This window comes from Phacochoerus africanus, chromosome 1, assembly GCF_016906955.1.
Source record: "Phacochoerus africanus isolate WHEZ1 chromosome 1, ROS_Pafr_v1, whole genome shotgun sequence".
Taxonomy (NCBI): domain Eukaryota; kingdom Metazoa; phylum Chordata; class Mammalia; order Artiodactyla; family Suidae; genus Phacochoerus; species Phacochoerus africanus.
Window position 1 is genome coordinate 271671712 of NC_062544.1, and position 72089 is coordinate 271743800.

Consider the following 72089-nt stretch of genomic DNA (forward strand, 5'->3'; position numbering starts at 1 on the left):
GAATTCTTGATATATTTTGTTTAAATCGAAGTTGGCACTAGATATAAATGAGATTGAGTCATTGATAATCTTTGGTTTAAAGGTTTTTTTTCTTACTTCTGTGGGATCCCAGGACCTTCTAGAGGATATTCACATCTACTGTCTCCTTTTCCTCCTTTATTTCAAACTAAGGCTCTTACTCTCCAACTCCTGCCTCTCCTTTCTTTCCTTTGTCAGCCTGGAAATTTCAATATAATTCCCAAATGCCAGCACATAAGGATATATCTGGTTTTGCAAATCTACATCTTATTTAAATAAGTTCTTCCACAGTGAACTCCAGGCCGTGTAGTCAGTTTTTTAAATTGTACTAGAATTCTGTTTCCTGGCCACTCTTTAGCCTGATGAAGCATCAACTGAAGCTTTGACAATCTTTTGTAAAAAAAAAAAATGCTATTTGTGATAATGATATTTTCCCAGAAGTCTGAATTCCTAAGGAGGCTGTGCTAAAGTTAACATTTTTTTTTCCATTGCAATTATTTTGACTAAGAGTAATGGTACCTGACAAAAGAAAAATGTCAGCAGATTTACAACAAATAATTTCCTCCTTAATTATGAAAAGTCAAAAAAAGTTGTTGTTGTTAGCCCTCTTTTAACAGGAAAGATGCAAATCATAAGAACTGACACACTGAGTAAAGGCTATGGCCGATGATTAGTCAAAGCACATTGAAATCGCTAAGAGATTAGGTCTTAAAAATTCTCATCCAAGAAAAAACGATTGTAACTGATGTGGTGATGGATGTCAACTAAACTATTGTGGTAATCATTTTTCAATATACACATATAGCAAAACATTGTTCTGTACACCTAAAACTAGCACTATATTTTATGCCCATTATAACTCAATAATACTTTTTAAAGGCACATTAACTTAAAGGAAATTTGTAAGGGGAAAAATGATTAAGTAAATATCAGCTACATTACATTTCTCACATATTTAGCTAGCATCTATTTAATAGAACTATTAAGATAACTCATTCCTTGTGCTACAAATTAATTGTTTTTTATCACAAACCCAAATTTAATCTTTCAGAACTAAAAGAAAAAAGTTAAAATTATTCCTCTCTGATCAAATAATAAATAAAAGGTTTATTAAGGAGTAATTAAGTAATTTTGAATTTTCTACAGCAAACTACACTTTTGATTATTCAGGTATTTTCTCCTGATTCATGATTTTTTTTTTTTCTTTTGAGGGTCACTCCTGTGGCATATGGAAGTTCCCAGGATAGGGGTCCAATCAGAGCTTCAGACGCCTGCCTATGCCACAGCCACAGCAATGCCAGATCCATCCAAGCTGCATCTACAACTCACACCACAGCCTGCAGCAATGTCAGATCCTTTAACCTACTGAGCAAGGCCAGGGATCGAACCTACAACCTCATGGATACTTTCAGATTCTTAACCCACTGACCCACAATAGGAAATCCTGATTCATGATTTAAATATTTAATTATATTGTTATCTTTACAATGCCTGTTTTTTAAAATGTTCATCACCGCTAGAAATGTTGAAATTCATATTCATTAGTTTTAATTCTTAAACTTTGACTTCCTACCTGTTCCTCCAAAAATAGAATATGACCAGAAATGGCTGCTTCTTCTGAATAAAACAGAACATAATATATGATAAACTATTACTTCTCTGCATAATCAAAACGGAAGTAACCACAAACTTTCTGAAAGTTTGGGTTTATAAATTTGTGGTTTATCACAAAAAAAAAGCACCTTGAAACCCAAAATTCCACATCCCCTTTAATCTGCATACCTGCTAGTCTCACTATCAGGAAAGTTCTCCTACTAGTCCAATGAATTTAAACCAAGAGACAACTGTACTATATACATAGCAGACACTTTACAACAGGGGTCATCACACTTTTTCCATAAAGGACAAGATAGATTTTATGAGGCATATAACTCTCCTTTGTTTTTTTTTTCTTTATTTTTAAAATCATCCTTTAAAAATGTTAAAAACCTGAGGCATTAATAAAAATCATAGATTACCACAACTGTTTTGAATACAATGGTTAATTCAATATCAGAAAGTTGTCCCCCTGAGTACATAATTTAAAAATATTTTAATTTCTACTGAAAAAATGATGACCTTCAGTCTATACTTTCTCAGGGTCTTCCACTTCTGAAGTTATGATGTGGTGTGATAGTTCAGATAACTCTGCTGCCATTAACAAATAAACTCCAAATTGCAGGGATTTTATTTTGACAGCAGTTTATGTTTTTCTAGTGTAAATTTACATCAGCAGTTGGGGGTGGCGGTCTGTGCCACAGAGTCATTTGGGCCACTCAGCTGAAGAAAATTCTATCATATTCGACATATATTGTTTAAACACTGAGAACATCCTGAGCTTTTATTCACATCTGATGAGCAGTCTTGTGTAGAGATAGCGAATTTGGTCGTGGGGGAGATTCTTGTAAACCAAGGATGGAGGACAAACTCAGTCATGTGACCACACCTGGCCCCGTGGGAGCAGAAGAGTGGTGTCATACCAAACATTTAAAAGGAAAAAAGAGGAGCACCCATCATTGTGGCTCAGCAGTAATGAACCCAACTAGTATCCATGAGGATGCAGGTTTCATCCCTGGCCTTACTCAGTGGGTTAAGGATCCAACTTTGCTGTGAGCTGTGGTATAGGTTGCAGACACGGCTCGGATCCTCCCTTGCTGTGGCTGTGGCTAGGCTGGCTGCCACAGATCCTATTCACCCCTTAGCTTGGGAACATGCGTATGCTGAGGGTGCAGCCATTAAAACACAGACAAACAAAAAAATACATAAATATAAATAAAATGAAAAATAAGAAAGTGAGAATAAATAGCTAGTATCTGACTCAGGTACAGATACTCAAATAAGTCTCCTTCAGTATCAATTCAATTTTAAGCCAATTTAGCTACAAGGCCAATATTTTCTTAAACGAGAGGGATCTTTAGGTAAGTTGATTAAAATTATCTTTCCCTGATTTTTATAATCTGGTTAAAAGAATGAACACCTTATATCTGAGTGATAGTACCTTTCAGAATAGCCACATTAATAATTCAGTGAAGTGATAAAAAGGACTGAAACTATATAGAGAGATCATTTACCTGAAAAATCCACGTGCAATTGATAACCTCCATGTTCATGTGGAACCAAAATTACTGTTTGAAAGGTTAGGCTTAACCTTTCCAAGACTGAGCCCTTCCCCTTGGCCAGTCAGAAAAACAGTTGCCATCCCACAAAGCTCCGTGTAAATTAACTTTAGCTTTGTGATTAAGGCCATAATCCTGATCATGCCAGGCGATAGTCTGTGGAGGTAGAGTTGGACCAGCTTCTGTCCTATCACCTGTCTATGGGAGAAGGCAGCCTCTTTTGAAATCTCATACTTGAGAAGCACCACAGTTACAAGGTCTGGACTTCTGCCGGGAACTAATACCCTGCCCTGCTAGACCTTGTGCAGCTCTGGAATAAATGAGTAACTTCTGAGTTTGCTCTGGTGAATTCTACACCAGCAGCAGAGAGGGAGGTATTACTTAACTGTGGCCTTCATTTGCGTCGCAAGATTACTTTTTCTCACCTACGTTGAATTTGTCACTGATATTACAGGGTCAAGCTTAAGATTTAAACTCCCTCCATTTATTTTCCACACTTTCTTTTTTATATTTTTAATCTTATCTGATGTCCCACTGTGTTTTGTTTTGTTTTTATGGTAGGATAGACTTTTATACTTAAGTTGAAGTATAGTTGATATAAAATATTATACATTACATGTGTACAATATTTTGATTCACAATTTTTAAAAGTTATATACCATTTATAGTTATTATAAAGTATTGACTACCTACCCTGTGTTGTACAATATATTCTTATAGCTTGGTTTAGACAAAATGATTTTTACTTCTTAATCCCCTACTCTTATATTGCCCCTTTCCACTTCACCAATCTGCACTGGTAACTACTAATTTGTTCTCTAGATTTGTGATTCTGTTTCTTTTTATTTTATTTTATTTTTTAGATTCTTTAGTTTGCTGTATGTTTTAGATTCTACATATGAGTGATAACAGAGAGTATTTGTCTTTCTCTGCCTGACTTATTTTACTTAACACAATACTCTCCAGGTCCATCCACTTGTTAGATGACAAAATTTCCTTATTTTTTTATAGCTGAGTAATAGCCCATATTCTTCACCCATTCTTCTGGTGATGGACACTTTTGTTGCCTCCATATCTTAGCAATTATAAATAAGCCTTCTATGAACACTGGGGTGCATGAATCTTTTTGAATGTTTTTGTATCTTTCAGGTATATACCCAGAAGTATAATTGCTGGCTCATATGGTAGTTCTGTTATTATTTTTTTCAAGAAGCATCCATACTATTTTCCACAGCACTGCACCAATTTAAATTCCTACCAACAGTATACAAAGATTCCCTTTTCTTCACATCCTTGACAACACTTGTTATTTGTGTATTTTTTTGTTTGTTTTTTTGTTTTTTTTGATAGTGGTCATACTACTAGGTGTGAAGTGATATCTCATTGTGGTTTCGATTTGCACTTCTGTAATGATTAGCAAGAATGAGTACTTTTCATATACACATTGGCCATATGTACATCCTGTTTGGGAAAATGTCTATTCAGGTCTTCTGCTCATTGTTTAATCTTTTTTTTGTTGTTGTTAATGCTGAGTTGTATGAACTCTTTACATACATTGGATATTAACTTCTTTTCAGTCAATCATTTGCAAATATTTTCTCTCACTCTGTAGGTTGTCTTTTCACTTCTTCAGTGGTTTCCCTTGGTTTTTGTGTGTGTGTGTGTGTGTGTGTGTGTGTGTGGATGTACTTTTATTTTTTTTTAATTTTTTTTAAATTATTTATTATTATTTTTTTCCCACTGTACAGCAAGGGGGTCAGGTTTTCCTTACATGTATACATTACAATTACATTTTTCCCCCAGCCTTTCTTCTGTTGCAACATGAGTATCTAGACAAAGTTCTCAATGCTATTCAGCAGGATCTCCTTGTAAATCTATTCTAAGTTGTGTCTGATAAGCCCAAGCTCCCGATCCCTCCCACTCCCTCCCCCTCCCATCAGGCAGCCACAAGTCTCTTCTCCAAGTCCATGATTTTCTTTTCTGAGGAGATGTTCATTTGTGCTGGATATTAGATTCCAGTTATGAGTGATATCATATGGTATTTGTCTTTGTCTTTCTGGCTCATTTCACTCAGTATGAGGTTCTCTAGCTCCATCCATGTTGCTGCAAATGGCATTATGTCATTCTTTTTTATGGCTGAGTAGTATTCCATTGTGTATATATACAGTGGTTTCCCTTGTTGTGCAAAAGCTTTTAAGTTTAATTTGGTCCTTTTTGCTTGTTTTTGCTTTTATTTCCTTTGTTTTAAGAGACAGAACCAAAAATATATTGCTACAATTTATGTCAAAGAGTGTTCTACCTATGTTTTCCTTTAGGGGCTTTGTCGTTTCTGATCTTACATTTGAGTTTATTTTTGTATATGGTGTTAAGGAATGTTCTAGCTTCACCGCTTTACATGTAGTGGTCCAGTTTTTGTAGTACCGCTTATTAAAGAGACTGCCTTTTCTCTATTGAATATTCTTGCCTCCTTTGGCATAGATTAATTGACCAAAAGTTTATTTCTGGGTTCTATTCTACTCCATTAACCTATGTCTGTTTTTGTGCCAGTAACAAACTGTTTTTATTACTGTAGATTTTGGTATTGCCTAAAGTCAAATTGTGAGTTATTTAAATGATGGGTTAAGTAGAGATTTGAGGAAAAAGCAAGAAAGAACCATGAAACTAAATAGACCATAAATTTATATTAATAAAAAGATATGTCACTAGTATCATTTTAGTGTCATATTACAGTTTTACTGTGATACGGTCATTTTAATTCTATAGCAACATCCAATAACATGTGAATTTTACCAGGATTATAAGGATAGAGATCACAGAACATAATTATGCCAGTGTAATGAACTAATCTGCATGTCCCTGTCTGAGTCTAAGTTGTTTTATGGGAAATTATCATATTGCCTACTTACAAAGATTAAGTCATTCCCATGTCTTTTGCTCCATGGCTAGACCTTCCCAGTACAAAGCCATTTCGAATTTTGTTTATCTTTGCAGGCAAATATAAATATGGTGACTATATTTACTGAACAAGTTACTGAAAAAGTAAAGATGGGTACCTTACCTGAATATTACAAAAATAATGTATAAATCCATAATATGCATGATTTGTTTTGTAGTAAATGCAGTAATGCTACAAAATGAATCAAAATTTTCAATGCAAATGAATTTATGTTAGACATCTTTTTAAAATAGTTTCAGGCTTGTGACATTCAGCTTTTTTGTCATTACCTTTATATTTTTTATTGTTCTACTTTTCTCTAGGTAGAATAGACAAAGAACCCAAAAGATGCTTCCAAATGTCAGCATCCAAAATCTTGGACTTGATGTTGGCACTGGACTTGTCACATGGTCATGTGGCTTGTGGATTATCAGACTACTCTTCAAGTCTTCTGCAGCATCAGTTTTCATGACTCACTCTTGATTAAAATAATCTGAAGGTTTTAACTATAATATTGGAGAATTAACTTGTAACTATTTTAATATAAAAGGATTTACTTTAATGCCAGGGATGGGTGTTGTTTGAGATGTCTATATCTTATGCAACTGATAGTAGAGACCAGGCATAAAGAATATAAGAGAAAAGAAACCGCTCTCTGCCCCCACTATGCTTTTTCTTCTTACTGTAAAAGACGTATAATTTTAAAAAGAAAGAATAAATGTGATTGTAGGAAAATGCAAAGTGAATCATATCAAACTTAATTTGGGGAGAAGGAAAGGGGGCAGGACAATAAGAATAAATAAAACTTTCTAGTTCTTTCTTGATTGGAGGAGTTATTTTTTGTAGTCATTGGCTTTATAGAGTTCTACACAACAGTTTAATACACTCAATACTTAGGAAAGATCATGAACCATTGCATTTAAAATATCTGAGTTCCTGTGGTGGCACAGCAGAAATGAATCTGCCTAGTAATCATGAGGTTGCGGGTTCGATCCCTGGCCTTGTTCAGTGGGTTAAGAATCTGGTGTTGCTGGGAGCTGTGGTGTGGTTCGAAGACACGGCTCAGATCTGGCATTGCGGTAGCTGTGGTGTAGGCCTGCAGCTGTAGCTCCGATTAGACCCCTAGCCTGGGAACCTCCATGTGCCTCAGGTATGGTGCTAAAAATAAATAAATAAATTAATTAATTAATTGATTGGGATAATGTTTTCTACTTGCCAAGTTTGGCTAGAGTTTATATTATATTTCACAATAAAATAATGATTGATGAGCAAAAAATATCATAAATATCCTATACTGAAAATGCCTATCAAAGTAATAGATTTCTATGATGATTTATGATTAAAAACAGATTTTAGTTATAAATTGTAAAAGGAAAGAATGAGTTTATTTGAATTAATAGGTAATTACTATTATGATTACTCCACTTTAACCAGGCTTAGAAGTGAAATTTGAATTAATAACCAGAATATTAGACTCACTTTAATAAAATATAATTCAACCATGTGCTATACAATAAATTCATTTTACTTACATTAATACATAATTTTCTATCAGAAGTAAAAAGAAATCACCACACATTACTGATTTTCATTTTGTTTCTAAGGCTAGAGTTTGTATGCAAAATTTGTCCTATTCAGGTTTTAAATTCTCTCTTTTTTCTCCTTAAGATTTTAAGTATATACAATATGTAGTATAAATAAACTGAAATACCTTGATAATTCAAAATGAGCAATATGAACTTCAACTATTGAAGTGTTTCCTGCAGTTCTATTTTTAAAGTATATTGAAATATATCACACCTCTGATAAGTACAGTAAACTCTACACAGAATTTCTATTTTCTCTCCTATATGTGAATTCTCTTTTTTTCCTTTTCTTTAAATCCTTTATTTTAATCTCATTTCTAATGGAAATAAATATGAGATATATGTAATTAAATGCACCCCTATCTTCAATGCAGCACTATTGACAATAGCCAAGACATGGAAACAACCTAAATATCCATCAATAGATGAATGGATTAAGAAGATGTGGTATATGTATACAATGGAATACTACTCACCCATTAAAAAGAATAAAATAATGCCATTCACAGCAACATGGATCCAACTAGAGATGCTCATACTAAGTGAAGTTGAAAGACAAATTGCATATGATATCACTCATATGAGGAATCTAAAATATGGCGCAAATGAACTTATCTGCAAAAAAGAAAAAGACTCACAGACATAAAGAACTGATTTGTAGTTGCCAAGGGGAAGTGGTGAGGGGGAGGGATGGACTGGGAGTTTGGGGTTAGTAGATGCAAACTATTACTTTTAAAATGGTAAGAAATGAAGTCCTACTACATAGCACAGGGAACCATATCCAATCTCTTGGGGTAGGACATAATGGAAGATAATATTAGAAAAAGAATATGTATATTTAAGTATGACTGGGTCACTATGCTGTACAGCAGAAATTGACATAACACTGTAAATAAACCATACTCCAATTCAAAAAATATAATAAAATGATTTAACAAATACACACACTTAATCCCAAATGATGCTGTTACAATGAACCATTTTTCTGTAGAGACAGTATCTAAATCCTAAATCACTAGGGCAAACAATTGAAGGTGGTGTTGATTTCATTTGCATAGACTGTTGGAACATGGCCCTTGGGGCTTGTTGGGTAACAAGAATGGGGCTGTCATACAGGAAGGAAAGTCTATTAGGTTCTCTCCACTTGGAATCGTGTAGGAAAGATCTTCACAATAGGAAATTCTGTGCATTAAAGATAAGTTATTCTAATTTAAATTATGATTCTCATTATAAGCAAAACTACGTACATCTGTGTGACTCACATGGCCTATGGGCCATTAGTATTTTAACTCCTGATTTAGGCAACAAAGGTGAGAGAAGTGAATTCGGATGATGTAGAAAAGAGCTGTTCTTCTGCATGGCAGACAGAACATCCCCAAGATGACATTTTGTTGAATAGGAGTGAGGGGACTTGGATTTTAGCTTTCTTTGTGTGTCCAGCACACATTGTTTACATTTAAATTGTATAATTTGAGCTTAGCTGGGGAGCGAGTTTCTGATGGACGTTTAGGATAAATGTGAATTCTTAATACTGTCCCTCAGTCTGTCCCTCATACACTGTCCTGTTATGAAAAGCAGATAGCCATGTTGGTTCAATGAATAGTCTAATTTTATAGACTATGTTAAGACAGAAGAAACTAAGGGAACCTCTTATTTTTCTTTATAGACTAAGGCAATGTAATGAAAGGATTTGGAAGATTGTCATTAATTAGCTCTGTGATCTTGCCAAAGTCATTTACCCTATCTGGCTTTGGTTCCTTTGTAAAAAAAGGACATTTTATCAATAATCTCTCTAAAGTCCCCTCTTAAACACAAACTTTTATAATATAACCTGACCACATTTAATACATATTTTTGAAACAATGCATGCAATTATTTGGATGATTTGCTATTAATGTAAGCTAAAAATGAATCTAAAAGAATATCACACATCTTTTTTTATTAATTAAACTTATTTTTTGTGTATAGTTGATTTACAGTGTTGAGTCAATTTCTTCTGTGCAGCATGGTGACCCAGTCATACATAGATATACATTCTTTTTCTCATATTATCTTCCATCATGTTCTATCCCAAGACACAGGGTATAGTTCCCTATGCTGTACAGAAGGACCTCATTGCTTATCCATTCTAAAGGTAATAGTTTGCATCTACTAATTTCAAACTGCCCATCCATCCCATTTTTTCCTTCCTCCCCTTTGGCAACCACAAGTCCATTCTCTATGGCCATTGAGTCTGTTTCTGTTCTGTAGATAGTTTCATTTGTGCCAGACTTTAGATTCTGCATAGGAATGACACCATATGCTATTTTTCTTTCTCTTTCTGACTTACCTCAGTTAGTAAGAGATTCTCTAGTTGTGCATCAGACATCTTAAGTGTTCATCTGACAACACTCATGATTGCAAAGGATTTTGCCATTTAGACTATACTATTTACCTATGCCAAGTCACTCATACTGCTCTATTTATACTCCCAAATGCAACACATCCAGTAACTGAAAAATGTTACTCATTGAACTATCCAATACCCATGTAAATTTTTGCCAAAGTAGCATTTTTAAGTGATTGACCCACCACCATTGAATTTTTTTTCAAATAATTCCTTCTCTTGGATCATAAGCAAAACCAACCAACCAGTGGAAATTTTTGCAAAACTCTTGGCTTTCTGTACTAACCTAATAGTAGACAGATATTTCCCCACTACAGATGAAACAAATGTTTCTCTTTGGATAAGTTTTCCCATTAAACAACCTTTTGTCATTGAAATCTATGTTTAGATTTGGGCAGTTGGGATATCACCAAGTTAAATAGATGTTTGCTGAAATATCCGTTTTATTTTCCTGATTCAGAAACATGTTAATTGTTCTCTGAATTTAGGAACAATCATCAAGTATTATTTTGAAATAATTACTTTGTCAAAAGGTGGTACTTCCAATGTTTGATTTTTTTGGCTTGTGAGGTAGACTTCAATCTTATGAAAATTACTTGAACTATCTACTTTTTCCTGAATACAATGAATTATTTCTTTGTGTGTGTGTGTGACCATTACACTCTGCTCAAAATTTGCCCAATGAGAAGGCCAAGACCAGCAAAAGACATCACTGTTGCTTAGTGGAAAAAAAACAAAAGGATTTTTCAAAAGTTCGTACATACATTTATTTTGAGCAACTTGCCCCTTCTTGATCTCAGTTTCCTGTGTGTGAAATGATGAGTTTGCATTAGATGATTTCTAAACTCTCTCCAGCCCTAAACTGCCAGGACTCTATGACCCTATTTACAAATCTTATTAAGCTAATTTACCACAGATGTACTCTGGTCCAATATCAATGCCAGTAAACATCAGCATTGGGAAACCGCTAAAAAGAAGCTAAATATTTTTGATGGTGCAAACAGATATCAATATAAATGAAGACATAGTTTAGTTTTCATTAGTTGTAACTGGCTTTCTTCCGTCAATTCTTTTTGTTACCTACGACATACAAGGTTGGAATTCATACGTTAACGTCACAGTAGTATCCCCATTTTCTTTTCCACCCTCACTTCATCTTCTGTCATATCTGAAGATTCAGAGGGGTTGAGTTAAGGAAAGCACCAGTTTAAGAGGAGTATTGTTTGCTCTCCTCCAGGCCTCAACTTCTCCCCTCCTAACACATACGCTCAGATGCCCTGTGTATTGTTGTAAAGCTTGTGCTGCTTAGGACATCAATGTGGTTGCAGATTAAGAATAAAATGACCTGTAGGAAATGCTGCTTTTTTGCTTACAGTGTATCAATTCCATGTTTTTCTTTTACCAATAAACCATATCAGGCAACAATATTCCCAGCTTCATAAAATTAGTAGAAGTCAATCAAGATAATCCTGTGTCCTTCAGAGAGTTATTACATTTACCAGTCTCTCTTGCCCTCCAACCAATTTGGAATATAAGAGTTAAAGGTAGGAGTTCCTTTCGTGGCTCAGTGTTTAACGAACCTGACTAGGATCCATGAGGATATGGGTTCGAGCCCTGGCCTCACTCAGTGGGTTAAGGATCTGACATTACCGTGAACTGTGGTGTAGGTTGCAGACGCGGCTCGGAGCCCACGTTGCTGTCGCTGTGGTACAGGCTGGCAGCTGTAGCTCTGATTTGACCCCTAGTCTGGGAACCTCCATATGCTGCAGGTGCAGCCCTAAGTCTGGGGAGGACTTAAATTTCTTGATAAGGGAATACAGATCACTGGTACCACCCACCTTCCTCTTTTTCTTATCTTGATGCCTGAAGTTGGAGTTGTCATCTTGCAAGCGAAAAGAAAGACCAAGAGAAATGGATGAGCAGAAGTCCTGACATCATTGAAGGGCTGAACCAAAACCATAGCAACTCTTAACAGCTCGTCTTCTTGTCATAGGAGAGAAAATTAAGATGTTTGTTTCCAGTGGATGAGGCGAACCCTCCTTCAAAATTGAAAGATTTTTTCTTCCAGCTGCTAAGAAGATTTTGAGCTGACATCTCTTAGTTATCAAGCCCTCACCCAGAATTACATCAGCTGAAGAATGCCTGCTTGCTGAGGATATGCCCTCCTCTTGGTGAAGACCATACCCAATGCCTGGCTGACATAGGAGTAAAAATATCTGGCGTCTCCCTTCAACACAGGATAACCATCTCTAAAAAGCCATCCATTATTTCAGCTCTCCCCAAGTTCAGCTGAGGTTTGTTATAAATAAACCTCAGCCCAACTCTCCCTCTACCCAGCATCCTGCTTTCTTCAAATCCCCTAAGGTGATGTTTCTGAGAACACTCCCTCTGAAAACTTGTGACACTAGTCTCTGTCTTGAATTAGCTTCTAACAAACACAAATTATAGTATTGTTTGATCTATTGTTAAACTTTCTGTTAGGTGTGGCGAAAATTATTACTAATTTTTACCTGAGTATATAAGACAATTAGGAGACTTGGTGAAATGCTCTTTAAATAGAAACTGTTACTGAATTCAGTTGCGGGGACCCTGTTTGGCCCCTAGCCTGGCCCGGGCTCTCTGCCTTGGCGGGGGAGGCTTCTTTTTCTGTTCAGGTTTGAGTAGGAGAAACCAATCCACACAACACAAGCTTTATACAGAGGCCATTGAATGGAGAAGCAGGAACTAAGTTCACAATGAACTTATCATCCACGTGGATAGAGGGCTTTTATTTTTATAAGTAAAAACAATGTGAGGAGGAGTGAGGCTATTGATGGGAAGGCATATATATTAGTCTCTTGTGGGGGGAGGCAGGGATTTTTCCAAAGGAGTGGGATACCACTCCATTTTTTATCCGTTTTTGGTCCTTAATGTTTGTTCCATCATGACTACTCGTAGATGTATCATTTAATATGCTGATGTCGTAAAGTCAGAGAGTGCATAAGGAGACTCAGAGTCTGTTGGAGGTCAGATTCATCACCATTTTGTCCCAGCTGGTTCCACCTGGTTTTTGTTTGTTTGTTTGTAGCTTTCTTTCTTATCTCTGAGCTCTTTTAAGGTTTAGGTTAACTCTTGCTAAAAATGGAGAGTTGGCAGTTTTGAGGAAGGACACTCCTACCAACAGCGAAGGTTGATGGGTTTTAGCAAAGCCTTGGAATAATTCTGGCAACAAAACCACTAGGTGAAACTAACTGCTTTAGACACCAGCAAAAAATATACTTGCAGTGAGATAGAAAACTCAGCACTTTTCATAGATGTAGGGTTCAAATCCAGGCTTGGTCTCCTAACCAGTAAGGTAAATATAAACAAAATATTTAAGCCCCTTTGGCTCACTTTCCTTGAATATTAAGTAAAAGAGTAATACCTTTCTTATTGTATCTTTTTTTCTTTTTGTCTTTTTGTCTTTTTAGGTATGCACCCACAGCATATGGAGGTTCCCAGGCTAGGAGTCCAATCAGAGCTGTAGCCACTAGCCTACGCCAGAGCCACAGCAACTCAGGATCCGAACCACATCTGTGACTTACACCACAGCTCATGGCAATGCTGGATTCTTAACCCACTAAACAAGACCAGCAATCATACCCACATCTTCGTGGGTGCTGGTTGGTTTCATTAACCGCTGAGCCATGATGGGAACACCAGTATCTATTTGTTTTTGATGAGTAATAAATAGGTAACCCATGTGGCACATCCAGTACATATAATTGTCCTCGATCATTTTTTGTGAGGATTCAACAAAGTAACACCTGAATAACATCTAACATATATAGTCCCCCATTCTATAAACAATTTTTATTCCTATTACCTTAACTACAGAATTGTTTTCCTAAAATTGCACCAGCCCCAAATTATCATCCTGAAGCCTATCTTGTATGAGTAAGTCTTTCACATTCATTAGTTTTCTTCTTTCAGGGAGAAAAGTTTTACTTTTAAATGTGTATGTGGCTCAAAGTCCTCACTGGGATTTAAGGGAGCGGCATGAATGGGGATATTTGAAAATGTGGCAATGCCAGAGGTTGGCATTCACACCTACCTCTGGGGACTTCTCAGAGGTGAACCAAAGGTCCAGAGGAACTGTGACAAATTCACGATGGCCTTGGGTCTTGGATACAAGATGGTTTCAAACAGAATTCACATGCCACTATCACCTAAGAGAGTCAGGACCCGCTCAGACTTTTATGTGCCAATCTTGATAAACACTTGTTCCTTTATGCATGATCGATCTTGACAGATAGTTACTCCCCACATCGTGTGTGGCAATCTCTGCATCTATAGCTTTGGGACACTTGAAGGAACTTCAGTAACTATTTCCTGATCATGAAACAGTTTATCAGTGTGTTTCTGTTCTCCACTATGCTATGGCTTTAATAGCAAAAATGGATTCTTCCTCTGAGTTAGTCAGGACTACTTAGCCAAAAGATAAAATATTACCTCTCATCCTCAACACACACACACACACACACACACACACACACACACACACACACACACACACACGCAAAACAACCTGAAGCCAGTGTTTCAAGAGTGACATATCTTAAAATTTAAGGAAAAAAATGTGGGAAATGCCCTTGTAGAGTTGTTGGCAAAGTGAGGCTTTTTCATGGAAATTTACCTGTCCCACTTTATACAATTCGCTCATGAACAAAGGCTTCCCCTTCTCTTGAGGAATTCATGGTCTGGTGAGAAAGTTAATGGTGAAATTCTATGTAGTGAGACTCCCAAAGGACATGTATTAGGTTTGCCACCTTTGGATTCTGGATGGATGAGGGCAGGCTGCCAATGAAGGTTTATCAAGGTTTTGTTTCTGTTAAGAGCCACAGATCTTCAGGGAGTAAAATTACCAGGCAGGTTACTATTGTAGTTGGGCTCTAGCTTGATGTTTCTAGAATAGAGATTTCAAACTGGCAACTTGCAAGCTGAACCTGGCCCACAGATATGTTTTAGTTGGCTCCTATGCTATTTTAAAAAATGTTACCAACATTTAAAGCTGGGAAATTTCACATAAAAACCCAGATTTCTGGCTTCTGCTGAAAAAACGGAAAGATTCGGCAACATGGGGCTCGCATTCCTGTATGACAACAATTGGCTAGATTTATGTAATGGTTCTCCAACAAGAAAAGAATGTGCTCTTCTGTTTACCATACTCCCCATCACTCCCTAATATTCTCCAATTCTGAAGCTGTCAGTTGTTGTTTATCATCATTCTTGTAGTTTTCCAGTGTAAAAAATTATTTCTTGGAGTTCCCATCATGGCTCCATGGCAACAAATCCAACTAGTATCCATGAGGATGTGAGTTGGATCCCTGGCTTCACTTAGTGGTTTAAGGATCCGGCATTGTCATGAGCTGTGGTGTGGTTGCAGACGCCACTCAAATACTGCATTGTTGTGGCTGTGGTATAGGCCAGCAGCTGTAGTTCCAATTCGACCCCTAGCCTGAGAACTTCCATATGCCATGGGTGTAGCTCTGAAAAGACCAAAAAAAAAAAAATTATTTCTTTGTAGAAGTCTACATCTTTCTCAAAAGTAGGATGAAACAGATAGAATAAGTCCTGAGGTTAAAAACAATGAGTGTTTCCTTAGTAGAAGTGAAGAATAATCATTCACATTTAATTTTAATAAGTATCAACCTGGCCTTAAATTAAGGGAAAATTCTCACTACTCTGAGAGGTTTCATAGAAAATATTAATTTGGTGAAAAGATGACCTTTATTCTAATCCCAATATATTGACTTTAGGATTGGATTTGACATATCGAAAGTCCTCAACCACTTAGACTAATGTATATATTTGAATAAGAAAAGATCTAGGAATTCCTGTCATGGCACAGTGGAAACGAATCCAACTAGGAACCACAAGGTTGCAGGTTCAATCCCTGGCCTCACTCAGTGGATTAAGGATCTGGCATTGTTATGAGCTACAGTGTAGGTCACAGATACACTCTGATCCTGCATTGCTGTGGCTGTGGTGTAGGCTGGCAACTGTAGCTCCAAATGTACCTCTAGCCTGGGAACCTCCATATGCCATGGGTGTAGCCCTAAAAAGCAAAAAAAAAAAAAAAAAAAAGAACTACAACACTACAACCAAGCCATTCCTCTTTCCACATGTCATGCAGATTCTGAGGGAGACTTTCCTCTAGGATGTGAAAGAAATTTATGTATTTCAAATCCCTTCAAAGATATTGACACCTCCTCACCAGGTGAGAATATGTATACAAAACATTATGAATCTGCATTTCCAAAAGATATCCATCCTAGTCTTTCCTATCATCTGATAGAGATTTTAAATGCTATGCCCTGGGTCTTAATGCTTAACCTTGTCTGTCCATTAAAAAAAAAAATCAGAAGTTAATGAAGACAATGATGATTTGTTTAACATATTTATAGATGATAGCATTTGAGTGAAAGAAGGTCTCCAGGCTGCTTTGGGGGTTCATATCCACCTCGTGAGTGTTACACTGGAGTCCTAGTTCACAGGGTCAGCTCAAATGACATACCTAGGTAAAGACAACAGTACACATAAAAAGAGCCATGACTCAACAAGAGAACATGGGGGGAAAAAATGTGGGAAAACACTCACTCTGAGTGAACAGTGTTATCTGACCTTCCAAAAAGCCTAAGTAATCTTAAGGTATTAATAGGAATACAGAAAGCTAGCCCTTCCACACCATGCACTTGTCAGACCTTACCCAGTTTTTGTTTCCATTCCTCAGTATTTTATGCGTGTGTGTGTGTGTGTGTGTGTGTGTGTGTGTGTGTATGTAAAAGAGGAATGGCAAGGTCAGACAACGGTATGTCCTACGAAGAATGGTTAAACAACTTTAATTAAATCAGAAAAAATGATTAAAAAGTCAGGCATATTTTTAATTTGAAAGAGATGATTATGTATAGATTATTTGGATTTATTTCCTCCATAGATCAAAGATGTGGACATGGTACTTACTAAAGGATTAAAAGGTCAATACAAGAAATATTTTTTTCCACAAAGTGTTCTGCCCTCTCCCCCCTACCACCAATCAAATAAAATGGACTATCTCAGGATAAATATTTGTCCTTATTACCCTTTCTGTATTCAACCGAAGCTTAAGGAAGTATCAGGCTAGACGATATTTAAGAACACTCTGGTAATAGGGAACTGCTCATTTGATAATTAAAAAAAGAAAGAAAGAAAGAAAAATGCTTAGTCTCCAGCTTTTTATATAAATCCAGACAGCTGAGGGCTGCCATCCCTTTACAACAACAGGTCTACCTTGTTTTCATGGACGATTGTCATTTTTTGTTTGCTCGGCATGCAAACAGACTTCCAATGTTTGAGATATTTACTCTCCTCACGTCTTGACAGCCTTGGTCAATCAGATGTTCCTGCCTTGAACTTTGACTCTGAAGTAGGGAATACAGAGCCATGAGCAGCTAATAAATGATTCCTAAGAACAGTGCTGGCAACACTGAGAGTCCTAAGATGCCAGTGCACCTCTAAAAAAAACCTGTCCTATCTAGAGTTCCTAAATCACTGGCCATTTTATGATTTGGTTCCCCAGCCTTCACTTCACTTCTGTGTGCATCTCTATGACACTCTAAGAAATAATTTTGCTGCAAAAGTTAACCAGAGACAATTTCTGTTTGTAGGCAATAAGCTGACACAGCAAAAATTTCATGTGAGACTATTTTATAGAAGTCAATGCAAATGTATTCATTTACAAGCAGTAAAACTGCAAGGGGGTGGCTTTGATGGCTTATGCTCACCCAGCACATCCTCTTACAAGAGAAGAATATATAGTAATCAACATTCTGATCAGAAGATTTGGGGCACATAAATCAATTGGAGAGTTTTATAACTCACATGGGTTACAACTGACCCCAAGATCAAACAACGGGGTCTTGATATTTATCTATTCTCATTATCAGGGCTCTTCTGCTATAGAAAAAGAAAGAAAAGAAAAAGAAAGAAAGAAAGAAAGAAAGAAAGAAAGAAAGAAAGAAAGAAGAAAGAAAAGAAAGAAAGAAAGAAAGAAAGAAAGAAAGAAAGAAAAGAAAGAAAGAAAGAAAGAAAGAAAAAAAGAAAGAAGGAAAGAAGGAAGGAAGGAAGGAAGGAAGGAAGGAAGGAAGGAAGGAAGGAAGGAAGGAGGAAGGAGGGAAGGAGGGAAAGAAAGGAGGAAGAAAGAGAAAGAAGGAAAGGAAGGAAGGAAAGAAGAAAGAAGAAAGAAAAGAAAGAAGGAAGAAAAAGTAAAGGAAAAGAAAAGAAAAGAAAAAAGGAACAGGAGTTCTTGTTTTGGCTCAGTGAGTTAAGAATCCAATATAGTGTCCATGAGGATGCAGATTTGATCCCTAGCTTTGCTCAGTGGGTTAAAGATCTGGTGTTGCCATGAGCTGCAGCATAGTGGGCAGACACAGCTCAGATCTATTGTTGCTATGGCTGTGGTATGGGCTGGCAGCAGCAACTCCATTTTGACCCCTAGCCCGGGAATTTCCACATGCCGCAGGTGTGGCCATACAAACAAAAGAAAAGAGAAAAGAAAAAAGAAGAAGCAGAAATTTGGGGTTTCTCTAAAACTAAATATTTGGATTGGCACTGTCAATTTTCCTCTCTAACTCCTAGTTTTCAATATTTCATGATAATGCACTCTGAATTGTTCATTTTAATGAGCCAAATTTGTCCTTTGTGTCTTCTCAAGTAGTAACAAAGCACATGAAGCAAGATTCCATAATCACCCACTTAATTATTGACTTTTCAAAATTTACTTTTGAATACTACAATTTATTTATAAATTTGGGGACTACCTTGACTATTGATTGCTAATCAGCTTATGGTTGATTATTAGCTTTTATAAGAATTTCAAAAGTAATCAATATAAGGCAATGTAACAATAAATCATCAATATATGTTGAATATTTAGAGAAAATAATTTAAATAATCAGTGCTCTTTTAGTATAGTGATTTAACCTTTTTTTATTTTTTTTTATTTATTTTTTATTTTTTTTTCCCACTGTATAGCAAGGGGATCAAGTTATCCTTACATGTATACATTTTTTCTGCCACCCTTTGTTCTGTTGCAACATGAGTATATAGACATAGTTCTCAATGCTACTCAGCAGGATCTCCTTGTCAATCGATTCTAAGTTGTGTCTGATAAGCCCAAGCTCCCGATCCCTCCCACTCCCTCCCCCTCCCATCAGGCAGCCACAAGTCTTTTCTCCAAGTCCATGATTTTCTTTTCTGAGGAGATGTTCATTTGTGCTGGATATTAGATTCCAGTTATAAGTGATATCATATGGTATTTGTCTTTGTCTTTCTGACTCATTTCACTCAGTATGAGAGTCTCTAGTTCCATCCATGTTGCTGCAAATGGCATTATGTCATTCTTTTTTATGGCTGAGTAGTATTCCATGGTGTATATATACCACATCTTCCGAATCCAATCGTCTGTTGATGGACATTGGGTTGTTGCCATGTCCTGGCTATTGTGAATAGTGCTGCAAGGAACATGCAGGTGAATGTGTCTCTTTTAAGTAGAGTTTTGTCCGGATAGATGCCCAAGAGTGAGATTGCGGGGTCATATGGAAGTTCTATGTATAGATTTCTAAGGTATCTCCAAACTGTTCTCCATAGTGGTTGTACCAGTTTACATTCCCACACCCCCTCCAGCACTTGTTATTTGTGGACTTATTAATGATGGCCATTCTGTCTGGTGTGAGGTGGTATCTCATGGTAGTTTTGATTTGCATTTCTCTTATAATCAGTGATGCTGAGCATTGTTTCATGTGATTGTTGGCCATCTGTATATCTTCCTTGGAGAAATGTCTATTCAGGTCTTTTGCCCATTTTTCCATTGGTTGATTGGTTTTTTTGCTGTAACTTAACTATTTTTGATGTGACCACTTTTCCAATTAGAATAATTACTCTCTGACAAATACAATATTACCACAGTTCCATTGATTTCACTGTGAATGAGATTTCTAAAATTAATTATTTCTTATTAATGATATTTTATCCTAAGAAATTTAATGTATGGTTCAAAAAGTATGTGTGTCAATTATCAACGTATTCTAAAATCTGCATATAAGGAGAAAGTATAGTATAGTGGAAAAAACACAGGTTTTAACAGTAATATGTCCCAATGTTATTGAAGTATTTTAGCTTTCTAAAGATTTCACTACATAAAGTAAACTTTCCCTCTTTAATTCTCCTGTTGTCCGTCATGCTTTGCATTATGGTTTAAAAATAGAATCATACGGGTGCAATATAAAAACACTATAATATATTCTAGGAAGGACAGGAGTTCCTGTCTTCAGATATCTAACTGTATTCTTAGGATAACTTGATGTGTTATAAAGATAAAAAATAACATAGCATGAGTTCCTGTGATGGCACAGCAGAAATGAATCTGACTAGTATCCCTGAGGATGCCGGTTTGGTCCCTGGTGTTGCTCAGTGAGTCAGGGGTCCGGCATTGCTCTGAGCTGTGGCATAGATCACAGACATGGCTTAGATCCTGCATTGCTGTTGGTATGATATAGGCTGGCAGCTTTAGTTCTGATTCACCACCTAGCCTGGAAATTTCCACATGCCATGGATGCAGCCCTAAATAGCTGAAAAAAAAAAAGTGACATAGCAAAACTCAGGACATATAGTGGTGAATATTGTAGTCCAGGAGCAAAATTGAATTCTGAAAAGAGAAAAATCACTATTGATTCTGCTTCTTAGAGAAGACAGGCACCAGCTAAAACTTGTGAGGAAGAAAGTATTATCTGAGATAAAATAATATGTTTGTGGGGTTTTTTTAAAGCCATTATGCATATAAGAATTTGTTATAGCAACAATGGAAAATTATAATATCTGAGAGTGAGACACTGCTGTAACAAATATCTAAATAGATGTTAAAATATCTTTGGAATTGGGCAGAGTGAGGCTGATGAATTTTCAGAAGCATGTTCAAAAAAGCTTACATTGCCTTGAACACACTTTTAGTAGGAATGTGGGTATTAGTGACACTGCTAGGGAAAACTCAGAAGTGAAGAGCATGATAGAGAAAATGTAGATTGTCTTAAAGAATACCTAAATCATCACAAACTATTTGTAGAAATATGAACATAATAAGTTCCATTGGTGAAGATTCAGAGGGAAAAAACTAACACATCACTGACAACTGGAAGAAAGGTTCTCCTTATTATATACAGTGGCAGAGTCTTAGCAGAACTATTTTCCCGTAGTTATATGGAAAGTAAAATTTATAATTGATAAATAAGGTGTATAATTCATATTTAGCTGAGGAGATTTCCAAGCGAAGGGATAAATAAGTAGCCTACTTTCTGTTTGCTTCTTATAGTAAAAGACAAAGGGAAGGAAATAAACTGAGACAATGATTAAATAAAATGGAGCTAAATGGTGATGATTTGGAAAGTTCTCAGCTTATCTAGATTACCAAAAAAAAAAAGTTAAAATTAAGAGTTTTTAGGCATGTATGATCTAACGAAAAAGCTGAGTAGCTATGACAACTTTTGCTAGTATTTCCAAGAGATTAAAAAGTCATACGAGTCATACACGAGATTCTTTGAAGAGATTAAGAGTGTGCATCTCAGATCCCCTCAATCATGGCAGAGAACATCTAGGAAGTTTAAGGGTGTTGTCCTTCAATTATCTGAAAGAAGCCAAAAATAGAGAACTCTTTGAGAAATATCTGTGGAAGAGTCTCCTGTGTAATGGAATGAATCTCCATAACATGCATTGGGAATCCGTGAAGTTCTTATAAACTTTATACTGCAAGAAACATTGTCAATTTGGACTAAATGGTATAAATTATGAAATGAAAGAAGTTTATTGGACCTTAAAATTCTACTATCAAGAAACAAACTGGCAAAATTACTCTGCTGCAAACACCTGTCATATTTCATGAAAAGAAAAGGATGATTCAGAAAAGAAAGCCATGAACTTGGAAAGAGGAGCTGAAAACCACAGAAAATTATTCATAGGTCTTAAAACCTAATGGAGTTTACTCAGCTGGATTTAGAAATTATTGGGGCTAGTACCTCCTTTTTCCCTTTACTTTTTTTTTTTCCTTTCTTTTGACTGGATTGTATATGACTGTTGTCCTATGCTTGTCCCACATTGTATTTCGGGAGCAGATAACATGTTTTTACTTTGACAGATATACAAATACAAAGGAGTTTGTGTGCCTTGGTTAGTTTATACCCAGAGCCGTATTCATACCTAAATTAGATCATTTAATTGATGACATTTGGGATTTTTGAACTGATAAGATTTGGGATTTGGCTGAGATTTTAGACGCTTGATTGACATTATAATGAGTTAGGCTCTGAGGAACTTGGGGCTCAGTGAATGGATTTTGTGCTTGGGACAAGTGTAAATTTTAGGAGACTAAAAGGCAACTATTGGATAAGTCCATACTTCCATGATATCCACATCCTCATTTCCATAATTTGTAAGCAGTCTATCTTACATGACAAAAAAGGATTTTACAAATGTGATGAAAGTTAAGAAATTTGAGATAGACAGGTTATTATCCAAGTGGACCCAATCTAACAAGATGAGTGAGTGCTTATAAGCATAAAATCTTTCTCTGTTTCTCTGTTGTCACAGAATCAGAAAGATGGCATATGAGGACTTGACCCACCATGGATGGCTTTGAAGATGGAAGCACATGCCTTAAACCAAGGAGTGTGGGTGGTTTCCAGAAATTGGAGAGAGTGAAAGAAGAGATCCCTTCCTAGGGCTTCCAGAAAGAAACGCGGTCCTGCCAACACCCCAGTGATGTGGTTATATTTTAGCCCCATGATACCTGTGTCAGATTTCATAACCTATAGAATCCTAAGAACCATGCAAAGTAAGAACTGTCTCTGAAGAGAGAATTAAATGTGTTTAAGTTCTGGGTTACAAGGTAAGGGATAATTCTGTTTTAAAAATTTGAAAAGCACTGGTAAAAATGGCATTTGAGTAAGTTCATGATCTAGCCTACATGTCCAGTTACACATCCGAAATATACCTTACATTCCAATCAATAAAAACATGTAATTTCCTTAACATAGCTTGGCTTCCATAACGTTTCTCAAGTCATTCTTTCTACTTGGAGTCTATCGCCTGTTTTTATTTGATGAAACCTTACACATCCTTGAACATATTATTCAAGAGTCAGCTTCCATGGAGAGACTTCCTCATGCCCTGTTTCCTCTCCTTGTCGTTTACGTACAAAGTCAGTCTTTCACTTTCCTTGTATCTGCTATGATCTGAATGTTTGTGCCCCCTCAAAATTCACATGCTGGTATCCTAACACAATGGTGTTACAAGCTGAGGCTTTGGGGAGGTGATTAGTTCATGAGGATGGAGTCCTCATAAATGGGATCAATGCTTGTATAACAGGGTTCCCTAGTCCTTATTTGACCACACTGGCATCCTGTTCCCAGACTTCCATCCTCCAGAACTAAATTTCTGTTGTTTGTAATCTACGCAGTCTGAGATATTTTGTTATAGTGGCATAAACAGACTAAAACAGAATCTATCTTTTTTTTTTTTCTTTTTTTGGCCACACCTGCGGCTTATGGAAGTTCCTGGGCCAGGAATTGAATCTGAGCCACAGCTGCAACCTATGCCATAATTGTGGCACTGCCAGATCCTTAAACCTCTGTGTCACAGAGGGAACTCTTTATTCCTTTCTGTTGTTGTCGTTAGTAGAAACTGCTGTGTTGTAACTCTTAGGCTCCTACCAAGAAGCCTCATAGGAACTCCAATAAGGAATTGAAAAAAATACTTACACAAATATAAATCACTGTTAGATAGTCTTAGAAAACTCATGCTAGTCTGTCTACATATATTTTTAAGAGTGCAAAAAAAGTGTGAACAAAGGAGCATCAGTATGTGTGTGTGAATGCACATGTGCAAGGTGTTCATACATGTGTTTTTTACCAAAAAATTAAGATTATGAAAAATATTTTGACATTCTTATGAAGCTGGCTTAAGAAAAAGTAAGCTAAAGAGAGAATTTATCTTTGGATAAAAAATATAAACAGGATTCTCCAGGGATATGTGCTATGGCCAATTTTGTTCCCTCTCTTCATTAAATGTCTTTTGGTGTCATTTGGAAACAAAACACTTGGTTATACAAGCTAGCAATTTGGACATTTATCATTAAATTGCCAATATGGCAATGTATCATGAAATCTTCATAGGGGTTGAGCTGCAAACAGCAACTCATACAAATTATTAATCATTTTTGGCTAAAACTAGAAGATAATTAGAGAGTCTATTATTAAAAGCATGTTGATATGTAGAAATTGATTTTTAACAATTTAATCATACTAATTTTTTCCATTTTAAGTTTGGATAATAAATTATAATAGTTTGCATGGCTTAGTCGTGTAATAAATTCTATATTTCAATCATTCTTCTCTATCCATCAATTATAGTACTTGTGTTTTAGAAACATTTCTTAGATCTAAAAGAATTATATCACACTTTTAGTTTGAAATACCTCAATCTTTACAAGCACAGGAATTAAATTAAATTCTACTCTTTAGACATTTTTTTTCTCAATTTTTAGGTTTTTCCCACTTTTAGAAGAGTGAGAGATTGACAAAATCTCATTTACATTATATAGAGGAAAATTACATGTTTTTAAATTTTAGTTATCAAGTAGATTTATTTTAAGGGGAAAGAATAGTATTTTGTCCTAGTTATTTCTCCCCATACTGAGTACTAAAATAAATGTTTTAAGTCATTTTATACCTTGAATATTGTATTTGTCAAGATACAGCTACACATTTTAATTCTCACTGTGGGGTACTTTTTGCGTAGACATTTCCTAATAATGTGTTTTCCAGGGGGAAAGGTTTTTTGTTTGTTTGTTTGTTTGCTTTTTAGGGCTGCACACATGGCACATAGAAGTTCCCAGGCTAGGGGTCTTAATTGGAGCTACAGCTGCTGGCCTACACCACATCCACAGCAACTCAGGAACTGAGCTGCATCTGCAGCCTACACCACAGCTCACTGAAACACCGGATCCTTAACCCACTAAATGAGGCCAGAGTTCAAACCCGGAACCCCATGGTTCCTGGACGAATTTGTTTCTGCAGCACCACAACATGAACTCTGGGAAAAGTATTTTTAAATGAATATGTATTCCTTTAAACAAATTCATATTACTAAACATCTGGGAATTATCTTTTTGTATAAAAACAATGGGTTTAATATGACTATATATTTAGTAATATAAGCTCAGTGAATATTGTATAGTAATATGATGAGCCATCATCTGTATTCCATGTTTTAGAAAGCATTAAAACATTTTTTTTTAAATAATGTGTCAGAAGTTCCCATCGTAGTTCAACAGAAACAAATCTGACTAGTATCCATGAGGACACAAGTTCAGTTCCTGACTGACCTTGCTCACTGGGTTAAGGATCTGGAATTGCTGTGGTTGTGGCATAGGCCAGCGTCTACAGCTCTGAATCAACCTCCATATGCCACAGGTGTGGCCCTAAAAAAACAAACAAAAAAAAAAAAGTGTCAATTTTTCTTAAAATTTTCTAAAATGTAAGTTTGTGAGGATATATAGACATATTTTATAATTTTTCTAGAAACAGTTTCACAGATTTTACACACTAAATGGTAAATCCAAAGATTGAGGACATACACACAAAACATATCAATTCATTTGTCAATAATCTATCTTGCTTTTGTTATTTTAAATTGAGAATATTGTTGACACATCAAGGCTATATACTTCATCAGTAATTAATATGAATAAAACCATAGCAAAACTATGTATCATCATATACTAAATATATCTCTTCCAAATTCAAGTTCTTTCAACCTACAGTGGACTTAATTGAGAGTGTTAACTCTCCCTTTCAATATTTTATCCATTTCCCATTCCTTTTTTTTTTTTTTTCCTTTTAGGGCCACACTAGTGGCATATGGAAGTTCCCAGGCCAAGGGCCAAATCAGAATTGCAGCTGCTGGCCTACACCACAGCCAAGCAACATGGGATCCAAGGTGTGTCTGTGACCTGTACTACAGTTTGCTGCAATGCAGAATCCTTAACCCATTGAGTGAGGCCAGAGATCGAACCCACATCCTCATGAATACTAGTCAGGTTCTTAAACCACTGGGCCACAAATGAGAACTCCCTATTTCCCATTCTTTCATAGTATCTGTGTGTGGTACCAGACTTTGTGGTTGTGATTAGATCAAAGCATTCCTTACCAAGTGAGAGGGTAAATGGAAATCTATACAAATATTTTTAATGCTTTTTCATATTATTAGATGATTTTTCTTTTAGGATTATTTTTCCTTTTTTTCCATTAATACAAATGAAAAGATAGAAAATGAACATTTTGGAACCTGTTATGAACCAGATATCTTTCTGCCATTGTATGTAATTCTTTCTATCACAATGTAAACAGTAATTATATTACCCAAATAATAGATGGGAAATAAGGCCTGTAAACTGTTAGCTGTATTGTTCCAAAATGAAACATCCAAGGAGTTAGTGTGCCTGGAATTTGGTACTCAGACCTCTGTGTATTCTAGGCTCATATATTTTTAATACCTTTGGTGAGTTAATGTTAATAAAATGTGTAAGAGGCAGACTGAATCTCCCTGTCTGCAATTCTGTTCTCCCCAAAGAGATGGGATATGCATCTTTCATATTTCATACATTGTGATATATTTCTAGATTAAATTGAAAAACTGACTCCAGAAAGTCAAAATCTAGATATAAACTGCAAAATCATAGCATCAGATATTTTTAGGTTAACAATGACTAATTCCAAACAGGACAATAATGCTAATGCTGGGATGACAACACTGTAGCCATAGTTAGCAGACTTTAACTATAGGGTTATGTGAAGGAGGATTATAGAACCTTGCTATAGAAAGAGAATTTTGGAGCATCCATTCCAATTTGTGTTAGCCTATTAGTAGAAAGTGCTAGAGCCTGGATATTTGCTTTTCAAATCCTTGGCACAGCTCTTTTCTAGGGCCTGTTTTGTGTAAAGAGAGATCATGTGAACATCTGGAAGTAAGATGGCCAATACAGGATGCTGTGGGGAGGGACATCTTTGGCACCAAATAATGTCTATCGGCTCCAGAAGGAACTTTGCTCTAAAGAGTACTGTTTGGAAAGACAACAACAACTACAAATCTGTGGATGTATAACTATTAAATTTTAAGACAATTATTTCATATTATATTTAATTATGTACTTATCCTAAGGTGATTAAATTTCAAGCCAACCCATACTGTTAGAATTCCTTACCCAAAACAAAATAAATAAAAACAAAAAAGATGTTAGTTAACTAGACAGTAGGAATCCTTGCACAACCTATATATCTTCTCACAATATATATATACAGGATCTCCACTACTGTGTGTGTGTGTTGTGTGTGTGTGATCACCACACTGTACAAGTTCTATATCTTACAGTTTTGAGTTTTATTGACTATTCCTCAATAGAGCTGAAAATAAGATCCAATAGAACCTCAGAATAAACAGTGATTTATTTTAATGGAAAACTGATTCTAAAATCTGTGTATGTGTGTATATGTATGTGCTCATGTGTGTGTTTCTAAGTGACCTCTTAACTGCCTCCTCTCTTCTTTCTTTTAGGGAAAATAAAGATAAGCATGCTGTTTTGTTTTATGAATGACATCATTTCTGACATTCATTCTATTAAAAGTAAAGTAAAACACAATGTGATTTGATTGATGAAGAAGATTTGGACTTTATAGTTAAGGGACTAGCAGGAAAGAAGACCACATACCAACTTGACTATTTAATAAATGTGGAGCAATTTCTGTGGAACAAATCCCTTTGATTGTATTGAAGTAATCATACCCTTCAGTTGAGGAATTGACCTCTCTATTAGTCAGAAACTCTGTTTGGATGGACATAGAAGAGACATACCCATTGCCATTCTATTTATAAGTGATTGTTTTGATTAGAAGGGATGCTGTGAGATTTTTATCATACAAATAATTGAATTAACCATTACTTTTGATATTTTTCTTCTTCTAAAAAACTGAAAGAGCGCATTTAAATTCAACTGAAACAAAATTATCAGACATATATGCACAGAACTTCATCAAATAGTAGGATTTCTTAGGGCTGAACACAATCTGGATATACAAAAACAGTCTGGATATACAAAAAATTAGAAGTTCAGATATATGTATTTTACATTCAAATATAAGGCAAGTCTAAGTTTGTCTATATATTTGAAGAAAGAGAGAGAAGGGGGATGATGACAACTTCCGTAGTTGCTTTCATTTGCATTTGCCATCAATAAGTGTGTATAGCGGAGTGTGGTGGTTGAAATTTGTCTTCTCAGGGTTAATTCTGATCCCCTTTCTGTTCTTTGAAGGAACAGTGTGTTATGGGTTGACTGTATCCCACTAAAAAAAAAAAATGTGTTGTAGTCCTTACCCTGGGTACCCAAGAATGTGGCCTTATTTGGAGTTAGGATCTTTAAAGATAACCAAGTTAAAATAAGCTCATTAGGGTAGGCCCTAACCCAATATGATGGATGTCCTTATAAAAATGGAAAATCTGAGCACAGAGAAAGACACACATAGAAAACAGACAATGTGAATATACCCAGTAGGATGAGGACCATCCTATAAGCCAAGGAATGATGCCTGGAACAGATGTGTCCATGACAGCCCTCAGAAAGAACCACCTCTGCTGACCTCTTGATTTCAGACTTAACCAGGAGACATTTCTGTTGTTTAAATCACCTGGTTTGTGGTACATTGTTATGGCAGCCCTGGCAAACTCATATGTAGTGCCTCCACTTTAACTAGCAAACTCCTCCCTTATACTCTATAGACGTTTTTGGAGTAACTCCAACACATGTAGGTGCACAAACCCTACCCAGTCAATTAGAGTAGCCTGACTAATTTTTCCTTCCTGGCATTTCTGTATGAGAGCCACCTCTTCCCTTGGGGCTTTGGTGTTGCAGAGAAGATGTCCACATGGAGAAGATAAGGAGAGCAAGTTACAAGAAAAAGTAGAGACAGGAAAGGACGGGCAATAGTCAGGGAGAGCAGAAAGGCCCTAATGATATCATTTGAGCTTCTGCTTCTAACCAGGTGTGAAGAGCTACATCTGGATTTCTGAACAAGAAATTATTTTTTGTTCCTTTAAAGTGAACTGTTTTGGAGTTCCTGTCGTGGCTCAGTGGTTAACAAATCTGACTAGGAACGATGAGGTTGCGGGTTCGAACCCTGGCCTTGCTCGATGGGTTAAGGATCCAGCATTGCTGCGAGCTGTGGTGTAGTCGAAGACGCAGCTAGCATCCTTTGTTGCTGTGGCTCTGGTGTAGGCCAGCAGCTACAGCTCCAATTACACCCTTAGCCTGGGAACCTCCATATGCCATGGGAGCGGCCCTAGAAAAGGCAAAAAGACAAAATAAATAAATAAATAAATAATAAATAAATAAATAAATAATAAAGTGAACTGGTTTGAGCTGAGATTCTAGTCCTTTAATGAAAAAGGACCTAATAACTCTGGCTAACATTGTATGTGTTTGAGGGTCTTCCATTTCCCTATTTTTAGGAATGCATGCATATTTGTATATACATATATGTATACACACAGTAATGCTATTTTATGAAGAGACACTCAGTTTTTCTTGTTTGTATCTGTATACCTTGTCAGCTTGGTTACATTTCAGAAGATATTAAGAGAGTTGAATGTTGCATTTTTTCATTCACTCTTTCTCACCTCCTTATTCATGTAAGATGAACTTACTTTAAAGCTAAACAATACCATTGCTAAAGTTGCTGCATTTCTTATTAAGACAGATACCAATTATGTGAGGTGCTGCTCCCAGCCAAGATGTGTGCCCTAAAAGCACTTGAGACCAGTCTGTAGGGTTGAACTGGGGAGGAGGGTCTTGTTCTCAACCATATCTGCACTAATGTGATTGATTTAGGGCTCATTTCGAATCATGACTAGTCCAGGGCTGCAGGATATTTGGACATTAAAATTATATGCATAATTATATACATATATATACATTTAGTTTTATGCTATATGTATATAGCAATATAGTCTGATGCTGAAATACTTTGCTGAAATAATAAAAGGAAATATCACATTCCAAAGTACTTCCTAGACTCTATGCAGAACTTGCAAACTGTTGGTCAAAATTCTGATGACAATCCCCCCATTTCTGAGAGAGTTAAATTATGAGACAAGTTTTCTTTGAAAAGGTTTGCCCACTGAAGAAGAATGAATGAGTACAGCCATTTTTTTGCCTCAAGACTGCTCAAAGGAGTTCCCATTGTGGCACAGTGGAAATGAATCTGACTAGGAGCTATGAGGTTGTGGGTTCTATCCCTGGCCTCGCTCAGAGGGTTGAGGATCCGTCGTTGCCGTGAGCTGTCATGTAGGTTGCAGACGTGGCTCAGATCCTGCATTGCTGTGGCTCTGGTGAAGGCCAGGGCTACAGCTCTGATTCGACCCCTAGCCTGGGAACCTCCATATGCCAAGGGTGTGGCCCTGAAAAGACAAAAGACAAACCCCCCCCCCAAAAAAATAAAAACAAACAAAAATAAACCTGCTCAAAAACAAAATACTTATGTTTTGGTTTTTTTACTTTTATTTTTATTTTATTTTATTGCCTTTTTTTTAAGGGCCTCATCTGCAACATATGGAAGTTCCCAGACTAGGGGTCAAATCTGAGCTGCAGCCACCAGCCTACACCACAGCAACTCCAGACCCAAGCTGCATCTGTGACCTATACCACAACTCAAGGCAAAGTCAGATCCCTGACCTACTGAGTGAGGCCAGGAATCAAACCCTCATTCTCATGCGTACTAGTCGGCTTTGTTTCTATTGCACCACAACAGGAACTCCCCCAAATAAGTATTTTTTAATATGATTACTTTGGAGAAGAAAAGGGGAGTGGGTATACCCTTCTGTATCTCAAGCTTAGCATGAGTACCACAACAGAGCAACGTAAGGAACTGGGGAAGTGTTTTCTTATAACTGGTAGTCAGGGTCAACTGATGTTAGCCTTCGCCTAAAAATCTAAAGGGTGAGAGACAGGCAGGGAAGTTGTTCAGGGATGAACCAAGGGAGTGGTGGCTGATTAGGAAAATCCACTTGTACTCTCCCACCCTGTCAGTGCTGAAGGGGTGTGTGTGTGTGTGTGTGTGTGTGTGTGTGTGTGTGTGTGTGTGTGTGTGTGTGTGTGTGTGTGTGTGTGCGCACATGCACCTGAACTCAGAAATGCTGCCAGATGCTCAAAGACTCAGAAAAACAAACAAGGAGCAAGAGAAAGGAGCATCTCCCACTTCAAGGAGGAGGAGTGGATAACAAGAAGGGGTCCACAGGAGAAAAGTGTCAGCTTTTAACTATTTTCAGGCCCAGGGAAGTATGACAAGAGGCCCTCCTCTCACTCCCGGTATGCCAATCTTTATAGGGCCAGAAACCTCTGATGTCCAGAATGGAGAAAAACAGTAGAATTATAAGGTAAGGAAAAAAGGCAAAATCAGCCACTTGGTTTCTGACCTTGACTGCTGGCTTCCTTGTCCATGGCAGACCTGAATGAGAGTTGAATAAGCCCTATATATATTTTTTAATTGTTATTTCCTCAATACAATTTTTGTTTCTACTGTGCAGCGTGGTGACCCAGTTACATATACATGTATACATTTTTTCTCACATTATCATGCTACAGCCCTGTATTTATACCAGTTAAATCTTTACTATTACAATGGGAGAGGGGATTTTGATAACCAACCAGAAAACTTTTTATACATGAATTGTACCACAAAGGAGGCATTCATAACAGGAAAGAAATACTATATAAATAAGAAAGGACACTGAGAGACAAAAAAAGAAAAATAATTAAATGCAGTTATTCCATCTATTTGGGAAATTGTTTCCATTGAAAATAACACACTGCTGTTTATGTAAAACTCAGCAAGAAGGGAGATGTTTAATAGATGTCTGTTGAATGATTTGGAGTTCTCGACTAATGGTGTTATTTGAATTCTAAGCTTGACCAAAAAAATTTATGTGTGCATTTTGAAAGCATTTAATATTTTTTTTTGGTTCCTCATTTTTCTCAGTTTCAGGAAGTTATTTCTTTTAAAGCAATGTTAGTATATTTTATGTCACATGATGGCTTAGCAGACATTAATTAACAAAGATGATTGAAAAAAATCACAATACATTTCACAGACTCAAGCATCCTTTTAATTCATGTCAAAACAGCTTTAGAAAGTAAAACATACCCAAAGAAAAGTGTGAGACTTTTTTTCAGTTGCATGACTTTCACTGATAACTTAACCTTTCTGCATCCAGTGCCTTCCTGGTAGAAAGAGGATAATGATAACTACTTCCTTAGGCTGCCTTGAGGATTAAATGTGCTCAGACACGTAAAACATCTAGAATAATGACTGTCACACACACAAAGTTTTGGGGAAGTATTAGCAAATAGTATTGTCCTTTTTACTTCATTATTCAGCTGTACACTGTACTAGAAATGTGACGATGACAATAATGGTATTTAGTGTTTAAGGGCTGATGCCTTTCTACTAATAAGACTTTTATGAAATAAAGATGAAAATGATGATGCAGTAACTAACAAATATTATGATGCTATAACTATTTAGGCAAAATAAATATTTCCTAGTCGTTCATAAATAAAATAGGAATTACTTAGCTCTATGAAAGCAGCACAAATGATAAGCAGGATATATATGTTAAGGGCCAGTAACAAAGACATTGTTTGCCTAGTTTGTTAAAATGAAATGTAATACAAGCACAGAGGATTATATGACATAATATTATGTAGATAGAATTCTTTTAAAAATCTGACAAAAATATCTGTAAACATCTCTTAGATTTTAATTTATTTTAATTACCCCAATTTCTTTTTCCTTGTGAAGTGTTTCTTTTATATTATTCCAAAAGCCACAAATCAAATTGAATGGTTAATATGTATGCTGATTTTTCTATAATTAAAAAAAACCCCTCCATAATAGAGGGTTTTTCTTTTCTCCTTCATTTCCTTCCTTTTCCTTCCTCCCTTGCTTCTTCCCTTCCTTCCTCCTTCCCTCTCTCTCCTCCTTTCTTTCTTTCTCTCTTTCTTTCTTTCTCTTTCTCTCTTTCTCTCTTTCTCTCTTTCTCTCTTTCTCTCTTTCTTTCTTTCTTTCTTTCTTTCTTTCTTTCTTTCTTTCTCTTTCTTTTAAATTTAAATGCCACAGTATAAATTTTTTTGTTCAAATACAGGATTTTGGTCATTTCTTTTCAAATAATACCAAGCTCTTAAAACATATCATCCCTTAACCTGATTATAATGGCAATGATTTGGATGGCTTGTCTGGCTATTAGGGGTTTGAATTCTGCTTTAGTTTTTCAGTACTATTCTCTGTGACTTAATTTCCATGTTTAAATATGTCCCTGCTGCAAGTGGAGAAAGAATTTAGGAATACCTGTTTTGTTAATAATACTCATGGAACATAGTGACACAAAACCAAATCTCATTACTCTTGCTATATATTCTAGCTCTTTCCATGTAGATTTTTTTCCTTCATGAAACCACGTAGAGGGTAACTTCTATGACTAATCTTTCTGTCATCAAAGAAGATACAAAAATGGTAAGTAAGATCTCAGACTCCTCCACAAGCCCTGTTCTGATTACAGGAGTGCTAGGAGAAAATAAACACCGAGGAAAGATCTTATCACTAACCAGGGTGGTGTCCAAAGCCCCCTGCAGTCTGTTTATCTCATGGCATAGCGTGAGCTTCTGCACCCCATTTCACATATTTTAGCATCTGACCAGATTATATCCTTGGTCCTTTTCCCCTGGGCCTGCCTCCATCTGTCTGATCTTGGCTTTTGAATATTACCACTCTGATAATGAGATCAGTTCAGAAAAGAAACCAAAGAGAAGACTCTTTAAGCCTAAGCAGAGCTGGCCTCAGTCACCCTGTCCACATTTTCTGTTTTTGAGATCTCTGCCAGTCTCCGCCAGCCCCAAACCTCTTAGGGCAGGAGACCTCCCATGTGAGCCACCACTCACGGCCTACCCTGGCTTCAGTGATAAAGCTTGGACAGCTTTATTGATGGAGAGAGAAAAGGGAAGAGAATGATAAAACCATCTTAAGACAAAAAGGATCTAAGAAAAAGTTCCTGGAGTGAGAAATCCACTTTCCCTAGGCTTGTTCAATGAAAGCATACGAGAATATTTTGAAGAAAAACACAATTTACCAGATAGAGAACATTCGTTTTTGTTACATTTTAGAAAAACAACTCACAGAGTTCACTGCATCCGAATGGTGAAAAACAGCAATGGTGCTATAGAAATTGTATCGTATTGAAAGAAAATCAAATACTCCTCCCTGTGGGTCTCCAAGGTTATTGTCTCTTCAGTATCACTTTCCACATCATTTGGAACTCTCTGCTGTTTTTATTGAGAAACCAATGCCTCCACGCTCAGTATATCTGGTCGGGATGGCGCTGAGTTTGCGCCCCTCCCTGAGGCATGGCTGAAAAGATGAACACAACACACAGCATCATTGTATTATCTTGGGCTCTTTGCTGGAACTGTTTCAAAGGAGGTTTTTTTAGTACACTGGGAACCTAAGGGCTAAAATCTCAGGCATTTTGGAAAATACTGCTTGAGCAAACAGCCAACATGGAAAGAAGAAAGAACTAAGAGAAAGGAAGCGAGCCCCTAGGCTCTGCCATGACAAAAATAGTCTCAGATCTGGACTTCTCAATTGTGTGATCCAAAATGATTCTTTTCTTGAAAATAATGTTTTGCCTGACAAGTAGGGTTTCTACTACTAAACTCAAAAGTCCTGACTCATATGATCACCTTGCATTTTCCCACTAGTTCCAATCAAATTCCAATTAAATATTTTTAATTTTATGAGGCCTAAGTGCAAATTGGTTAATTACTCTTTGAAACCAATGACACATAATACATTTTATTCTCATGCTGAATTCAATAATGTCATGTTTGTAATGTGAAATATATTTTTAAATTACTTGGAAGATTCTGCCCTCTTTATATTTGAGACTAAGAAGCATAGTTTTCATGCTTTGGGTTCTTAACATTTTCCTGAGTTTTCCAACATGCTTCTGATTTTCAGAACATTATGTCCTTTCCTCAAGGTAATCACATTTAAAATAATCCATGGGGCTATCAAGGTAACAGTCTTATTCATTTGATAATTATTCTCTAGAAATCATTGTATAGTTTACTTCTTTTTTTGAGTTTGTAAAATAATAACCTATGACTTTTCTTTAAAAAAAAAACACTCAAATTATTTTCAAATATTTTTAAATTGGCAAAATAAAAAAAGACTTTTGCCAAACAAGTGTTGTTTGTGTGTGTTTTTGATGGAAACCTAATCCATATGTTTCTCATTTCATTTACAATTAGCTGACAAAAATGTTGTTTTGCAAGAGTTTGATACCTATTATTTTAAAGAGTAGGCTCGAATAATTTCCTCTTATCTACAGAATGTTAAAAGAAAATTTCTTTCAGTATAATTTGATTTCTTGATTATTTAATTCTCTTTGTGGGTTCAAGTGGCACATTGTCAACAGAATAATCACAGTTTAAGAAATATTTTCAAAATGCTAACTCGTTAAAATTATGGTAACGATGGTAGAAAAGAAATAAAGGAAGACTGCATTATGTAGGTCAGAGAGAGGAAAATAATGAGCAAAATGGATAATAGAAAGGTAACAGCCAAATGACCCAGCCCTGAGTCAATCTTCTAAACAACTACATGCTGTAAAACTTGGTGCAAATCAGTTTCAAATGTAAGATATGGAACACAAAGCCTTCCTAATGGTATGGTATAGTGTGATAGACAGCAAGTCCTAGATCTCTAAATAGATGCTCGATTCATCCATAGCCGGTCCCTGATCTGCTACTTTGCTTCCCTCCTTCCGTCCACTCCGTCATGTAACATTTTTGAGCCCTGCAACAGGATCCAAGTGAGTTGGAGCTGCCAACTTCTCCTAGCATGGGACAAAAATCACACTTTGTGTTCAAAATTATTGACCATGCATTAGATCTCTTCCTTTTATGCCACTTTCTTTTCTGCCATTTAGATGTGAAAATTCAAGAAAGACAGTTGTCAAATGACACAGTCACTCAGTGTCAGATATTCATGGCAATTGGACCTAATTTTCCACTTGATGAGCGAGAATGTGCATCATTTGAAAAAGAATATATTCTTCATGATTTGTCTCCACTCTGAAAATAAAATAGCATTATCACCAATACTTAACAGTTATCAACCATTCCCATATGTCAGTCTTTCTCATTGGAGTTTGGCACACATCATTGCTAGTCCTCCAAATAATGGGAAAATTACATCTTGTTAAGTACATTTTATAGAGAAAAAAAAAATTTCAACAGGATCACCCTCCCCACAAGTTCCTACTGGTTAGTATCTTAGAAGTATTGTCTCTAGGAATCTTTCACACTTTCCAAACATCTCTGAACTACTTGCTATAAGTAAGACTTCCTAATACAGAATTAATAAATGTGTTTCTATTACAAAGGAGTGTATGTAAGTATATATAGAGATAGTGTCTTTCTATATAGATATATATGTATATGTATGTATATGTGTATAGCAGGTTCAGACCACTGTAATAAAGCAAATATCACAAAAAGGAAGTCATATGACTGTTTTGGTTTCTTGGTGCATATAAAAGTTATGTTTACTCTATACTGTAGTCTGTTAAGAGTGAGATAAAGCATTGTGTCTAATTAAACAATGTGCACATCTTAATTACAAAATACCTTATTGCTAAAAAACGCTAATCATCATCTGGACCTTCAGCGAGTTGCAACCTTTTCAATAATGGAGAGTTTAAAATAGTGAGAGAATGACCAAAATGTGACACAGAGACAGGAAGCAAATGCTTTTGGAAAAAATGTACCAATAGACATGCTCAATTATGGGGGATTTCCACAAACCTTCAATTTATTAAAAAAAACAAAGTATCTGAGAATCACAGTAAAGTGAGGTGCTATAAAATAAGGCACATTTGTATACATATCTAAAATACATAATGTATATGTGTAATGAAGATTAAATATACACCGTATCTGCCAATGTTCCAACCATCTTGTAGCTCTGTCACCTAGAACACAAATCTCCAAGCATGCTATCGGACTTCAGGCTCCTGTGAAATATTTTTAAGGTCTGGGCCTGGAATTAACCCACACTTTGGTAGCCAGAATAATGAGCCATTGGAAAGACAATGTTAGAACCCCTCCAGGTCCCACAAGTCAGACTCAGGTATATGATGTGGTATCTGATATGATAACATTGTCTAATATGTGGTATATGATATGAAAAAATGGTCTCTCCAACAGTTCATTATTTTGGTCACCAAACTATTGTATTCTCCCCATGGGATGAACACATTTGCCGGCTCCCAAAGGAGTCAGTTCTATCTAGTCCCGCCTAGTCTATGCATGTTTCTAAAGACCAAGATCATCAGGATTGTGTTTGGTCTCTCATGGGTCTGGACAGGGCTCCTGGTGGTCCAACACCTATCAATTAAATGACAAGTAATTTGTTCACACATAGCTGATACAGGGAGAGAATGCTCACAATAAACAGAAGGGAAAATCAGAAAGGAGAAAAATGGAAGAGATAGTGTAGTCATTGGTTGATAGAAACACTGAAATCTCACAGGGTAGCGATTATGAAAGCACTTTACTCTGGGATTGGGGAGAGTCCTCCTTTCTCTGGGAGGCAACTCTTTTATCCATGTGCTCCTAGATGCCAGGTTCTGGGAAAGGATTCCCTTCCCATAAATCTGCTTGTCCACATCGGAAATGACAGTTGTTTAGGAGATGCCTGCCTGTGGATTATGGAAACTCAAGTCTTAAAGTAGATGTTAAAAAGTCAGGTCTCTTTGGCAGCATAGTCCATCAAAACCTTAGTAGGCTTCAGCTCTACTAAATTCTGGTCAGTTCCCTATGTCGAAAATCATACCATAGTTTGTTTCTTGATTTAAATCTCAGGAGTAATTTCTTTTTCTTAAGGGTCACTCTCGTGGCATATGGAAGTTCTGGGGCTAGAGGTTAAATTGGAGCTGTAGCTGCTGGCCTACACCACAGCTCATAGCTCAAGGAAATGCTGGATCCTTAAGCCACTGACTGAGGCCAGGAATTGAACCTGCAACCTCATAGATATTTATTGGATTTGTTATCACTGAGCCACAATGGGAACTCCTGTCAAGAATAATTTCTTGAGATTTCTTTTTGTCATCACTATCTCTCAACTGGATGGTGTTTACTAAAGACTATCTGGTACAATATATAAAAGGGCAACACCCCTAAGTTTTCTTTTCCTCAGTTTCTTTATTCAGTTAAGTGTTTTATTCAGAACCACATCTTTAGTCTGTTCTTTTCTCCACAGGAATTTATCCAACAGTGACTATAATGTGATAACATAAAAGTTCTTATAAGCCTATTTCTTATTGTTAGAAACGTAATGCTTTAACGGGTAAAGTCTCTGCATTGTCCCTACTTTTTTAATCTTTATGTCCATAAACCCACCAATTCTGAACTTATCTTTGCCTTGTAATAGTTTATCAAATGTCATGAAATGTATTATTTTATTCACCCATCTTTCCTAATTTTATAAGCTTCCTCCCAAGCAACTGCATATCTTGATATCACTAATATTTTCTTACTGTAAAATAGTGATCACCAGCTTTCTAGCTTCTAATACCTGAGTCTTCACCACTTGCCCTTATCCTTTCACTATAGCCGCATATTTTCAGTTTTGTTTTATACTTTCTGTACTAGTCAGGACAGGTGCCAAGACCAGCTCAGTAGGTGAGGGCTGAAGAACGGGTGCTGTGAAACCTAAGGAAAAAAGTTAACATAAAACAAGACACAGAGACATTTATCTTTTTTTTTTTTTTTGGTCTTTTTGCTATTTCTTTGGGCCGCTCCTGCGGCATATGAAGGTTCCCAGGATAGGGGCTGAATCGGAGCTGTAGCCACCGGCCTACGCCAGAGCCACAGCAACGCGGGATCCGAGCCGCGTCTGCAACCTACACCACAGCTCACGGCAACGCCGGACCGTTAACCCACTGAGCAAGGGCAGGGACAGAACCCGCAACCTCATGGTTCCTAGTTGGATTCGTTAACCACTGCGCCACGACGGGAATTCCAGAGACATTTATCTTAATTAAGGGTGGGAACCAGGGGACTCAAGGTCTCAGGGACTGGATGGAGAGTGCCGCCTCAAGAAACCACCCTGCTTTTATTGTGCTCTTTAGGATTACATCAAGTGAGGAGGGGGCTATAGGTGCAAGACGTAGGGTTTTTTTTTATTATTATTTTAAAAGTCACATAGCTGGTAGCTGGTTAAGCTTTTATTCTGACATTTAGGCATTTAACAATCATTAGCACTGAGGAAGCTTGGCATCAGCTATCTATGCATAACATCTAGAGAATCACCACTGTGCTTCTGCAGACTATGTGCCCCTCTGCAGCAACCCCACACGTGCCTAGGTTTGCACCTTGGTTCTCCTTGCTAATGTATATCCTGCTAACGACCCCTCATAAGCCCCTTGGGGCCATGAGGCTCATCTTCCTCTTATTCTTAAGAGAATATATCATGCTGTGCAAATGGCGTGCCTATTTGCACAAGTTGGGTATGCCTAGACCAACACATTATGTCCTCATTCAGCTGACCACATGAATAACTTATGCCTTTAGGTCTTTGTTCTTAAGTCATTTACCAGCACTACAACTGTTTTTCAAGCAGGACAAGACGGAGTTTTCAGCATAGAAAATAGAAGCAAAGAGGCTAAGAAAATATTGTAGAAACATGTCTCCTGACAAATAGGATAGACTACATTGCAATGAAAAATATTTTTAAACAACTCACTGGTTTTTTGTAATAAAGGTTTATTTCTGATTCCTATCAAAGTCCAGTATGGTGGTGTGGATCTCTGAGCGCCTCTTCTTCAAGCAGTGACTCGGGGATCAGGTTGCTTCCACCATCTAGCAATATAATTTGGTGCAAATATCCTCCAAAGTCACTACGGCATGGGAAAAAAGAATGAAAGCATCATCTGAATTTTTTTTTTTTTAGTGCCATCTCCCACACACCATTGGTCAGAACTTGGTCCCAAGACACCAATATATATTCAAGGGATTCTTCCTGTGTCCAGGAAGAGGAAGTAGGATGATGAATATATAGCACTCTTTGCCATGGGACTGAGACTGTCTAATGAAAAGCTATGTTGCTTGATCTCTTTATTTGACACTCATTTCAGATTCTTTGAAGGTTAAAATAAGAAACACACTGCGCCACATAAAATTCCCCTGTGCTATCTACTGCCATATTACATTCATTTATTTTCGCTGTGAAACAACCACTACCAGAAAGTTCTAGAGAGGATTCTATTTTCTTTGAAAATGTTATACAAATTCACCTGGGTGTGGGAAATCTGGAGTTGGAGAAAAATGCATCAGCAGAATTCATTTAGCTATCTCTCACATCTTTTATTCCACCTACCATCTCCAAGCTATGTCTCTTCTTCCTCTCTTTCCATCTCTTAATGGTTAAAAACACAATGTTTCTGGTTTTAGGAATCACCATGTGGGAAGTATCCAGTGAGCTAAAAATATTTTTCATGACGTGGTACATATGAAAAAATTTAATATCTTATGATGCACTTAATCATATTACATTCATGCTGTACAGGTCATATCAGATTTATATTTCTTTAGACATGCTTTGGCATGCATTCTAAAGTGGTCCTGACCTGTGATAGAATGGTAAGATGTGGAGAAGAGCAAAGAACATTGCCAAGTTTCCGCCTTGGATAATTGTTACTTGATTGAAACAAAGGCAAAATTAAAAGTTATCATGAGAACAAGGTCTGAATGTTTATGAACTTTAAAATGAATGAACTCATCAGCCTTAATGAAATAGACCATTTGTGACAGTCTATATCTACCTATGAGTGCTTTATAAAAATGTGTATATCAATACCTAGGGGACAAACTATACTCTTTTGTATGTATTTAGTCATAACCAAGTATTCTTAACCCAAGGTATTAATATAATAGTCTTCTCTCTTAATTGTAACCTTAAAGCTGAAAATGACATTGATCTGCACTAAACAGATATAAATGTACTGAATAATTTATATTAGAAACTTCATTGATTTCAATCCAAGTGAATGCAGAGCAGGTCATTAGCAAAAATGTTTTTTTAATATAGAGATAATTAAATAAAAACAATTATACAATCAATTTTATATAACAGCAAAGGTACATATTTCTTCATTTCAAACATAGGATATTTACTTGGAGGATAAGAATTTATATTAAAATGAAATGATACAGTCAAAATAATTAAATTAAACTGCTATGTGGAGGATTGAGTTTAGATACTGCTATTTAATATTATTTTATCTTCATGTTCTAAGAAGAAAAGGAACAAAAAAAATTTGAATTAATTTGTTTTGGCTTTCTTTCCTATTCTTCCATTCTTGACCTTTCACTAGAGATAATTTCCATTATCAAAAATGAACTCTACCAACTGTTCTTTTCCATTTAACTTGAAATAAATTTGTTTCATATGACTTCAAGCCTCCAGAATGAACCCTCTCCATATGTCTTACAATTATTCAATAAGCAATAGTTTAAAAAAAAAAACAAAACAGTCATTTAGATTTCCTGGGAAATGTTTTATCTCAAGGGCCATTTTAAACATTGGAAGAGACCATATACAATATAGGCAATACCTTACTTTTAATTGATGTGTGTATGTGTTTAAGGACGGAAATGGCAAAATGAGCATTTCACGTGCCCTCCTGTGGCTGAACTCTGAATACTACTGGATGTCAGAAACAAGTATTAAAATGTAAAGAAGGAATATTACTCAGCCATTAAAAGGAAAGAAATAATGGCATCTGCAGCAACATGGATGGACCTAGAAATTATCATACTAAGTGAGGTTGTCAGACAGTGAGATACAAACATCAAATGCTACCACTTACATGTGGAATTTAATAAAAGAATACAATGAACTTCTTTGCAGAACAGATACTAACTCACAGACTTTGAAAAACTCATGGTTTCCAAATGAGACAGGTTGGGGAGTGGGAGGATGGGCTGGGGTTTTGGGTTGGAAATGCTATAAAATTTGGTTGTGATGATTGTTGTACAACTATAAATGTAACTAAGTAATAAAAAATGCTGTAAAAAAGAAAATATGTGCTAGAATAAAACTCAATCCTATCGATAAATTCCCAAAAGGAAGTGAGGTAATACTTGTGAAAAGCAAAGAAAATCAAGGTAAATAAAGACACACACTCAGAAACACACACACACACACATACACACACGAAAAGATGGCAAAGAGATCATAATACATGCATAAACATGATAAAAGTAAATGAATTAAACACACTACTGAGTGAACAAGAGAAAGTCATAGAATCCAGTATATGATGTTGTACTCTTTTATGAAACTTTTTTTTTAATGGCTTCACCCATGGCATATGAAAGTTTTCCAGCCAGGGATTGAATTTGAGCCACAGCTGTGACCTATGCTGCACATGTGGCAATGCCAGATCCTTAACCCACTGTGCCAGGAGGGGCTTGTACCTATGCCTCAGCAGGAAACTGAGCTGCTGCAGTAAGGTTCTTAACCCACTGCACCGCAGAGGGAACTCCTATATGAAACTTTTTAATAGAGTGCAAATAATATGCTTTTGCTGGATAGGTATATTTGTAGGACATGTACAAAAACACAAATGGGAAAGATACCCACCAATTCAAAAAAGACCAATTACATCCAAGTAAAGGAAGAAAGAGAAATTATTTACAGCATTTCATTTTGCTTAATGATGTTAACTTTTAATAATATTAGTGATACATACATGAATATTTATTGTATTTTTCTCTATGCTTTTCTTTGTGTTTTTGAATTTTTTACAGTTAAAAAAAATTGACTGTGTAAGTGAGAAAATAGGCTAAACTTATCTAGCTCTTATAGCCTCTCAGTGTCTCTGCATCACCTAAGGGTCATAATTTCTTCATTTTGGTTCTGTCTCCCCCTTAGTGGGTGGTATTTGTCCTCATTTTCAAAGATGGCCTCCCACCAGCAGGAAAGAGAAAAGAAAAAATAGTGTAAGAAGCTATCTTTTAAAGACTTGACACTTCAATTTCACACATCATTTCTGTTTATAAGCCCTCGGCCAGAATGTAGTCATATAATCACACCAACATGCAAAAAAGGGTGGTAAATATAGTCTTAGGATGATTGAACATGTGTCCTGTTTAATATTTTGGGGTTCTGTTGCTAATAGGAAACAGAGAAGCATGACGACTGCCAAACCATAAGAACACATAAGCATATAGAATCATTAATAATGCACTGTTTTTGGAAGTGGGGACTATTGATCACTGATTATTTTCTTTTTTTCTTGAGAGAAGTACAGTGTCACACTGCTAAGTCAGTATATTTTGGCAAAATAGCAGTTTAATAAGAGGACTTTTTGCTTCACACACACACACACACAGTTTTAGGTTTAATAAGAAGAAAAAAAATAGCCCTTGAAGGGCTTGGGGGATAGGCATGAATACTTCTATCAAGATATTTCATGTTTTAAAACAGAGCAACATAAGTGTTCCCATCGTAGCTCAGCAAGTTAAAAACCCAACTAGTATCCATGAGGATGCAAGTTCAATCCCTGGCCTCTCTCAGTGGGTTAAGGATCTGGCATTGCCCCAGCTGTGGTGTACACTGCAGATGAAGCTCAGATCTGTCTTTGCTCTGACTATGGTGTAGGCCAGCAGCTTCAGCTAGGATTCAACCCCTAGCCTAGAAATTTCTGTGTGCTGTAGATGTGGCCCTAAAAAAAAGAAAAAAAGAAAAAAAGCAGCATATATTCCTGAGCACTATACTATACTGCATGACAAAGAGTAGGACTAGAGCTAGAGTAATTGGTTAAATTCTTCTCCTTAGTTTAAATAAAAGAAGCGCTCCATAGCATAAATAGGCATCTGGAAGGAACTGAAGTAGAAAGACAAGGGAGTTCCCTGGTGGCCTAGTGGCTAAGGATTTAGCATTGTCATAATTATGGCTCAGATCACTGCTGTGACACAGGTTTGATTCCCAGCCCAGGAACTTCCACATGCAGTGGACAAAGCCAGGAGGGGGGTGAGGGGTATGGAAAAGTAGAAAGGCAAACTAGTATCATTAAGAGGAATGATATTGAAAGTGTCAAGATCAGACTATTTAAGCTACTTTATTAAATAGGTAAAGTACCTTTCCAAATTATCTCAGCTGGGCAGAGTGTTATAGTTTGTTATATTATGGTCACTCTTTAAAAACCTGTCTCTAGATCTTATGCATATACAATGGTGCTCCGATTTCAAGCATCTAGACACAGGGAAAATTCTTATTTTCCTTCTCTAATAAATATCTATTACTCATAAGGAATAAGATACAATTACAAATTATTTTTCAGTCCTTGTATCCATAACTTGATGATAAAATATGACTACCTTGTGAAAGCTATGGGTACCATGTTAAAAATTTGATAACATGTTTTAAAATTTTAATTACTTATAGACATTGTCCGTCCTCAAGAAAAAATGTCAAAAGCAGAAAATCCACAAAAGACACCGGAGAGCCCTGAAGTTTTTCAAAGAAGCCAAGTTCTGCAATTTCTTGTTAAAGTTTTGTGAGGTGAAGTTGGCTGAACACAGATATTTTCCAGAGATGGGGAGTTGGCAGATATGATGCACATTGGCATTTGACTAATGAAAAAATAAACTGGTTCAAGTGATTGGAAAGTATGCGATGCGTTTGTGTATTACTATCTGCTAATGATGCAAAGTAGTATAATTGGAAGCTGCAAATAACTTTCTTCAATTGCACATGTTACATTATCATAGCTGCTGAATTTAGAGAGCTTCCCCCTACTTTAAAATATGAACATTATAAGAAGATGGAATTTAAAAAATAAAGTGGAAAGGTCAATGGATATTAAAGACTCTAAATGTTAAACTCCACATAATTATAACACAACATTTCTTTCCAAGAATCCTGTGGAAAGAAGTGAAAAAATTATTTATCTTCTTTGTATCCAAAAAGTCATTTTAGGTACAGGCTAAATTTCTATGCATTTATTTTATAATTTTTATTTTGTTTTATTTTATTTTTTTATGGCCCTACTCACCGCTTGTGGAAGTTTCTGGGCCTGGGATTGGGAGCTGCAGCCGTGACTTATACCACCCCTGCAGCACTTTGGGATTGTTTAACCCACAGCATTGGGTGGGAATCAAATCCACGCCTTCACAGCCACCCAAGCCACTGTAATCAGATTTTTAACCCACTGTGCCACAGAGAAGAGGAACTCCAAATCTTCTATGCTTTTAGTCAATACTGTGGAGTCCTTTGTAGTCATTCAAACACAATTATGCAAAATTGTTATAATAGTAACTTTGAAAGTTATTTAGTGAGAATACAGAAAAAAAATTTAGTTGTTTTGGAAAAAAGGCATATTGTATCTTGGAAAACTGATGACAACTTCAGGCACATTTTAAAATGTCCTGAAAATGCAAAGATATGTTTCTATTTGCCAACAGAGGCAGAATACATATAACAGATCTCCTTTATTTTGGAAAAAAAAATTTTTTTTGTCTTCTTAAGGCCGGACCTGTGGCATACGGAGTTTCCTAGTTTAGGGGCTGAAGCAGAGCTGTAGCTGCAGACCTAGGCCGCAGCCACAGTAATACAGGATCCGAGCCTCATCTGTGACCTACACCACAGCTCACGGCAACGCCAGATCCTTAACCCACTGAGCGAGGCCATGGGTCGAACCTATGTCCTCATGAGTACTAGTCAGATTTGTTTTTGCTGAACCAAGATGGGAACTCCTATTTTGAAAATTTTTAATGTCATATATATGTCATCTATATAACGATATATACATATATGTATGAATATGTATTATATATATACATTATTATTAATCAGGAAATGCATTCCCTAAAAAAATACAGTTGATGTTTGGTTCCCATCCATCCTCAGAATTAGCTAGGCATGACTATATAAACATTACTTTGTTTTTCGAAAGCTTTATTATTATAGTAATAAAGTCTGCCCTTTTCTCCAGTGGATTGATACTGGCTCTATGAAGCATGAGAATTACCCTTAAATAACATGCTTGTGAGTTCAAATAAATTACAGGATAATGAGACTTAGTTAACCATGGTTTTCCTCTCTAGAAAATACAAATCATGGAGGGTAAATGGCTTAGTATTACTCTACAAATACCTCCCAGCTTTAGGAGAAAAGAGATAAACATACATTTATTAAATGTGAACCTCATTCCAGTCTTTTAGACAAGGGAGAAAATACGATCAAAGATTTAAGTGGACAGCACGACAAATCCACAGGATTGAAAATGTACTGTAAGCAAGAAAGTTACAAAGCCACTATGTGTAAAAAGTCCAGTGGGTTCAATGACTCTTCAAGTATTTTCAGAGAACTTTATCGCCTAAGCTCACTATACTGATACGAAAAATAGAAGATAAACGCTTGGCCCTTCTTTCGGGAGCTCATACCAAAGTCTGGAGTAGAGGGGTTTACCACTGACCACAGATGGAAAAATTCAAGTTTCTTTGTCTCAAAGTTAGGTAGAACTACAAAGTTTAACTAATCTGACTGCATTTCAGAATTAATATTCTCTGAATGCAAGTGTTCTAGACATGACTACTTCTGCTAAGAACAGATGTAAAGGCAAATTTAAACATGTGGAAACATTAGGAAAATCTGGCTCTAGGCAATAAAAAAATTAACAAGTCTCATTTTAGGGAGTAAATTTTTGGAGATTAAGGCTCTAAGGGAGCAAACATATTTCCTATTGTGATATGAACACATAAGAATGTTCTAATATATTTTTATTAATTTATTATATTTCTGTCCTTTATCTCCACCTGGTACCAGCTTTGTAAGTTTATGTGAAAAGAAAAGAAAAGAAAAGAAAAGAGAAGAAAAGAAAAGAAATGAAAAGAAAAGAAAAGAAAAGAAAAGAAAAGAAAAGAAAAGAAAAGGAAAAAGAAAAGAAAAGAAATAGACCTACCACAGCTTGCCCTGGCATAGTTACTATTTCCATGTGTTTTGATTTCCCAAATATGTAAATTCAAGCCTAGTTTTCAAACTGATTCAACAGTGATGGGTGCTTGTGTTTCTGTAACTATTTAGTAAAAATATTGTGTTTCTTATGTTTAAGTCTCATTTAAAATGAAACTCAAACTCTTAAATCTTTGACCTTATTTTTAGCAATAAGCACACACAAAAACCTTCATGAAGCCAATAATAATTTGGCAATTTTATTTCTGAGGAGCCACAGAAATATTAGTTTTGATAACAGGATTTAAATTTTACATTACCAAGTGTTTTTAGTGCCCATGCAAAAATATGTGACTTCCAAACTTTGCATTTAGGATTCTAAGATTAACTTCTTTATAACTGCTGCTGTAATATTAATCGAAGAAGAAAGGGAAGAAAATTTATGAATACAGCAACACCCAAGTTCAGGTCAGTTTGGATTGCAGACAAGTCTATTTACATTTGGCTTCATCACAAGAATTTTTTTTTTTTTTTCATTTTAGGTCCACACCTGTGGCATATGGAAGTTCCCAGGCTAGGGGGCAAATCAGAGCTGCAGCTGCCAACCTACACCACAGCCACCACAATGCCAGATCTAAGCCTCATCTGTGACCTAAGTGCAGCTCAAGGCAATGCTGGATCCTTAACCCACTGAGTGAGGCCAGGGATCAAACCTGTTTTGTTTTTTTGTCTTTTGTCTTTTTAGGGCTGCACCGCGGCATGTGCAGGTTCCCAGGCTAGGGGTCTAATCAGAGTTACAGCTGCCAGCCTACACCACAGTCACAGAAATGCCAGATCTGAGCTGCATCTGTGACCTACAGCACAGCTCACGGCAACGCTGGATCCTTAACCCAATGAGCTAGGTCAGGGATCGAACCCACAACCTCGTGGTTCCTAATCGAATTTGTTTCTGCTGCACCATAACAGGAACTCCACTAATTGGGTTCTTAACCCATTGAGCCACAATGGGAATTCTATGATAAACATTTTACTCAAGATTGAATTTTCAAAGTTCTAATTGGTTAAAAAAAGAAGTAATTGATTCTCACTGACCTCATGGTGATTATAAATATCAAACATATTAAAAATATACCACTAGATTCATATACCTCACATTCCACTGGTCTGAATTATTATTACCAGTCTTCTTGTTGTGTCTAAATTAATGAACGGATGTTAATATAAGCTCTTATGAAAGATAAGTTTTTGCAAGAATATTTTACTCTTTAAAATTTACCTCTAGGATAAAATATGGGTAGTAAAGACTTTCCTGTATACTTATCTATACTTTTGGTACCAGGCCAATAATGCAAGATACGCTTCCAAAAGGGTCTGTTGCTGCACAAACTCTTCACACTGAGAAATCTACATTTCCAAAGAATATTTGATAGTAAAATGAAAAGGCAAACATGACAAACACAATCATAAGAGCAATTCTAAGAGAGGAGGTAGTGATGCTTAATCAGGGAACATGATTTAGCTAAGGTCAGCAGTACCTTGGTGTGATGTGCATGTTCCAAGATGTAACACTCAGCTTCAACTCTGTGACTCTTTTCTTTTCTTTCTCCCTTTTTATAGCTGCACCTGAGGCATATAGATGTTCCTGAGCTATGGGTCCTATCAGACCTGCAGCTGAGGCCTACACTAGAGCCACAGAAACAGGAGCTCTCAGCCGCATCTGCAACACACATAGTATGATCCAACAACACTGGATCCTCAATCCACTCAGCGAGGCCAGGGATCAAACCTGCATCCTCATGGACACTATGTCAGGTTGTTAACCCATTGAGCCACAATACAAACTTCATGAATGACTCTGTCTTTGGATGATACAAGATTTTATCCTGCTTTATCCTCTCGTAGATTCCTTTCTTTGTCTTCTTTAGGGATGGCTCTTTCTCGAAGTGTCATTTTGATGTTGGACTTCATTTCTTTCCTGAGCCCAATTTGACATTTCAAATCTCCTGTCTGGTGTTCAGACCTATCTAGTCAGCTCCCTACTAGACAACTTCACTTTCTGAGAACAAAAAATCACTCATCATTCAAAATTGCAAAAATGAATAGGTTCGTTATAGAGAAACAGAATGATGGGGAATGATGGGACTTCTTAAGATAGGGTGATAAAGAAATATATCTTTGAGTGGGCCACTAGATCCAGAAGTCAAAGCTGGTAAGTTACTCATATGGCTCACACTCATGGGAAAATCAGATGCAGAGAAAAGAACATGAGCAAAATCCTTATGGGAAGAGAGGACATGTTACATCTGAGCCTAGAGAACAAAGAGTGGTTTAAGTTGAAAAGGTAGACAAGAGCCAAGATCAGGAAAGACTTTATATAACATGTCATTTGATTTTTATTCTAACAGCAGTAGAAAGACATTAAAGGAGTTAAAGAATAAAGTGTGACAATGCTGGGTTCATTCATTCATTCATTCATTCAAATGATAACTTGTTATATGCCTACTGTGTGACCGGCACTGTGCCAAGTGCTGGAAATAAGACGTAAAGGAACAAACCATTCTTACTCTCCAGAAACTTATACTATTTAGTGAAGACCGGAATATTAATCAAATATGAGTATGTGGACACAAACTGATGTTTGTGCTGAAGGAAAACAGTGTAACTAACTCATAAATGAAAGAACCAGTAATATGGTAATGATGGCTTAACAATCCTTTGAGGAACAGGAACTTAAATAGTTCATTAGCAAGGAAATATTGAGGCTTTTTTTTTTAATTTTTCTTTTAAATGAGACTTTTTTTTAGTGTTCTCTAGGGCAATAAAATTTAGTGTTTGGGAATGGTCACATTTCTGTACTCAAGATGAGGTAAACTTAGTTAATATCTTCTATGTATCATTCATTATTTCAGAATTTGAAATGAACATATATTAACTTTGTAATTAGAGTATTTTATAAGAATTATAAATGAGTATTTCAAATAATTTGCAAAAAGGAATACGTAGTTACTAAATTCGCTAATTGTTTTGTTGGTATTGTGCCTAAGAAATACTGAGATTATAAAAGGAGGCCGAGGACACCAAGAAGAATCAGAGAAAACCTGAAGAATATAAATATACAAGCAGTAATTCATCTGCCATTGGTGAAGAAGACTACTGAAGATAAAAAGTTAGGGCAGAATCTTAAGGTCTGATTTTTCTCTATAGGTTTTTGATTCTATGGAAAAGAAAGATCCTAAGGCATAATGTTCTGGGATATATCAAGCTCCACAACTGATATTGCATATTGTAAACTATAGGGGAAATAAAGTAATATAATAGGGATCAGATGGGTCCATTGCTAAGCAGCTTATATTTTGGGTACAAATTTTGTACTGCTTGTGTTTGGTTCTAAAGTCCCAATAGAAATAATCTTGCAGAAAAGTAGCCCTCTTTAAATCCAGGTCAGTTGATGCTAAACCAGACCAATGCATAGATCCCTTAATAAAATTCCTGTGTCAAGTCATCCAATAAGAACATATGATTGACTCAACACCTTATAGAAAATATTTAAAGAAAAGAGTCTGGAGAATTCCTGTCGTGGTGTAGCGGAAACAAATCTAACTAGTATCCATGAGGATGCAGGTTCAATCCCTAGCCTCGCTCAGTGGGTTAAAGATCCTGTGTTACTGTGAACTGTGGTGTAGGTCGCAGATGTGACTTGGATCTGGCATTGCTGTGGCTGTGGTGTAGGCTGGAGGCTGTAGCTCTGATTCAACCCCTAGCCTGAGAGCTTCCATATGCCTTGGGTGTGGTCCTAAAAAAGACAAAAAATCAAAAATCAAAATCAAAAATAAACAGGCTAATCTCTAACATCAGTTTGATGTGGTAAATTTTAATCACTCCAAAAAATTCCATTATTATTAGATTCCCATATCCTTAGGGAATGCCAGGTCCTTACAAATTTCATACTAATCATTTAATATTGGTCCATATTTAAAATTTTTATCTACTACTTGGAGGGAGAAGGGACCTTAATTTCCTATGAATTGTCCCTCTAATACATGGGAGAGAAAAAACCACTAACAATAAAATCCTTAGCAAACCTGTTTCCCTTTTGGGCTTTGGAATGAGGTTGAGCATGACTTTCAGTATTATAAATTTTATCCATATTGGATTCCTTAGTAGTCTAACTATACTCTACAAGAGCAAATAAACAGAAAAACAAACAAACAAGAATGTGCTATTGGAGGAGTCAGCATACCCGAAGAAGTGGTATTTTAATTTACTTTACAGAGTTGTTTTCATTGTAATACTCCCAAACAGGATGGAATTGGAGTTTGTGTCACTTCAGAAAAATACATATCTGGCATGTAGCTAAGCTTCTGGATATTTGGACAAAATAGATATTATAAGAACACACTCTTATTGTTGAAAATGGATGATTGCCATCCTTTTCTAATAACAAATTTAAATCTGGAAACTTCTGCCTTATATTGTACTCAGTAGCCATCACGGCAGTTTGTGTGTGCATACAATTATGAAGCATGTCTCAATCAGGACATTACTCTGATTTGAATGTTACTATCTGCTGACTGTCATTTTTTGAGAACTGTCCTGCATGTGCAATGTATAGTATACAAAGTTTAAATTTGAGCCAATTAAAAAAGCTTCACTGATTCCATTACTTAAGAAGCCTTCAAGATCTTCATGGCACATAGGAATAAAAATGAAAGTTCACTTTCTTGGAAAAATAAGCCCTCCCTCAATAAATAAACACAGACCTTTATAGCAGTACAAATTGTTTGTGAAAATGGTTTTACTTGAAAAGAAATAAAGATAAAGTTATTGTCAGATTAAATAGTTGCTACTGTGTGTGTATGTAAATATATATATATATATATATATACACATATTTTTTAAAATCTCTACCAAGAAACCCAGGCTCAAATATTTTGACTATTTAAGGATCACATAGTATTGGTTAAATATTTTAAATATTTCTTACAGAAGACAAAAGGCACAAACCATGAAAGAAGACCACAACAAAACAAAATAAATTAGACTCAGTCAAAACTGAAGATTAATGCCCTCTGTAATATGATGTTACAAAATGAAAAGTCAAACCATAGATGGAGATAAAATAATTTAATGTTTTTCAAATATATCTGACAAAGCACTTGTATCCGTAATGTAAAAATGACTTAAAAGTCAAAGATAAGGAAACAAACACTGTCTTTAAAAAACAGACAACAAATGTTAAAAGACAATTCAAGAAATAATATACAAGAGGCAAATAAGCACATGAAAATATACTCAACATTTGTTGTTAGAAAAGCAAATTGAAACTTAAATGAGATAACAATAAAACTGTATCAAGAGGACTAAAATTTAAAAGTGACAGTATCAGGTATTAGTAAGAATGCAAAACAAATGGATTTCTCGTATGTTGCTGATGACAAGGGCAAAATGATACAGCCACTTAGGAAAAATAATTTGGTAATTTCTTAAAAAGTTAAAAATATAGATATACAAAACATCTAATACAATCTTAGCTAGCTTGAACCTCTTGGGGTTTTACATAAAAGTTAAAATCTGACTTGGTCTTGCAACGAGGCAGTAGCAAAAAAGTCAGACTAACAAGATAAACTGGGAATATTGCTTGGCAATAAATATTATAGAACTGCCATTTGCTTAGAAAATTATATGGTTTAATAATTCTCTCAGTATACTTTTGCCAAAGACTAATGGGGTTTATTTTATTTATTGGGATAAACAAAAGTAGTTTTATTCCAAAGTCTATAACTAACTTCTGTATGATCTTTGCTAGGTTGCTTAATTCTTTGGCTGCGACTCTAAGATTCTAATATCTTTCTCAACGCTCTCATAGAGTAGTTGTAAAGATAAAATGACCTAATAGATACGTTAGTGCTTTGGAAATTGCAAAACAATGGTTAAATATAAACTATCATACCCAAACAAATATTAATTTTACCAATTTGATTTATATCATTGTTATGGATATTAAAAGGTCTAAAATGACTAAACCAGATGTCTGCCATTTGATATCATCAATCATTAGGTAATAAAAATCAATGATGAAATAGTTCAATCTGTAGAAATAAAAGAGGAATAGATATTACTCACATGATTATTAAAAATATTTGCTTTGACTATATTTCAATCTGACTGAAATTGCTGTGTAGGATGAAACTGCAAAATTATTGACAATTTGTTTAATGAAATGCTTTAGGACTTTTTGTGTTTTTTTTTTAACTCTAGCATTTTTATTATATAAAACCCTCTTTTGATTGCAAGGCATAGTCATCCTAATACTGATTTAAAGTGATTTAAAGTTCTGTAATATATACCACATGAAAAAACAGGATGTGTCAAAAACAAAGTTCTTCTCCAAAGGTGATTGTTAGATGACTCTTTTTTGAAATCATGCTTAAATATTTATCCATATGTTTCAGAGAAAAACTTGGCACATACACTAAATCAGTGAGAGAGGGTCCCTTAATTTTAGGTAATCTTGATCTAGACTTTGTAGTTTGCCAATTATATTAAATTTTAATTAGTAACAATAGCAAGATATCTGCCTCCACATTTTAGGAAATCCAGAGACCTCCAAATGTTGAAATAACAAAACTGGAGATTGAATATGAAAATGTTCTCAGATTATAACAATGAATTCTAAGTGTTCCACTTATACTCAAATGGAAATTCTTCAGCTGCTGTTGGAGATTGATTTTTGTAAATTTTTCAACTCGAGAGTTTGGCAAAAAACCGAGGGCAAATTTACCATCTGCCTGTAAATTCAACGCTAACACATTAATATTTGCAGTAATGGATAGATACAGCGTAAAAACCTTTCTCTAATTCCCAGCACATATTATGTCCTATAAGTATCTCTTTGAGTTGCCATTTCTTCTGAGTATACTCAGCTATGAACTTCAAAGACAGGAATAGTGTTTGATTCATCCTTGTATCACCATCTCTAGAAAAGATCAATAATTTTTTTTTTCATATTTCCAAGTGCAAAACATGGCGTCTACATCATTCTAAGCTTGAAGGTTCATCTCTGAATACTTGAAAAATATCATGGAATGTATATAAACACTACAAAATATTTATTAGTTCTGTTAATTCACTTATGATGTCAGGTAATCATCACTATCACATACGTACTCCAAGTTAAATTTTAATAATAAATGTAATGTCTCCATATTTTTTTTCTTTTTACAGCCACACCTGCAGCATATGGAAGTTCCTGGACTAGGGGTCAAATTGGATCTGCAGTTGCAGGCCTACACAAGAGTCACAGCAACACCAGATCCAAGACTTATCTGCAATCCATGCTACAGCTTGCAGCAACACATTATTCTTAATCCATTGAGCAAGGCTAGGGATTGAACCCACATCCTCATGGTCACTGTATCATGTTCTAATGCTAACGCCTATATTTTAAAAGTCAGTAAAAGTGCCTAGTGGGCAATACCGTTAAATGATTCTGAGAATCAGTTTGAGGAATTATTGCAGAAAGTAGAGGGAAAACAGGACAAAGCTCAAGTAGAAGGTTATCCAAAAGGTAAGGGAACAGAGATAGATTTTGAGAAATGCGATACTGATTTAGAAATAACAGCATGAAAAAGAGGGAATAATCTGAAATAACTGAAGGAATAAAATTTATGGATTAAAGGAGTTCCTGTTGTGGCTCAGTGGATTAAGAATTTGACTAGTATCCATGAGGATGAAGGTTCAATCCCTGGCCTCGTTCAGTTGGTTAAAGGATCCAGCATTGCCATGAGCTGTGGTGTAATTCACAGATGCGGCTTGGATCTGGAGTTGCTGTGGCTGTGGCACAGGCCAGCAGCTGCAGCTCCAACTCAACCCCTAGCCCAGGAATTTCCATATGCTGAAGATGCGGTCCTAAAAGAAAAAAAAAAAAAGAATGGATTAGAAACTACAAATTGATATACAAACATGCATATCACAGCAATGGCAACACAACTCAATCTAAAGGGTTTACTGTGTTCTGTGGAATTCCCACTATGGTTCAGTATTAAGGACCCAATGTAGTCTCCGTACTCTCTGTGAGGATGCGGTTTCGACCCCTGGCCTCTCTCAGTGGGTTAAGGATCAGGCATTGCTGCAAGCTGTGGTGTAGGTCACAGATGTGGCTCAGATCTGGCATTCCTGTGGTTATAGCTTAGACTGGCAGCTGCAGCTCTGATTTGACCCCTGGTCCGGGAACATCCATATACCAAAGGCACAGCTGTAAAAATAAAATATAAAGGATTTACGGTATTCTATGCAAATGCTTATAAAATATTCCCTTTCTGAAATAATTCTCTGGTAAAAAATTAAATATGAGATAAATAGAAAAAGAATCCTGTGAAAATCTAGAGAGGAAATAGAAATTTTGTCCAAAGAAACAATATTCTTACTGGTATCAGCCATTTCCCTTCCAATGTGACATTTGAGAAGATATGTAAAAACCATTAAAGGATTTTTAAGAAATAGTTTTATATATGACTCTGCTAGAAGAATTCTATGTATTCACAGAACAGTTCCCTCTTTCTGAGTGCCAACTATATTTCCCAGACTTTCTTACAGTTAGATTGAGGCCATATGACTGAATTCTGGCCAGTAAGGAGGAGGCAGGGATTGGGGCTGGTGGAAGAAACTTATATAAGGCAATCCTGGCTCCAGCAAGCCTTCTACGGAATTGGTCAGTGGTCTGTTTTCTGCAGCAAATCGGTTCATAACACTGAGCTACTGATTGAAAGAGACTCAGAACGCCTGAAGCATTGCCAGGAGAAAAACAATCAGAGCTGCAATTGTGATGTGCTGTTCATAAGAATAAACTTGCTGTGTCAGTTTCCTATTGTTACTGTAACAAATTGCCATAATTTCGTGGTTTAGAAAAAAAAAACAACACACACACAAATTATCTAACAGTTCTAGAGGTCGAAAGTCTAAATGGTTCTCATAGAACTAAAGTCAAGATGTTGGCCCATCTGGATTCTTTCTGAAGGCTTTAGGGGAAAATCCATTTTTTCCTTGCCTTTCCCCCAACCCCGTTTTTTTGTTTGTTTGTTTTTCATTTTTTTTTTTTTTGGATTGTGCCCATGACATATAAAAACTCCCAGGCCAGGGATCAAACCTGTACCATAGCAGTGACCTGGGCCACAGCAGTGACAATGCCAGATCTTGAACCTGTGAGCCACCAGGTAATCTTCCTTGTCCTTTCATCTTTCAAAAGCTGCCCACATGCTTTAGCTTACTTCGGCAGTGTCACTCCAGCCTCTACTTCTATCCACATATCTCTCTGACTCTGACTCTCCTGCCTCCCTCTTAAAAGGATTCTAGTAATTATATTAGGTCAACTAAAATATTTCAGGATAATCTTCCCATCTTGAGCCTTAATTAATCACATCTGCAGATTCCCTTTTGCCATGGTAACATATTCAAGAGGTTGGGGATTAGGATATGAATATCTTGGGGGGCCACTATTCTGCCTACCAAACTTGGATTTGTAACTCCTAGGATATAGGGGCATATCTGCTACTGCAGTATAACCTAGCCTGTTAGGATTAATCAACAAAACAAGAATTTCTCTAGCACAATATCAATGTGAAAATCTCCAACATATAGGTAATGGCTCAAATATGTCACACATGTTCTCTCTCTTTAAACTGTTGGAAATAAACACTTTTATTTGAGAAATACAAAACATTTCCAACTCAAGACTGCAACCATGGTTTAAATGGACTCTGTAAGTCATGGACTTTAAATTTAAGAACATGTGTGCAGTGCCTCCACCAATTTTTACTCTTCGGCTTCTGTTTCATTCCCCAAACCAGGAACATGTTTGCTAGGATATATCCTTCCATTCATAGTTTACACTCAAATTTTTGTTTTGACAAGTATTAAAACAAACAAACAAAAAAGCTGATGCTTTCTTTGTACTCATTATTGCTAAACCTGGTTCAGTCTTTTACAAGGTTGGGATATAATTCTTGAAGAATTTCTAATGTAGTATGAAGCGTCCTTAAAAAACTGAAACTTGTACCATATGATCCAGCAATCCCACACTTGGGCATATATCCAGAAGAGACAAAAACTTAAAGTTAAAAGGATACATGCACCCTTAAGTTTGCAACAGTGCTATTATAGCTGTGACATGGAAGCTAAGATAAGGAAGCAGCCTAAATGTCCTTTGACAGATGAATGGATAAAGAATATGTGGTATATGTGTGCGCGCACACACACACACACACACACACACACACACACACACACACTGGAATACCACCCATCCATAAAAATAATAAAATCCTGCCATTTGCAGCAACATGGATGGACCTAGAGCTTATCATACTACGTGAGATAAGTCAGTCAAAGACAAATATTATACAATATCACTTTTATGTAGAATCTAGAACTAACATAAAAGAAGTTATTTACAAAACAGAAATAGACTCAGGCATACAAAACAAACCTGTGGTTACCAAAGGGAAAAGGGGGAATGGGAAGAATAAATTAGGAATATAGAATTAGGAGATACATACTACCATATATAAAATAAACAAGAATTTACTGTATAGCACAGAGAACTATAATCAAATCTTATAGTAACCTATAAAGGAAAATAATCTGAAAAAATATATAAATATATGTGAATCACTTTGCTATACACTTGAAACAACATAATATTATAAATCAACTATACTTCAATAAAAACAAAATATAGTATTTTTTTCTCACAGAATTACATGAAGTAACATAAAGACTATCTCCTTTATCAAAGAACCTGAATGATAATATTCTCCATGTCTAAATCCTATAGGTAAAACTCTTGCTTCCTTGGGTTCTTGGCAGCTACCAGCTGTCCTGTTCTTAGATCCTTTCCACATATTTTCTTCTGTTAACTTATTAGTCAGAGCAGGTTGACTGCTTTAGCAAACCATTCCATTTTTTACTGGCTTAAAAAACAACATAAATTTTTTTGGAGTTCCCGTCGTGGCGCAGTGGTTAACGAATCCAACTAGGAACCATGAGGTTGCCAGTTCAGTCCCTGCCCTTGCTCAGTGGGTTAACAATCTGGCATTGCTGTGAGCTGTGGTGTAGGTCGAAGACGTGGCTCGGATTCCGCGTTGCTGTGGCTCTGGCATAGGCCAGCAGCTACAGCTCCGATTAGACCCCTAGCCTGGGAATCTCCATATGCCGCGGGAGCAGCCCAAAGAAATAGTAAAAAAAGAAGACAAAAAAAATACATATATATAAATTTTTTTGCTTGTTCATGTCATGATCCAAAGTAGGCTGGCACCACAGAAGGAGGTATTAGTCAGCTAAGTTTGACATAACAAGTACCATAGAATGGGTGCCTTAAACAACAAAAATACATTATCTCAAAATTCTGAAGCTTAAAAGTCCAAGGTCAAGGTTGTGACTGACTCAATTTCCAGTGACAGCTCTCTTGCTGCCTTCTTGTTGTATCCTCATGCAGCAGAAAATTGGAAATATCTCTTTTTCTCTTCTTATAAGACCACCAATCTTACTGGATTGGAACCCACCCTTATGACCTCACTTAATCCTATTACCTCTTAAAAGCCCTATCTCCAAATACAGTCCCATTGAGAATTAAGACTTCAACCTATGAATCTTGCCATAGAATTCTATCCCTGCCCTCCAAAATTCACGTCTTTATCACGTGAAAAATAGATTCTTTCCAACATAACATCCCCCAAAGTCTTAACTGCTTCCAGCATCAGTTATAAAGTCTGAAATAAGAAGTCTCATCTAAACATGACTTAAGTCAGATTTAGGTGAAACACAAGGTACAATTCATCCAGAGGCAAAATTCATCTTCAGCTGTGAACACATGAAACCATTAAAGGTATATGTTTTCAAGTTCAAAGGTGGGACAGGCACAAGATAGACAGTCTTACTGTAAAAAGGAGAAATAGGAAAAAAGGAAGAGAGGCTAGGTCTCAAGCAAGTCCAAAACCTTTCAAGGTGAGTAGAGTTCATGTTAAGTCTTAAAAACAACCCTCTTCTCTCAATGCTCTGCTCTCCCAATCCACTGAAGCAGTGGGATCCTACATTCAGAAACCACTAGGGCAGCAACACCTTATCCCAGGGCTCTGACCTCAAATTCCGTTGGGAAGCTCCACCAGCAAAATTTTTCAGGGTGGTCTCACTCCCAAGGATTCACTTGGAGGCCATCTGGCCTGTTGATACTTAAGTGATGACTCACCCTTTAAAACCTAGGAGGCACCCTTGAAGATCTCTGAATCACCTTTGGGGTCATTCTTTCCTTTTCTTGAGGAATAGCACACATTCACAGCCAAATCACTCTTTATTCCAATCTTGTAAGATCTAAGAAGTCCAATAGTCTTCTTTTATTTTGTCTCATTTTTTCTGTCCATTTTAGCCCCAGCTGGCAGTGACCCTGCTGGCATAACCCCATCTCTGTTCCTGGCTTCCACCGAAATGGCTGACTGGGTCCATGAGTCAGACCTGTAACCTCTTTATCAAATAGTTATTCAGTCACACCCTTAGTGTTCTCTTCAGAACAAGATTTCCCCTTTTTTGAACATGTATAAAGTGATAATTTTCTAAATCTTCAAGTTCTGATGCCTTTTGACTAGGAATTTTTTCCTCAATCCATCTCGTTCCACTCACATTTCACATCAATGAAGAAGATTCCCAGTGGTACCCTCAATACTTTGCTTAGAAATCTCCCCTGCTCTGCATCCAGTTTCATTGCTTACAAGTTCTACTTTCCACAAAACACTAGAACACAATTCAGCCATGTTCTTTACCAGTTACATCAAGGATGGCCTTTCCTGTAATTTCCAGTAACCTGTTCCTCATTTTGTCTGAGACCACACATGAATGGCCTTCAACATCCATATTTCTAATAACATGCTATTAACAGGGATCTGCTTTTTCTGGTATGCACCTTCAACTCCAATCTACCCATGACCCAGTTCCAAAACACTCTTCTTTCTTTAGGCATTTTTTGTATTATTATTTTTTTTAATAGTTATTTCCCCAATACATTTTTTTTTCTACTGTACAGCATGGTGACTCAGTTACACATACATGTACACATTCTATTTTCTCATATTGTCATGCTCCATCATAAGTGACTAGACATAGTTTCCAGTGCTACACAGCAGGATCTCATTGCTAATCCATTCCAAGGGCAATAGTTTGTATCTATTAACCCCAAGTTCCCCAACCACACCACTCCCTCCCCCTCCCCCTTGGCAACCACAGTCTATTCTCCAAATCCATGATTTTCTTTTCTGTGGAAAGGTTCATTTGTGCCATATACTAGATTCCAAATGTAAGTGATATCATATGGTATTTGTCTTTCTCTTTCTGACTTACTCAGTATGAGAGTCTCTAGTTGCAAGCATGTTGCTGCAAATGACATTACGTCATTCTTTTTTATGGCTGAGTAGTATTCCATTGTGTATATATACCACATCTTCCTAATCCAATCATCTGTTGATGGATATTTGGGTTGTTTCCATGTCCTGGCTATTGTGAATAGTGATGCAATGAACATGCGGGTGCATGTGTCTTTTTTTAAGGTAAGTTTTGTCCAGATATATGGCCAAAAGTGGGATTGCTGGCTCATACGGTAATTCTATGTATAGATTTCTAAGGTATCTCCATACTGATCTCCATAGTGGTTGTACAGTTTACATTCCCACCAAAAGTGCAAGAGGGTTCCCTTTTCTCCACACCCCCTCCAGCATTTTTATTTGCGGACTTATTAACGATGGCCATTCTGACTGGTGTGAAGTGGTATCTCATGGTAGTTTTGATTTGCATTTCTCTAATAATCAGGGATGTTGAGAATTGTTTCAAGTGCTTGTAGGCCATCTGTACATCTTCCTTAGAAAAATGTCTATTCATGTCTTTTGCCCATTCTTCCATTGGTTGTCGGCTTTTTTGTGTTGAGTTGTATAAGTTGCTTGTATATTCTAGAGATTAAGCCCTTGTCAGTTGCATCATTTGAAACTATTTTCTCCCATTCTGTGAATTGTCTTTTTGTTTTCTTTTTGGTTTCTGTTGCTGTGCAAAACTTGTCAGTTTGATTAGGTCCCATTGGTTTATTTTTGCTCTTATTTCTGTTGCTTTGGGAGACTGACCTGAGGAAATATTCACAAGGTTTATGTCAGAGAATGTTTTGCCTATGTTCTCTTCCAGAAGTTTGATGGTGTCTCGTCTTATATTTAAGTCTCCTTAGGCATTTTTTAAATAGCGGCATCCCATTTCTTGTACCAAAACCAAGACTTGTCATCTTGGGCTGCCATAACAAGTACTAAAGACTATGTAGTGGACTGAATGTTTGTGTCATTTCAAAAGGCATATGTTGAAATTCCAACTTCCACTGTGTTGGTATAGGTGGTGGGGTGTTTGGGAAATGATTAGACCTGAAGGATAAAGCCTTCATGAATTGGATTAGTGACTCTGTAAAAGGAATCCCAGAGAGTCTCTCACCCTCTTTCTGCCATGTCAGTATACAAGAAGTCTTCAACCCAGAGGAGGGCCCTCACCAGAACCCAACCATGCTGGCACCCTGATCTCAGATTCCCAGTCTCCAGAACCAGGAGACGTTAAGTTTCTGTTTTTTACAAGCCATCTGTTGTATAGCACTTTGTTATAGCAGCCCAGACTATGTAAGATAGATTGAATGGCTACAACAGAAATTTATTTTGTCATCATGCTGGAGGGTAGAAGTCCAAGACCAAGGTTCTAGCTGATTTGGGTTCTGATGGGAGATTGTTTTATAGTTTGCACATGGCCCCCTTCTCTCTGTGTCTTCTCCTAGACCAAAGCGAGAAAGAGGTCTTTCTCCCTTCCTCTTCTAATAAAACCACCAATTCCACTGGATTAGAGTCCCATCTTCAAGAACTCATTTAACATTAATCGTTGCCTACAAGTTCTATTTCCAAATACAATCACATTGAGGGTTAGGGCTTCAACATACAAATTTGAGGGGGTGCTACAATTCAACCCATAGTAGACTAGAAGGATTTACTCCATGTGGTTAATCTAGATTTGGGCTCTTTTGCATCACTGGTCATTTTTTCAGACCTCAGATTTCTTTACCGCATCTTCATTATTAGTTGCAGACAAGGGAAGGAAGGGCACTACAAGATGGCATGGAGTTCCATTGTGGCTCAGCGGTAACAAACCGGACTGGTATCCATGAGGAAGCAGGGTTGATCCCCGGCCTCTCTCAGTGGGTTAAGGATCCGGCATCACCATGAGCTGTGGTGTAGTTCACAGATGCAGATCAGATCTGGCATTGCTGTAGCTGTCGCGTAAACCAGCAGCTACAGCTCCAACTTGACCCACAGCCTGGGAACTTCCATATGCTTCAGGTGTAGCTCTAAAAAGAAACAAACAAAAAAGACAAGATGGCTTGGAAAAATTTATATACTAACTGAAAATAGTCTATATCACTTATACCCACATTCCATTGGCCAGAGCCTTGTCTAATGGCCACACTTTGCCAGAAAATTCAGTTTAGACATTTACCCATGCAGAGAAAAGTAAATAGATATTGGCTAGCAGTTTCTGCCTCCATAACCTTTCTGAAAAATTTATGTTTAGGGATCTGCTTTTTAAAAAAGTACTAGGATTAAGAAATGAGTTCAGCAAGTTTTCAGAACTTAAATAAAATGTATCTCTTGGAGTTCCCATTGTGGCACAGCGGAAATGAATCTGACTAGGAACCATGAGGTTTTTCTGGGTTCAATCCCTGACCTCCCTCAGGGGGTTAAGGATCCGGTGTTGCTGTGGCTGTGGCATAGGCTGGCAGCTATAGCTCCAATTCAACCCCTAACCTGGGAACCTCCATATACTGCAGGTGCGACCCTAAGGCAAAAAAAAAAAAAAAAAAAAAAAACCAAAAAAATGTATCTCTCTATATATACGAGTAAGGGATAATAAAAAATGAAATTAAGAAAATTCTGCATAAAATGCCATAAAGCAAAAAAATTTAGAAATGAATTTAACAGAAGATGCTCAAAATCAATATATAAAAATCAGTTGTATTTCTATACAATAGGCATGAATGATCAAAATGAAATTTCAAAAATAATTTCAATTACAATAGCATCAAAAGAATAAACTAATTAAAAATAAATGTATCAAGGGAGTTGCCATGATGGCTCAGTGGAAACAAATCTGAGTAGCATTCATGAGGACACAAGTTCGATTCCTGGCCTCACTCAGTGGGTTAAGGATTCCTTCTTACCATGAGCTGTGGTGTAGGTCACAGATGTGGATCGGATATGGCATTGCTGTGGCTGTGGTGCAGGCCAACAGCTATATCTCTGATTTGACCCCTAGCCTGGGAACATCCATATGCCACCGGTTCAGCCCTAAAGGGATAAAAATTAAATAAATAAATAAATAAATAAATAAAGGTAACAAAAGTGAAAATTGTACATTGTGAAAAGTAGTAAAGGGAAGGAAATTGAGAAAGATATAATTAAGTAGAAAGAACTTAATGTTCATCGATTGAAAACTATTTTTGAAAACTATGTTTTTAAATGGCCAGGAGTTCCCTTGTGGCACAGTGGGTTAAGAATCTGGCATTGTCACGTCAGCAGTTTGGGTCGATGCTGTGGTGTGGGTTCCATTCCTAGCCTAGGAACTTCCACATGCTGCAGGCATGGCCAAAAGATAAATAAAATAAAATACTTTCCAAATTGATCACCAGATTCAACACAATCTGTCAAAATTGGGCTTTACAATATGGACAAAGAATTTAGGAGTTCCCGTCGTGGCGCAGTGGTTAACGAATCCGACTAGGAACCATGAGGTTGCGGGTTCGGTCCCTGCCCTTGCTCAGTGGGTTAACGATCCGGCGTTGCCGTGAGCTGTGTTGTAGGTTGCAGACGCGGCTCGGATCCCGTGTTGCTGTGGCTCTGGCATAGGCCGGTGGCTACAGCTCCGATTGGACCCCTAGCCTGGGAACCTCCGTATGCCGTGGGAGCGGCCCAAAGAAATAGCAAAAAAAAAAAAAAAAAAAAAAAAGAATTTATACTCACCACTTAATTTAATTCTCTCAATCATCCTGTGAGGCAGTAATGGCATGTAATATTTTTATTTTCCACTTTAAAAAAAAGTTTCATAGTCATTTAATGATTTATTCAAAACCATCTGGTTAAATCCGAATGGCTTGAGAAAGAGGAAAGATTGCTTGCTGTATCGTCCTGTCCTTCTTCAGCTTTGCTGCGTTTTATGGGAAACACACCGGGACTTTTTTTTTTTTTTTTTTCTGGACCCCCTTGCCCTCCAGCATCCAGGTAGGATCTGCTCTAAAAAGCTGGAGCCAATGACTGGAGTGCAAGAGGAAGGGGAAGACAGGGTGTTTCCCCTTCTCTCTGTTCCTGCTCTGTCTCTGGTTGTAATTGGTTTCTCCGTGGCTCCCACGCCTGTTCACAGCCTATCCATTAGGATTCCGGCAGCTGTGAGGCAGCCGTGCTTTCTGTACTCTGGGAAAGCCACCTGTTCTCATTGTCCTTCTAGTCCTACTGCAATAACTGCTTCCTGCTGTTGCTGGTTTCTGGGTGTCCTCACTCTAGGCTCTTCTAACAATTTCCTCATATCCATTAACCGATAGCGGGAGTTCCCGTAGTGGTGCGGTGGTTAACGAATGTGACTAGGAACTAGATTCGTTAGAGGTTGCAGGTTCGATCCCTGGCCTTGCTCAGTGGGTTAACAATCCGGCGTTGCCGTGAGCTGTGGTAGCTCGGATCCCGCATTGCTGTGGCTCTGGCATAGGCCGGTGGCTATGGCTCCAATTAGACCCCTAGCCTGGGAACCTCCATATGCCGCAGAAGCGGCCCTAGAAAAGGCAAATAGACCAAAAAAACCTCTAGTGGTTTACTTTTTCTGCCTAGATTCTACTTCTTTTTAAAGGACACCAACATTGCTTCTGTCTGTAAAAGTATTAATCCCAATCCAATTTTTCTGTCTCGTGACATAACATGCTTCTCTTCTTTGCTTAAAGTTAGAAATAGCTATATTTTATTATTCATTATGTATTATTAACATAAACTATAGAGTTTATTATACCCATATTTCAGTTCCTAAAAGCATTTTCCATTGAATATCTTTGATGAAGATAAGGCAGTTAATGTAAATTTTTTAAATGGCCAGTGTAGTGATTAACTTCAAGGCGTTAATGTAATCCTCGTGTAGCTTTTCAAAATCTGTTTGACATTGAGCTACTTTTTCCCTGAACCTCGATTTAATGGGAATAATAATTACTAGAATTTAATATTCTTGTGAGGGACAAATGAGTTGATATGTGGGAAAGACATAGCGTATTGCTTGGTTCATATGCACTAAATAAAGCAGTTATTTTAGGAGTTCTCCTGTGGAGCAGTGGGTTAAGGATCATTGCAGAAGCTCAGGTCACTGCTGTGGCATGGGTTCAATCCCTGGCCTGGGAATTTCTACATGCCACAGGAGCAGCCAAAAAAATAGTCACTTTAAGGTGTTATTTGAAAATTCAAATTAAGCAAAGATTATTGTGATTTACACAATAATAGATTTTAAACTATATATTTTGAATTGTGAGGACTTCTAAATCATTTATAAATGTGTATATATTTTGTGTATATATATATATATATAGCTGTGTAAATAGAAATATACACATATACCATTATGTAAATCAATTTAAATATATATATTTTTTTAAGATCTTCAGATTTTTTTTTTTTTTTGGCTTTTTTAGGACCACACCCAAGGCATATGGAGGTTCCCAGGCTAGGGGTTAAATCAGAGCTATAGCCGCCAGCCTACACCACAGCCACAGCAATGCCAGATCTGATCCTCATCTGCAACCTATAATACCACTCACAGCAATGCCAGATCCTACTGAGTGAGGCCAGGGATCGAAACTGCATCCTCATGGATGCTAGTCAGATTCGTTTCCACTGAACCATGACAGGAACTCCAGATCTTTAGATTTTAAACTTTAGGAACTTAAGAAAAAAATAATATTTGAGAATTTTCTTTTTTAAAAAGAAATGCAAAATGTGTTCCTGAAAATATATATATATTATACATACCAGTAAAAGATTTTATTACCTTGATTCTACATAAGAGAATGATGCTTAGGTCTTCAGCTATACGGAAAACTCTTTGGAAAATACAACATAAAATAGGTAACTTTCTTTTTATGTAAATCCTTTTGGAGATGAGCTCAACTATTGCGTAAAAGTCCTGATTTGGTTATCTCTAAAATCCTTATTTATTTATCTGTTCCAGTATTGTGCCTTTAAGAATACTTTTAGGATCACCTGCAGAAGTTTCTTATAAATAAGTAAATGCTGAAAACTGTCCCTTGAAGAAGGATATCTTTTTTCTAAGCTGAAGAGGAAGAAATGCCCCAAAACAAAAAGCAGAAACAAACAGAAGCTGGGGACAAATCTACAGGTAGAATTGGTCAGAAACAAATTTTCTTCTTCCTGACACAAACACAAAAGAAAGTAAAAGTGATGAAGACAAGGATCTCAGTAATTATGAAAAATCATAGTAATTTCAGGAGCTATTACAAAAAGTAAGTTTCAAGTTCTGAATTATAAAAAAACTAGCAGTCCATTGGGACCCTAAATTAATGAAAGATTGATTTATTCCAACTACAGCTGACTGCCATATTGCAAAAGCATACCCTTCTGACTCCATTCCAAGTATACACTAGTCTAAAATCAGATTTCAAAATTTAGCCAAAATGAACTCAAAAGAACATTATGTAAATATCACTTCTTATTTCAATTCCCTCAAATCTCTAGGCTCTGCAGCAGTAAAGGCTACATATGTGGGGTAAGCTTTTGAATATAAGTATATATAACACAAATATACACTGTAACAATAGCCATCCTTGATTTACCCTTTTATAATGTACCCACTCCATTTATGCAGAGCTATAATGGGGCTTTTTAAATCATCCAACAAGCTCCAAGGGTAGGAGTCTTTCTGTCGAATTCAAGATGTTAATATTTCCTTTCTAACCAAATTAACTCCACATGTTTTCTGCTGCAACTAATCTCTTTCCTGTGGAATTAGGCACGGTCTGACTCATTCTTTATTTTTTGAACATGACAATTTACTCCAGAGTATCCCGCATTTCACATAGCCTCAGGCTCCTGGTCATTGCTCTGTACCCAGCATTCTTGCTGATCTTTGTAGCAAAGGTGTGGAAATATGGGAGAAAATCCTTACACCGCTATGTAAGGAGACTTGGCCAGTCATCTCATAAATGGCAAGCTTTAGATAGCATGTGAGGTGGGGGGAATAATTTCTTAGGTATTTGAAAAACTTTAGGATAGGTAAAGTGCCCCAGACATCCATATTGGGGAATAATAGCAAGAGTAAGAATTATATTACTTGATGATATTCTAAATGTCACACCTTGATCCCTACTCAGAATATTGCTAATCCTAATACAGTTAAGGTGGCTGATATAACCCCATACTGGACATGAGAAGACACAGCCACACAGCTAATAAGTAGTAGAGCAGAGATTCAAACCCAACTCTCATGGCTCTAAAGCCCATAGCTTTGAAATTCATCCTCTCCATCATGTGCTTTTCAGTGTCTTCATCAGAGGTGTGGTAGAGACCACCATGACTATTAGGATCTGTGAGCCAAGCTCAGAATGATGAAGGGACAATTAAAGCCTCGAAGTCCACAGTCTGAACCACATTCTGGTTCTAAGGATGCCTGATACTGTGCTAATTTTCCTCCATCAGGCAGTTCAGTTAGAGAGTTTAGCTGAAGACCTATCTGACAGGGTCTCCTTAGGTAGAGGGAAGGATAAACAGAAGGAAGAGAGAAAGGAGAGGGTGAGAACTGAAGCATGAATACTTGAAGGGCAGAATCCATATACTACTTCATGTTGCATTCATGATACCTAGCATTGTGTCTTGAACATAGTGGTAGTAGGTGTTTAATAATATGTAATAATTGAATAAATAGGTGAATAGATAGATGATAGAGCAGATAGATAGATAGATGATAGCCACTACCTAGCTGGAAATATAGATAGAAAGAAAGAAAAATAGAAATCATTTGTGGGGTTTGTTGGGGGTTCGTTTGCATCGTAAAATAATGCTCTATTATAATAAGTATTATTTGAATAGGTATAGGGAGAGTTTAGTTTAGTTCTGTCCCATCTCTCATTTCAGCTGTTATTTTAGGAAAGTTTCTTCACCTGTCTGGACTTGATTTCTCTCGTGTAGATAATAAAATGTTTAGGTTACTTAAGTTTTAAACTGTTTTCAGCAAACACCGTCTGTAGATAAGCCTTTTTTCAGAAGACTTTTCATTGTAGGACCATGATCTGGTCATAGAATTTTTCTGGTCATATGAAGATATCAATTACATTATGTGTGTGACTGCGCATGTTTCAGTAGCCTGATGGAAGACAGCAGTAAAACATTCCAGGTCCTTAATGTTTGTGAAGCAGCTATTAGTTTCTCGCTCCTTCTTGTTTCACTCCTTGATTAGCAAGGAGTCCAAAATAATAACCAGTGTTCTAACATGTTACATAAAGGAGCCAGAGAGATTAAAAATATATATAAATATATATGCTTAATAGTATTTCTCGGTCAACTGGGAAAGTTAACACTTGAAATTGAAGGGAGAACAGCTCACTGAGCAGCAAGGAGAAAGTGGTGCCCCAGCCAAGGAAGCATCATGACATAATGTCTCTGTGGGACATCACCCCTCTCAGCACAGCTAATGAAAGTAGAGGCAGATGAAGCTGAGTGTAGACCAGGCCCATGGCCAATCTAAGGTTTTATATTATCTTTTAGGTTATAAGCAATCACACGAAAACTTTTTGAGGGTTGACTATGTCCATGAGTCTATCTCTGTTTTGTAGGTTCATTTGTGCCATATTTTGATTCCATATCATATATTTCTCTTTCTTTTTCTGACTTAGTATGAGATCCTCTAGTTGCATCCATGTTTCTGCAAATGACACTATGCTGTTCTTTTCACAGCTGAGCAGTATTCCATTGTGTACCACATCTTCTTGATCCATTCATCTGTCAGTGAACATTTAGATTGTTTCTAGCACAGGGAACTATATGCAGTCTCTTGGGATAGAACATGTAAGATAGTATGAGAAAAAGAATGTGTGTATATAAATAAATAAATATATATATATATATATATATATATATATGTGACTGGGTCATTATGCTGTACAGCAGAAATTGATACGATGCTATAAATCAACTATATTCTAATAAAAAATAAAATAAAATTTAAAAAAGAATAAATGCAAAAAACAGCTTTTTTGAATAAAAGAGACATGAGTATACAGGCGTACCTAGGAGATACTGTAGATTCCAACCGTCACCATAAAGCAAATATCAAAATAAAGTGAATCACCTAGATTTTTTGATTTCCCAATATGTGTAGAAGTTATATTTACATGATACTATAGTCTGTTAAGCATGCAATGGCATTAGGTATAGGAAGTGAACGTACATACTTTAATTTAAAAACAATGCCATTGGAAAAACGGCACCCATGCTGGGTTGCCAAAAACTTTCAATTTGTAAAAAAAAAACATTTTTGGCAAAGTGAAAAAATTAAAGCACAACAAAATGAGGCATGCTTGTATTTACATTTTGAAAAATCTATATGACAACCAGTGGTGGGGGAGGATGACTGTATGGAATTGAAAAAACAACTCAATTTTGGGACTGGATAAGGCAAGAGAGACTGAAGATGCAAACCGAGCCTGTGGTTTAGGGATATGGAAAATTAGTTACACAAGACTGTGCCACACCCAACAGGGTGCAAGTTTCTTGTCAGTTGCCCTCCACCAAATAATTTGCTATGTTTTATATTGATATAAATTTTGTGAAACAAAATCAAATGCCAGAAAAGCCAAAAATGTCAGTAAATAGTGACTAATGCAATTAACACCAATGCTTTGAGAAAATATTTTTATATAGCAGTCCCCCCTTTATCTGCGAGGATAACTTCCAAGATCCCCGGTGGATGTTTGAAACTACAGATTGTACCAAGCCTATATATCCTGTTGTTTTTGGTTTGTACATGCCTACAATCAAGTTTAAGTTATAAATTAGGCACAATAAGAGGTTAACAGGAGTTCCTGCTGTGGCACAGTGGGTTAAGGATCCAGTGTTGTCTCTGGGCAGCACAGGTTCAATCCCCGGCCTGGTGCAATAGGTTAAGGATTGGACCTAGGTCCCAGCTATGGTTCCCTGGCCTGGGAACCCCATATGCTATGAGTGTGCCCCCCAAAAAAGATATTAACAATATTAACAAATAATAAAATAATTATAATAAAAAATAAATGGTACAACTGTCAAGAGCCTAATCTCTAAAGTATACAAACAGCTTATACAATTCAACACAAAAAAGCCAACAATCCAATGGAAAGATGGGCAAAGGACCTGAAGAGACATTTCTCCAAGGAAGATATACAGATGGCCAACAAGCACATGAAACAATGCTCAATATCCCTGATTATTAGAGAAATGCAAATCAAAACTACTATGAGATACCACCTCACACCAGTCAGAATGGCCATCATTAATAGGTCCACAAATAGCATGTACTGGAGGGCTTGTAGAGAAAAGGGAACCCTCTTGCACTTTTGGTGGGAATGTAAGCTGGTACAACCACTATGGAGATCAGTTTGGAGATACCTTAGAAATCTATACATAGAACTTCCATATGACCCAATGATCCCACTCTTGGGCATAAATCCAGACAAAACTTACCTTAAAAAACTATACATGCACCTGCATGTTCATTGCATCACTATTCACAATAGCCAAGACATGGAATCAACCCAAATGTCCACTGATAGATGATTGGATCAGGAAGATGTGGTATACATTCACAATGGAATATTACTTGGCCATAAAAAAGAACGAAATAATGCCATTTGCAGCAACATGGATGGAACTAGAGACTCTCATACTGAGTGAAGTAAGTCAGAAAGAGAAAGACAAATACCATATATCACTTATATCTGGAATCTAATATATGGCACAAATGAACCTTTCCACAGAAAAGAAAATCATGGACTTGGAGAATAGACTTGTGATTGCCAAGGGGGAATGGGAGGGAGTGGGAGGGACTGGGAGCTTGGGGTAAATAGATGCAGAATGTTGCCTGCGGAATGGATTAGCAATGGGATCCTGCTGTGTAGCACTGGGAATTCTATCTAGTCAATTATGATGGAACACTTAATGTGCAAAGAAAAGAATGTGTACATGTATGTGTAACTGGGTCACCATGCTGTGCAGTAGAAAAAAATATGTGTATAAAGAAATAAAAATAAAGGTAAAAAAATACATACACTGAATAAAAATTATATGACTACCATCATATAATAAATTTATATATATAATAAATTTAATGCCTTTTCCATCTTAAATAAGTACTTATTACACACTGTGGCCATAACTTTTGCAGTTTGAATTTCAATAACAAAACTAGCACAATTTTTTCCCTTCTTTACAATTTCATAGATAGATGATCCATTCTTACTATAGATCTTAGCAACCTTACCATATTAAGTTGGGAACATTCAAATTTTCACTTAAAGGAAGCATTCTATGGCTTTTCATTTGCTTATCCAAATTGCAAACCTCCCTACTCTTGTGCTTTGAGGCAATTATTAAGTAAAATAAGCATTTCTTGAACATAAGTACTGTGAGATCAAGACAAGTGGATCTGATAACTAGGCAGCTTTTCAGTGACCAAATAGCAGAATATACTGTACAAAGGGTTGATTCACGTCTTGGGTGGAATGGA